The sequence below is a fragment of the Sciurus carolinensis genome, chromosome 8, assembly GCF_902686445.1.
Source record: "Sciurus carolinensis chromosome 8, mSciCar1.2, whole genome shotgun sequence".
NCBI lineage: Eukaryota > Metazoa > Chordata > Mammalia > Rodentia > Sciuridae > Sciurus > Sciurus carolinensis.
This window is the reverse complement of record NC_062220.1, coordinates 47,916,575-47,988,663: the sequence shown is the minus strand read 5'-3', so window position 1 is coordinate 47,988,663 and position 72,089 is coordinate 47,916,575. Positions and strand designations below refer to the sequence as shown.

General features: G+C 34.5%; 1 protein-coding gene across 2 annotated transcripts; it reads left to right on the top strand.

Moving 5' to 3' along the window:
• Window positions 1–24,486: 24,486 nt before the first annotated feature.
• On the top strand, window positions 24,487–64,583 carry Casd1 (CAS1 domain containing 1). Of its 2 annotated transcripts, XM_047562412.1 has the most exons (18): window positions 24,488–25,191; window positions 31,720–31,816; window positions 32,571–32,691; window positions 39,252–39,296; window positions 40,438–40,500; window positions 43,756–43,800; window positions 44,185–44,308; window positions 45,445–45,659; window positions 47,373–47,795; window positions 48,989–49,078; window positions 52,864–52,983; window positions 53,957–54,113; window positions 55,019–55,098; window positions 57,323–57,424; window positions 59,077–59,217; window positions 59,696–59,773; window positions 62,160–62,252; window positions 63,142–64,583. In XM_047562412.1, exons 1-18 carry the CDS (start codon window positions 24,588–24,590, stop codon window positions 63,406–63,408), a joined length of 2,865 nt encoding a protein of 954 aa, XP_047418368.1. In that variant the 5' UTR covers window positions 24,488–24,587; the 3' UTR covers window positions 63,409–64,583. The 2 variants fall into 2 exon arrangements, with proteins under 2 accessions (XP_047418369.1, XP_047418368.1); XM_047562413.1 differs by lacking the exons at window positions 62,160–62,252; window positions 63,142–64,583 and adding an exon at window positions 61,083–62,129 and having other exon boundaries at window positions 24,487–25,191.
• Window positions 64,584–72,089: the final 7,506 nt, after the last annotated feature.

Genomic DNA, 72,089 nt, shown 5'->3' with positions numbered 1-72,089 from the left:
ACCATGCTGGCAGTGATGGAAATAGCAGGGGGTGAGAAATTGGTGGAGGAGGCGAGCAGGATGGAAAATAACAAGTGAAAAGTAACAGAGTCCCAAGTGGATCGCCTTTTCTCGTTCCCATGTGTTCATTTTCTCCCCTGGGAGAATGGGGTAGCAAGTTGTCTGGGCTTGACTAGAAGTCACATTGCATCAAGTCTCTTAGACCTCCTCTTGAGGAATTACATAAAAGTCACATTAGAATGCTGGTTATTGATTTAGAACATTTCTCACCTCTGATTCACTCAATGTATTAAATACAACTTGAAAAGCTTTACCAGAATTTTCTGTATCTCAAAATCAACTACAAACGTATAATGGCTTCTTTCGAGGTCTCTGTAGTAACTGCAGCAAATCATTACCTCTTCTTGATCAACATTTTCCAAATTAGTTTCCTTTGTAAGTATATAGTAATCACATTCTGTCCAAATACCTTCTGTTTAGGTGATTGACTTTGTAGTAGAATGGGCATTACAGTTAAAAATGTTTTTTAATTAGATATTTTCACTGTCACTCAAAGAAAAAAGGTATTCATCGTTTCCCTTGCCATCCATCCCAGATATAGTCAAATCTAGGCTATGTCTAGAAGGTTGAAAATCATTTTAATTATATGTCTATATTTCTATTGGAAAACAATCTAACTTATTTTTATACTCTTGTTTTCCTGTTCTCATTTCATGCCCTGGGCCCCCAGGTAATCACAGCTTTGGCTTTTACATTTGAAAAACAAGTTGTGTGAGATTAGATTTGATCCTCCTCAGTGAAAATGTGAGTTCACTGTAATATTATATGTATGGTATCCAGAGCAAAGAAGTCTCAGAATCAAAGGGTGTAAGAAGTGACTTAATTCTAAAACAGTGGAAAAGCTAAGTTAAACTGTATCCATCTGAAAAACAAATGAGAATATAACAACAATAAGTGAGCTATCTCCATATCCCAGCCTTGTATACCATCAAGAAGTATTTAATTTTTTTTAATGAGGTAGCTTAAGATCAAATGGATAAAAGTAGAAAAGGACAAAACTACGCAGATGAAACTTTCAAATAACTCAGTAGCCCCTATTATCTCTCTCCCCAAGGGCAGAAGGGCCATTACTGCCGCTGTGGGAGAGTGAAATATTCTCCTCCTTGCAGAATTGAACCAATCTCCCTCTCGTATGGGTGATCACAGCAAGGGTAAGTACACTAAGTGAATCAGGGAAAGAGATTGCCTGAAGGGATGTCTGCAGACAAGGCGGGAAAGAGCTCTTTTCTGGATTTTACCAGGGCAATCACATTAAGGTAAGAGAAACTTTCAATCAACTGGGAAGAATAGGTTATTATACCAGAAGTCATCTTTTTCACCTGGTTACAATTAAACATAGCAAGTTAAGAAGGAGGAAACTAGCACTGGAACAACACAATGGGTGAGACACCAAGGTAACAGTTTGTATGATCTCATTTGATGTTATCATAAATTCTGTGACTTGGTCACATTCTTCTCTCATAACGATGAGACTAAAGCACAGAAGCCTCCATGAGGCAATTATGGGGATAGCTTGTCCACCCTCACTCTACTGTAAGTTGTAAGATGGGATTCAAACACCCGCTCTGTGACTTGGAAGTATGTGCTCCTCCCACTACATATGGGAAACCACTGGTTCCTTCTTGCCTCTCTTCAAAACAACACCCATTTCTATTCTGTAAAAATAAAAATAAATAAAAGGAAAAACACCCATCACCCATGCTCTTTTCCCTTATCTAATTCATGCATTTTCCAAATAGAACATTTCTGCTTCCCCTCCAACAGAGGCTCCTCTTCAATCAACTGTTTCCTTGAACATCTTTAGGTAATGCCACCAGCAAGCATACTTTAGACTGGGAATCAGAGGAGTCAGGACAAAAGGACACCTTTTTTTTTTTTTTTTTTTTTTTTTTTTTAACGTGCTTTGTGAAATGGAGGGAACGGAAATTATTTTTCTCTGACAGTTTGGATTTAGGTCTGCTCTAGATCAACCCTCAAAGTGGCACCTGAGTACCCAAGCGTCAATCATGGCCAAAAATGCCTAGACTCTTAAGAGGATGCTGCTCCATAAGGGTCTAGGGATTCATCTTGGGATGGAGAATGTGGAAATGGATAATGAGCTATCCTCAAGTTCTTTCCTCTATTTTCTGCATTGGTCTTTGCCACATACTAGTCTTTACTGAATGTGTAAAGGAAAATTAAAATTAGTATGCCATAAGATATTTAAAACTGCCTATTTAATACAACTTCATCAACAGTTTAGAGATCAACAAGACATAAGTCACAGCAAAGTTTAATTTCATCTCCATAGTAGTTCTACCATAGTTTGCACAATTTGAAATTCCTCTTTTGCTGCTACTAAGGCATGCAGAGGTCTGGAATCCAAGGAGAATTACATGGTGTGGATATTTCATTTGACTCAAAAGAGGCATGATAAAATCATCTTACCATCTAATAATCCCTCAGGACCAGACTCTGTTAAGACCTTCATGTGTGATGTCTCTCCCAGTAAGCAATTGGACAATCCTTCCCTTTAACAGTAGATAAGAGCCAAATCATTCTTTTGTATATTCAGTATTACTCATCTTTATTAAATTCTCTACCTCCTATGAATACATGGAACTTCCATTGCTGCTCATACACACATTTTAAAAACTGTTCTTATAAGCATAATTTATACTTTATTTTATAAATTATACCTGGCTAGAACAAAAGTTAAAAGTAAAATTCTCCTTTAACCAGTACATGAAGGATTCCAGTTTTCCCCAAGACTGGGATATGACGGAAGATGGACTTTAAATGGTTAAACTGAGCACACAGTGCCTAATAAGAGGTCTAAACACAAGAAGGAAAGCTCTCAGGCTAGTATAATCAACTGTATCTTGAGATGCATTAACAGTTAAAGAATGTTTATTTAACCAATTTCCTTTGTTCTGATTTCATGTTCATTAAGTGAGCTTCGGGTTATAATTTGACATCTTATGTTCAATGACTGACACAGAATAGTCTGGTCATAGACTATGGTTCTGTAGTTAGTGGGGAATTGTATTTTCCATTAAAAATTAATAAATTGGCACTCAATTTTAGACATCAACTTTGAGAACTTTATTTATGTGAATCTGTTACTGAGAAACACATCTATTCTTTTGAGTTGACAAAAACGTCATGGTTTCAAGCCTCGACAAGTTCAGGGCCAGATCATTTGCTGGGATAAATTCACCAAAGCAAAGCTCCCTGGCGGGGCTCTATGAGGTGTCTTGAAAGCCAGCTGCTGGCCTGGCCCTGACAACACACCACTCAGTCAGGGGTCTGTCTTCACATTTCCATTGCTTCTGAGCAACAGTGTTAACCATGGCACCCCGTTAATTGTTGGCATCCTAGTCGGCCTTATGCGCAGGAATTTACCAAACACAGAACATATTCTTCACATTTAATTGGGAGAAAATTGCACTTTTGTGGTTTTCTCAGCCCACCTTATGTCAATTGTCATTTTTAGTAAGAAAAACTAAAGTTGAGAAAGTCAATAACCATCGCCCTCCCTTGATACCAAGCACATCAAGTTAATATGCAAAAGATAACAATTTTTAAAAATATTCCAGTCTTATAGGCTTTTTGCAATTCACTGTATGCTGAATTTTGCCAGTTTTGATAAGAAAATACAAGATTTTTTTTTCCCTGGGAAACTTTTCTCTGTCTTGAATGTCTGAAAACAGGTAGATTTACAAATTCATCAGCAAGCCAGGATACTGTAAATATACTTTGTTCATGTTTACTCATGTCACCTGGAGGATTGTTTACTTTTCCTGCTATTTCTGAGGGTAAGTGAGAGCTCTACTTTGCAGGACTATCACAAACAATAATAATGTAATTTCATGACAACCAGAATGAGAGGCACTTCTCGATCAGTTTCCAGATGTATTTTGAATTAAATCAAGAGATATTTATTGACTCCTTAATATGCATTCTCAGGAATCTCCAAGTTTATATTCATGAAAATGTTACATTTGAAGTAGTTTTATGTGTTTGTTTGAAATTGTGACAAAGACAAGTAGGGTCATTTTTTTTTTTTCCTCAAGTTGCTCTCATAAAAAAAGCTAAGGCATGTTTTCCTGTGAAAAATTAAATTTCATCAATGGCCTCAGTTTTAACCATATGATGGGTGAAGGAGGATTAAAATTTAACTCAAACACAACCACAGAAATCTTTTCAGTCCTACTGGTCACAAATAGTCTTTGAAACCAATTAAGCAAGGGATTGCTGTTGCCACACATACCATGCAGTACTGTAAAAAAGAAAGAACGATGCTGCGATTGCTAGAAACTACCAGCAATATCCTGCATAAGCCACCCTATTCAAATCCATCAATAAAATCCTAGTGAAAGAAGAAGAAAAAAAGTTTCATAAATAAGGGATAGCCTTAACAAAAGTGAACTATTTCTTACATCTTATATTAGCTCCTCTTAAGATGTATTGCTCTGCTTACTGTTTCTGTAATGTTAGGGATACTGTATCTTCTGAATGGGTGGGAAGGCTGAGGAGCCACAAATTCTTCAGTATCCTGGGAACGTGCCTGTTCATTTTCAGAATGACTTTGGAGGAAAAACACGAGAGTGATCTGTGATGAGAAGAAAAATTTTGTTAGGTTTAGTGAATAGACTGTGCCAAGAGTTAATGTCCTCTTTCACATGACTGACCATAAAGCCCTTCGGAGAACTAAAAATGCAAAGTGCCTGATTTGGAACAATATTGTAAGTCCCATGGATTGAATTTAGATGGTTTAGATATAGGTTCTTAGGTTTGGATGTTTCTTTCTTTGGTGTAGCATTTTTAATCTCCTTTCATTGGCCTCATTCCAATTTCTACTTACCCTGCCTCTTTCATAAAAATCTCTCCATTATTCCAAAGTGAACTTTCTTCTCTAGTCCCCATGACTTAATATGTACTTCTTAATCATTCTCTGACTCCCTTTTCAGGAATAATTTCCCCTGTTTGTAAATAATCCCGGTGGAAGAATAATTGGAGGTGTCCGTCTTGCCAGATTCCTATCTGTAAGCATAGTGAAAGGGTGGGCAGGTGATCTAACCTCAGCCCATGTATGCTCCTGTTCCACACAGGAAATCTGAGCAAGCAAGGCAAGAGTAAAATGAATGATTGACATACAGAGCACTGTCCACATAGCACAAAGTCCTGACAAGATTATTCCAGTCATGCTTGTCTGTGTTCCTGCTTCTCTTCTCTTCACAGTTCCCTGGAATATTCCCCAGCCCCAAGCCTGCTCCCTCATCTGGCCTTCAAATGATTTTGAGAGCACCTGACACTTTTCAAAACAACCTCCATTTTTGCTTAATTATTATTGGGCTTCTGTTGCTTGCAACTAATATTTCTTACTAATACGTCAAATATGGCAGCCATTGCTCATATATTTTCCCTAATTTTTACATTTAAATGTTGTCCCAACAACAAGATTTTAAATTATCTAATTAATATTTAATAAATACTGAAAATCTCAGTATACTAGAAAGCACAAATCAAAGGGAAATCTCAAATAAGTTACAAATGAAGAAGTGGATGCTGAAGCTAGTAATTTGCTATAGGCCACATAACAGTGGAATCAGGATTAGAACAAGGATTACCTGTTCTGCTGCTTATTACTTTCTACCAGAACAAGTTTTCTTCTTGTTCATTAAGTGATTAAAAACAAAACAAAACATTAAGACTAAACTATGAATCATATTCTCAGATAATATTCAAAAAGAATATAATATGCATTCAAACAAGGAGCCCTAAGAGCAGTTACAGAGCACTCTAGCAAAACAATGGAATTGCATCCGTCATTTTAGGATGTCATCCCGTGGAGCTAATGGAACACAGGAAATAATTCCCAAGAATGTGCCAAAGAAAGTAATTTCCCATAAGAACCTAAGGAAATATACTGCTATAATGATGACTGCAATAACTGATATACTATTCATAAGCCTTCATTTATCATGAGCTTTATAGAGTTATTTCCATACTGAACAGAGAATTTTTTCTCAGTTTCTTCCATGAGACAGCTGCAATACCTAATGTTCCAGGATTAACTAAAAGGTATCATGTTGGATACAGAGTGACTATTTGCATAAGTGTAGCAGGTAGAAGTTTAAGGATTGTGCTGAGAGGTCTGTAATTCATATTAGAGGAGAATCCAAGAACATTGCTACAAAAGAGCTAAGCACACGTCTCTTGCAGTCTGCGCATTCTTTAAAGTGGTTATAGAACTGTCCCCTAATGAGGCGCGATGCAGATGGCAGAGATTTCCATCTTTGGAGTTTAAAGTTAAGTCTAAGGAGGAAAGGTTTCCTGTCCAGGATTTTAAGTCATAAGTATCAAAGAGCAGAACTTTTAGCTGTCATGTTTTCATTCTTTTCCATATACTAACCAATTAGTACCTTACTCTTGGCATGAGGAAGATGAACTATTTATAGCAACACTTGGGCATATTATTTCACTCTATGAACAAACTGATATTTTGTTCAGACCCTAGATGTCAATTGTAACTACTTAAGTATGTGCACACCCTTGATGGACAAGCTCTTGGGTTCAAAGAGCTGCCTGAGAGGAAAATTAGAATAATATAAATGAATTTTCCATAACTATTTAGGTACAGTAATACCAAAGAAATCACAAGGAAACAAATGTGAGATGTCTCAGTAGTTTCTTTCCTCAGATCAGAATTATTTAGAAGTATATGATACATGTAATTCATTAAATAAAATTAGGTTAATAAATCCAGAGCCTTTAGGTTAATAAGGTTAATACTTATTAGGTTAATAAGTCCACCCACACAGGGCCTCCTTCTCAGTGTTACCCTTGAGGCATTTTATGCTTTTGCCCCATTTTCAACTCTTGCCACTCTTGGAAGGAGTGACTCTTTCTCATGATGCTTTGGGTATGAGAAGTCTCCCAAAATTCCTATGTTAAGGCAGAAATGTTCAGAGGTGAAATAATTAGATTATGAGAGCTATAACCTAATCAGTGGATTCATCCATTTGGTGGATTAATAATTTAAAAGGATCACTGTACTGGGTGGTAAATGTAGGCAAGAGGGGCATGATTGGAGGAGGCATATCCTTTGGGATTATATCTTGTCCCGTGGCTCCTCCTCTCTCTCTCTCTCTCTCTCTCTCTCTCTCTCTCTCTCTCTCTCTCTCTCTCTCTCTCTCTCTCTTTCTGCTCCCCAGCTACCATGAGGTGAGCAGCTTTTCTCTGCCATGTCCTTCCGCCATGATGTTCTGCCTCACTCGGGTCCAGAGCAATGGAGTCAGTTTCATGGACTGAGACTGCTGAAACTGTGAGCCAAAATAAACACCTCTCCCTCTAAGTTGCTGGGTACTTTGGTCAGGGTGATGAAAAACTGACTAACCTATCATGGAAGCTCTCAACCCAAAGAGGCACTCCCAGACCACCACAACTGAATTAGCCTTCTACCCACTTCCAACTTCATAGTCACATTCTACTCATTACCTGCTTCACAGCCTTTACACTAAGCATAGCCCACTTATTTTCAATAAGTTTATTTATGGCTAGATCTCAATGGAGAAACAAACATGAAACAGTTTTACACTTTTCCAAACACTGCCTTCAGTCTTGCACTGTGCACTTTGGTTTTCCTGCCTCTTACCAATCTCTCAGGCAGCTCTCAAAGCTGTTGGGTGACTTTCAGTTATTAAAAATGCAGTCTAGTTCATTTTTAAACCTCAGTCTCATTCTCTTTCTCAGGATGATTTTTCTTCATATCCTGCTTCACAGTTCTTCCCCATTCCTTTCAAGTAAAACATCTGGAAAAAAGAAGCATAAAAAAAGTCCAGATCTTATAAAACTGGCTGCCTGTCAGTGGTTCTCTTTTGGTCCCTGGGTAAAACCAGCCAAGCTCTGATGCTCCCTGCAGTAAACTTCTAACTGCTGGTTCTTCAGAGAACCCTGAAGGATCTTGGACACAGACTGACTGCTCTGGTTTGCCTCTTCTAACCCACCAGCAGTGGTTGGAAGCTCTCCACGAAGTTCTTACTCACTAAGTAAGTGAGCCAAGAGGTCAGTCAAGTTCATCTACAATTTATAGAGTCCATTTGAACTGGGAAAGCCTCACATCCTTGCCATGCAAAAGTATAAGTACAGGCCACTGTCTCTCTCTACTCCACCATTTGTTTCAAATTTTTTTTTCCATTTGTTGTTGTGGCATTGAGGCAGATCCACAAGTACCTGCATAAGCAAATAACCCAGGAGAAAACAAGCAGCAGTCTCGCATTTGTTGCACAAACCCCCAATCTATGGGTGGCTCTCTTGAACTCCCTTATTTGGTTTTGGGGGTTAAAAAAATGCTCACTTGACTTTTATGAGCTATCTCCCCAACTCCATCAAGTAGAGGAAAGGCAAATGTGAACTACTCTCACTTCAGATGGGTTCTCTTTCTTTCTCCCCATCCTTTCTCTAGAACTCTCTAAGAAAGAATGATTGCAGTCAAAGAAAGGGGAGCTGACCTGAAATTGTAGAAAACCAGCAAAGTAATCATAAGCCCTGAGGGAATGTCTATTCTCAGTTCAATGAGCTTAAGGAAGTTTGTAGACTGAGGATTCCATTGCTACTCAGTGCCCAAAAGAAGAAAAGGGGCAGTCTTCCAGGACTGCAGTAATGATCAGCTTGACACTTTTGTAACACACTAGTGACCAAACTGGAATTAGAGTCAGATTTGTTGTTGCTCCTTTCTTTCCTTCTTTTCTCTTTGCTTCAACTGTCTTCAGTTCTTTTTTTATACCTGCCCCTCCTCCTATTCCTTCTCCTTCTCATCCTCCTCCTTCTCTCCTCCTGCTTTCTTTCTGAATCATTCTTCTCTTTTCCTCCCTTCCTCCCTTTTGTCTTCCTTCCTTCTTAAACTGGAACAAAAAATGTAGTACCTCATATCCCTATACAAACAGAGGAGATTATATTAATTTAAGATGAAATGTTGAAAAATGAGAACACCAAATTGACTAGAGTGATCTTCAATATAAAACATAACTTCAAATGACCTTAAGCTAAGGAAACAGTAATTTCACTATAAAGGAAGACTCTGATGTTGTTTATATCTTTAATATGAAAGGAATCTCTGGTCACATAATTATCTTTTCAGCCAAACTTTCAGAGAAAGGGTAATTTTCCCACAATTCCTCCTCTCATCTTTCTTTTTAACTCAGAATATTTACCTATCAATTTTACAACAAGGAAGGAAGGCACTGAGAAATGTCTCCTTTGGTTCACTTTAGGACTTTCCTAAACTTCCTTCTAAATATCTCCTCTGGGTTCATAAATGATTTCTGACTAAGTACATCAAAAGGAGGTCTACTCTCAGCCAGTTCTGAAGGAGAAAGTCAAGGAGCAGCTAGGAAGAGCAGGCACACTATTTTCACTGAGATTCCATTATTAACGGAAGGGGCTGTAAGAGTGTGGGGCTTATAATAATGCAGTGGATGGCAACCTCCACCCAAGAGGCTCCATTTCAATGTCACAGAATTTGAGTTTCCAAAATGATCCCTTCTTTAAATTTCTTCCCTTTTTGCATTATTGACCCCAAACACAGTGTAAGTCATTTATCCTAGCACACATGAATAATCCATTAAACACTGGCAACAGACACACTTGTAATGGGTGATCTTTAAATCCTGTTTCCCACTCACTACAATCAAAAAACTACCAATATCTGTGGTTTCTTCCCTAAAGTAGTCCCCAAATCTGTCCCACTACTTTCCCATCATCAGACAATCCAGCCCACTATAGGGAAAGAATGGCACTTTAGTGTAAAGAAATATGTTTTATTTTTACCCCTTCAGGAACCTAATTCTTGGCCGTCATTGCCCTTGAGCTATTTTACAACTCTGTAAGATATAAATAATAACAATGCTCATCGTCTACCAATGAGTTAATTCTATCTGATGGAGAGCCAATTAAATTTCTTCCCAGTTTTACTTTTATTTGCACATTATTTAAATATTCCTGATTTGTAATTTTTTAAAAAGTTCTCCCTTGAGCTTACACATTCCACCCATTTCCTCTAAAGTTAAATAATATCCTTAATATATGTATATTTTTATATTAATACGAAAATTGTGATTTTACCTTTTTGGGGGGTGGGATGGTGTTGGAAACCAGTCCTTGCCCATGCTTAGCATGTGCTTTACCACTGAGTTATACTCCCAGCCATGACTTTACCTGAATTCTATTTTAACATATTCAACAGTGACATACTGTCATTTCTTAACATTCAAGGTCATCAGTGATGTGGCCCCTTTGGCCATACTACTCCCCATGTAAACTTTAATACTAAAACTGCCTAAATTATGGTTCTGAACAGACCTCGAGAGTTTTGTTTCTTATTTCTTGCTCTTGGCCAAGAATATTCAAATGTTTATGTCTTCTCTAACCCCACAGCTGGATGGAGGGACAAGTGGGTACATCAGAACACTGGAATAGTCTTGATTTCATAGTACAGAAAGCATCTCACTGTGTGTCTAAGTCTGATGGTACAAAGCCATATTTCCAAATACTGCTGTTTCATTTGGAAATCTGGTTTTGTGATATAATCATCTGGTGATGTCCCTCAATTGGATATAATGGGGATTAGTTTCTATTGGATGAGAAATAGTGAAAAAACTGGTTTATTAGCCTTTTTTCATTTGTCTGTCTTTTTGACAATATGTGAACACAACTGTCATGAAAACACTTTACCTTCCCTGAAAGTAAAAACATTGCTTTGAGATCTGCCCTAGTGATGTTTTAGGGTACCATGTTTGCTGCTACATGGGGTTGTAGGACAAAAACTGAAAGTTGTCAGTGTCTTTAATTGTGAAAAACCTTTACCTCTCTTTGTACGAGTTTGACATTTTAACACCTCTGGAGTATATAAATAAATTATAAAGACTCTCACATCTAAAGTACTGCCATCTAATTGGTGCATAGAGAAAAAGAAGTATTTGTATAAGTAGTACTCACAAATTTTCCAGGAAAAAAAGAAAATTGAACATCTAACACTAGGCTTCAAAATTCTTATGGAAACCTTAAGGTTAGAGCAAGTTTGGATGAAAATACAAATTCACATCATGTAGGTGACTTTTTAACAGATTAGGCTTGTTTGACAACTTTTGGGTGAAAACAATTATGAGACTCTCCCAGGTTTATCAGTGTGGTTGAACTGGTTTCCCATTGCCATGGAATATTACTGCAAACTTCTCAGCTTAATACAGCTAATATTTATTAACTCACAGTTTCTGTTTAATTAATCAAAGTTAAGTTTATTAGGTATACTATAGTTAAAAGACCAGCACCTTGAGAGTTCCTCATACTGCCTCAAAATGGGAGAGTCAGAGGAGAATGTTTACAAGGTTTATAGATCTGGGCTTATGTGGTTGAGGCAGGTTTGTAAAACAGGAAACTTCGCAGAGGGACAGTGCATGATGACATGATAGTTGAGGATCAGGAGATACAAGGCTGTTCAGTTTTTCATTGTTGTGTTTGGTTTTGGTTCTGTTTTTTGGTACCAGGTATTGAACCCAGGGGCACTTGAGCACTGAACCACATCCCCAGCCTTTTTAATATTTTATTTTGAGACAGGGTCTCACTGAGTTGCTCAGGGCCTTGAATTTGCCATCTTTTTGCCTCAGCCTCCTGAACTGCATGTGCCATTGCGTCTGGCAAAGAAAGCCAGCTTTTTCACATGAATCTTGATAGGCAATTTTTGTTTAAATAAGCTAATTATTTGTCTAGGTGAGCAATCAGTTATCTACATAGGAGACCTGTTTGACCAGATGAACAAGCTATATCAATAAATTGCTTTTGGGGAATGTCCTAAAGTAAACTGTGAAGTTACTTATTGGTTTAGAGCTTTCGATTCCTGCACAAGACTTTTTTTTTTTTTCTCCTTCTTTCAGAAGTTTATTTTTTTTTTCCCACAAAGCACAGACTGTTCCATAATCACTTACCCTGACAGCACTCAGCTAACTCTATATTGTGTAGTTTTGACTTCTACATTAGAATCTCGTGCCAGTAAATATCCAGATTACATTACCCCACTTCTCTTTGGCATGAACAGGAAAACAACTATTTTTCCTGAGAAGACTTCATCTTTTTGAAGAATATTTTGCCATACTTTACAAATTTCCAAAGTTTTTGGTCCTCATATAATTGACATCTAAAATGAAACTCAAGGACTGATGTGGGGAGCCATCCATGTTTAGCAGATTCAGGTTTGGCTGAGCCATGGGATACAGAGTTCTGACTCCCAGGAACTGGCACTCCTGAGAGACTCTTTCAGACCACCAGGGAGTAGATGGCCCTGTACAAAGTGGCTCACTCCTGAGGATATGCTAATTCTCTAAGCAAATGGCTTCCCTAACTCCACCCATCCTGTTCCTCACAGAAGAAGCACCTCACAGTTTGGGCCCCTTTACCTATGCGACTATAAATAAAGGGAAGGTGGGCTTCTCCATCTCTTTGGAGGCCAGATCTGTTATGGCCCGATCCACCACACTCTCTTCCATTTGAAAAGAGTATTGTCTCTTGTGTTTATTGATTAGATAAGTTTATTAGTAATTAATTGATCACCAGCACTGTTGGCCTCTGACAGAAACTCTTGCCCTCAACCATGAGGGATGTGAAAACCCCCCACAGACTGAAACTAATTCTTCTTGAAGTCAACTGATCCCAAAGAGGCTTTGAACAAGACTTTCTTACAAAAAATAGTTAAGTTAAATCTTTCTCCACAAAGAAAGAAAAATAATATCGGGGACCTCAGTTCTCAGTACCAACCATTAAACTGTGCAAATAAAGTGGTCTAAATTCTTAAATTGTTGTACTTATACCAATAATAGAAAAAGTTGTAGTTTGTAAACTTAACCAAGATCCTTATCTCTGAAAAATTGAACTATTTATTGTTTGGGTTTTTTTTTTTTTTAGGAGAAAAGGCACACAAATTTATTAATGTATAAAAGGGGAAAATCACAGTATGGGGGAAATTACAGGAATGTGATTATTCATCTGCTTAACATTACTCAGAAAACTTTATAATTTTTTTCTATAGGAGAGGGGTAAGATAGGGAATTTTGAAAACATGGAAATAATTATTATGGGAGTTAATGGTCCCAGAAACAGTTTCTTTTACATTTGAATGAGCCTCCTACTATTCTTAAGTTATTTAATGGATAACCCTGAACACCTTGATAGTTTTTAAGCATAGTAGAATACTGAAATTTGGTCCCCCAGTTTTCAATATGTGTACTTTGTATCTTACAGTGAATATATCCGTTGGTAAGTTAATGAGTATGCTTACTTTGCTAATTTAAAAAGTTTAAAAGATGGATGTGTGTGTGACTCTAAGGGATTATGAATACAGTCGTGACTTTTGCTAATTTTTTAAACTGTATGATAGGTGCTTCTTATACTCCCAGTTTTCCCTTTGAAATAAAATTTAGCTAATTTGGCTGAAAGTTAAAACTCATATAAAAAAATTAAAGGCTACAGTAAAGCAATAGTTACTGAAAAGTATGACTATGAATACAAGATCATGAAAAGTATTTTTGTTTTTAAGGAAAGGAGAATACTTTTATCTTCCAGTATAAGGTCTGGTCTTCTAGAATTCAAGAAAAGATCATGCAAGACAAATTTAGAAAGTCATAGATATACAGAAAAAAAAATTATTTGCCTCAACTACAGATAAAGAGTTTTAAAAGAACGCAATGTATTCAAATTTTGACAAAGTGCACTCCATTTTGATGGGTTTGTTTATAAAATAATTTTTAAAAAGAGCTCATGAATTCTCTTCTGCTATTACAATAATGTAAAGCTAGAATTCGGTTTTCTATTTATTAAGATAACAGCTAATCAACATAAGCTAACTATTTGGTCTTCTTTACCAAAGGATATGTGTTAGCCAGCTTTGCCTTGCTGTTACCTGACAAGAACAACTTAGAGAAGTAAAGATTTATGTTGGCTCATGGTTTCTGAAGTCTCAATTCATGGTTGACCAAGTCCATTGCTCTGGGCCTGAGGTGAGTCAGAACATTGTGGTGGAAGAGCATGGTGGAAGAAAGTTGCTCAGCCTGTGGCAACTGGGAAGCAAAGAAACAGAAAGAGACAGGAGGGGACAGAAATAGTCCTGCCACCACATACCTACTTACCTCCCACTAGTCCATTCAAATTAAAAATCTATCAAATGGATCCATCCAGTGATGAGGTTATAATCCTCATGATGACATTATATACTTTATGATAAAAAGCCCCACACTGGAAACTTGTCACACTGGGGATCATGATTTCAACATATGAGCTTTCTGGGGTGGGGGGTGGTATTCCAGATCCAAACCAGAATGAGGTAGTAAAAGGTTTCTCTTTCACATTTTATGTGATCTGTCTACATGACAGAAATTCCATATCCCAGCAAAATAGTTTTCAGTGTTTTATACTGACTTTGTCAAGTCTCTGATTATCAAGCAACAAAAAAGTTTCTCAAGTATGAAAGAGCTTCTTTCTTTTGTGTCACATTCTTGTTATTTAAAATATTGTCTTGTCACTTTGATTAATATGTACCAAATTTAGTTTCTCAGGCACACTAGATCCTATCTTAACAGATCAGATATACTCTTTTCATTTCACTTTCCCACCATCATATCCCAGATTCAGAGAAATAAAATTTTCAGGATTTTCTTTACACATAAAACTATCCTTAAAATTTCCCAGAAATTCCCCATAAAGTCATAAAAGTTTGTTTTGTCTTATGATAGAAGTTATGCCCCAAATAATTACTGTTCTTAACATTTTTAAAAAATGAATTTAACATACTGTATAAATTGATCAAGAGAATGGCCAAATTAAAGGGTAAATTTTATAGATAAAATACTCTTCATCTGTTTGTTTCTGAAGTGCTACCCATTACCCCCAGGAAGACACTGATCAAGTTCCTATTTAAAAACTACCTATTGCACCTCAATAGAGAATTTCCCTGTCTTCTATCTAATATTGTTGCATACCCACCATAATCATTAGTCTCACTGAGAAAATTTCTATTACCTTCTGGTGCTTGTTTAAGAGATCCTGGGTTAAGATTTTTGTCTTTAAAAAGAGACAATCTCAAAATTTCAAAGAAAGGACTGCATTTGATACATTTAATTATTTAAATTTCAATGAATAGGTTCATAACAGTTTTGCAACATGAAAACATTGCTAGTACTGTTGTCAGATGTATAGGAGAACTAGTGGGGAGTTCCAGGACTCCTATTAGAACAAGTGCAGATGACTTCACAGAAGCAGCCCAATGACTCAAGACACAGCAGAGTAAGAAGTAAGTACTCTTAAATGAATTGATGAGCAACATTGGATATAGTTATAATGTTGGTATTCATTTGATAATTGTTTATTTTCTGATGTGTGAAGAAAATTCTTTCTTTCACTGGGGGGTCTCACAGATGGACACTCTACCTCTAACCACTAAACTATATCCCTGGCCTTTGTGTTTGTTTGTTTGTTTTTTCCCCTTAGATTGGGTCTCACTAGGTTGCCAGTCTGGCCTCAAACTTGTGATTCTCCTGCCTCAGCCTCCAGAGTACCTGGAATTATAGGCATGCACCACCTGACCCAGACATTTCTCTCTCTAGCCTTTAATACCAAATGAAACATTTTAAAATTGCTTCAAGCTTTCAATACCCCCATTAGAATTTAGAACGAAATATCTTTCCTGTGTCTTCACAACTTTCAATGAAATAAAGTTACTTACATAGGGTCAAAAAGAAGCTGTCTTCCTTCTCACCAGGTATCAAATTCTTCTTTGAAGAATTATATAATGAATCCCAATGAAGAACTTTACCATCTTCAATTTTGACAGTCACACAAGGTCATACCTAGAGTCACACTTGAGAATAAATGACCTTTCAACAGATTTGGAAAGACCATCATTATAGGTGTTACCAATGTCACCCAAGAAAACAGACCTGTTTTATTATTAAAACTTCACAGGTGATAAGTGACATCACTTGCTGGCCAACCAGGAATCTCCATGCATTTGGAGATGTCAAGTAGAAAGGAATTTGCCAGAATCTCTAAGTAATGACAGTAAGATCTTGCAAGATGAATTTTATTGGCCTTTGTTTCCTAGTCTTGGATGAAGGAAAAATAATAGAAACATTTAAATTATCAAATCCAATATTCCTTAATGAAATTACTCTGAAGAATTCAATTGTTCAGCCTCTGTAGTTGATCAATACTGAATGCTGAAGGAAACACATATTAATTAATGCCTCTTGCTAAACTATGTAAACAATCAGACCAAAACGTAATGAAACTAGTGTGTGTTTGTGTGTGTGTGTGTGTGTGTGTGTGCACGCACTCGTGCGCCTGCATGTGCGTGTATGAGAAAGAGAAACAGAAAGCGATATCAAGAATAATCTCCAAAGGTTTTTATAAAAACAAGTGACTGTTAAGCAAAAGCATTTAAAACTTAGAAATAAGGTGAAAAGGTGGATTGTCAAAAGATGGGTTCTTTAATGCCATACCTGTTTTTTGTTTTGTTTTGTTTTGTTTTTACAGTTTCAACGAAAGTTTATTTAATTATGTAATGGAATGCATCTGCACTTGGCTATTTTCTGTCAATTAAACATTCAGTATCTAAAACATATGTGTTTACTTGTAGATATAGACTGGTGGAGGGCAGATTTAAGAGCAAGTGCTCATGAACTCATGAGCAACAATGGAGTTTGAAGAAGGAAAGAGTTTTTTATTGAGATCATCTAAATGTCAAGAACTATACATTACTCATTTAGTCATAAAAACAACCTTGAGTGATAGATGTTATTATCTTCATTTTACAAGTAAGAAAGTTGAAGTTCAACAGGTAAAATGATGTGCCACATTATTTAGCTGGTAAATGGTAGAGCCAGGTGTCAAATCCCAAATGTTCTTTCAAAACCTACGCTCTTTTTACTACATTATTCTACCCCCGTAGTAAAAACTTTTCTCTAACGACCACAAAGTTATACCTGCCACTCCTGCAAACTGAAAATGATATCTAAATGTCACAAAGGAATTTGCTAGTTAGAAAGGCAGAATTTCGTGATGAGAAATCTAAGTATATGTTCTGTGTGCATAGAGTAAAAAGATCTATGAGTCATCTCTTGCAACCCACTAAGTGTTTAGTTGAAGATTGTTCTTTATCATCTAGCTGGATGGCAATTAGAAGTGTGTGAGACAAAGTATCCCTTAGGAAAAAGTGGCTAAAGAATAAATCATTTAAAGTGCTTTACAGACGCTACCTAATACATTTTCACACATCCCTGTGAGCTACACAGCCTTACACAAAAAGCAATCCTAATTTGTTTACAGACATTCAAAGGTGATGTACTGTAAAGTGGAGGCCAAGATGAAGCTAACAGTATTAGACTTACCTGGGGCCTGGAGCACTTTTGGCTATTTCGGCTGTGACATCTCTAAGTTAATTAACCTCCACTGTTTTCCTTAATCTGTTTAATGAAAATGTCAGAACCATTTGGGCCAGAGACTGTGAGACCAGGCAGGTCATTTAGAATTTTCTTTTCCCTTTCAAATTGCCCCACTCTGATCTGATCAATGGTTAACATCCTTCACCTTAGAAACAATGGGAGATATTCATATTCACCTTCCCTAAGGGAAAGGTGGCTTTTAAAAAGCAATGAACTGTGAATTTCCAGCTAATCTAAACCAACTGTTCCACAGGAAGGAGAATTTGTCTTAGCCTTTGAGGAAGACTCCAGGCAAAGTAATTACCACACTACCATTCCTTTCTCCCCAGTTTTTTAGAACTCATTGATGGAAAATGTGAATTGCACCTGAAAAAAGCGTGCAAGCTGGGAATGGAGATGTACCTTTTGAATTTCTGTCCTTCAGGGAAAGGTCTTAAAGATGCTAGGGGAAGTCAGAGTTTCAGACATGAGCATTTAATATATATTGTATTTGTGTGTGTGTGTTTTAACCTCTAAGGATACTTTAATGTAGATAAGAATAAAATGAAGAAATATTGTGATAACCTCTCCTAAACTTGTTCCTACTCCCTTCTTTCCTATGTCAGGAAGTGTGCACTTGTATGTATCAGTTTCTCAATCCAGAAATAGAACTCACCCTTGATTCTCCTCCCCCTTATCCCCTGCCCCACATGCAATTCATTAGTAAATAAATTTTACTTCTAAAATTTGTTTCTAATCTGTCTACTTTTTTCTCATTTCCTCTGCTTGCTTCCATCTTTGCCCAAGTCATCACAACAAACTGAGGCTAGGAGTTCTCTCAAAAGTACTGGTAGCAGAAAGAAACAAGAGAAAAGAGGCTTAAAAAGGGGTAGAGATGGGACAGAATACACTTAGAAGAGAATTTAGGTAGAAAGGACCAGAAATTCTCAAGCACTTGCAATCTAAAGACATAGGCTGTGAATACTGGGTGAATTCAGGGTGTTCTTTATATGGAAAAATTTTGTTACACAATGGAGAAGTTTTCATTTATACAACTTCAAAATAATCATTGAGATTTTTTATCTTTTTTTTTTTAAGGTAAAAATGTCCAAATTAAAAAAAAAAGTAATACTAAAACCAGAAAATAATTTTAAAAATTCTTTAGGATTTCTGATGTTTATTCTTTTGTATTGGTTTTTATATAGTTGAATAAAACCAAATTGTATATTTGGTTTTTGTTCTGTTTGGGGCACACTCAATTTTGATCTAAAGACTGATCAATGTTCAAGTTCATTTTAATAAAAATAAGCCTTCTTCAATTTTCTAGAGGAAGTTGTTCTCTCATTTAGACAAGCAAAAATTCAGTTTTGAAAATACTTTTCTACCATAATCCTAACAATTCTAAGATGAAAGGTATCTGTTTTCTAGTGTTGTTCATAAAATGACCTTTTCTCTAAAATTAAGAATTATTTACTAAATTCAAGGCCTATCCATGTATTATTAAAAGACAATATTTAAAAGAAGATGTACAATCATGACATAATTTTCACACAGATATAAAATTAATATGTGTCAAAAAGTTTATGAAAACTTTTCTGAATCCATTAATTCATAAGGGAACTTATAAGTTGTTATAACTAGTTCAAAGGAAAATTTCAAACACCACATGTATGAGTCTGCAGAAATTGTAAAACAAACTTGCTTAACAGACATAAAATTTTAAATCTGTTCAATATCCATAGGGCAATAATCAGCTGAATTCCAAGTGAGATAACTTTGTATTTCTATGGACAAGAATCACTTGCATTATTGTAAGTTTGGGATAACTTAACAAAAATGTTAAATAATTCAAAGGCAATGAAAGGTACAGAGATACCACACAATCTGATAATCTGGACAAGGCCCACTTTTCCATTGAAGACAACCATAATATTCCCACCCATTTCTAAGTCTTTCACAGGTATTCTCTCCAAATAGTACAAAAGGACTAAATCCCAGTAACCCAATACATAAAATCTGGAGAGAAGGGAATGAGGAAGAGGACATAACTGAAGAGATTATATAATCTATTTTTAATAGATCTATTTTGAATGTCTCCCAAAAGACAGATCTGATAACTTCCCAATACATATAATACACACAGGTGAGGAAGCTCTCTCTTCTGACTGGATAGGGGCCTATGCTGAATGTGTTCTTAAGCACAGGAAGGAAAAAGTGCCATGAGAAATCAGAAGAGGAAACCATTTATACCCCCATAAGGAGCTATAGACACAAATTAATGAAAGAGGCAAACTAGCAAATCTTTAAAAGAAAGATTTTAAATAAGTAGAATGAATAGAATATGAGATGTGGGGAAAGTATTGTAAGCTAAGGGAGTAGTGAGAGAAAAGCCACAGATATGTAATCTTCCTGGTTTGTCGTTTCTCATAATTGGATAAAATGAGAGCTAAGAGGAAAAAGGGAGATTTAGGTCATATAACTGACAATCTTAAATATACAGAGAAGTTGAAAATTCATTTTTGTTCCAGTAGACAACCACCACAATTTTTAAGCAGGCAAGTGACAAGATCAAATATGTCTTAGACAAATAATTCTAACGGCAATTGGAAAAAAAGAGATTGAAAAGTGAGAAATTAGAAACAAGGAGGGCAAAGAAGCCTGTTGCCTTGGTCAGATTGAAGCCTAAACCAGAGTATTCTAGGCAGAAAGAGTGAGTTTGGGGGAAGGTAGAGTGAAGAGGACTTGGTGATTAAGAGATTCCAGGGTTTTCCAGTGATACACTCAAATCAGTTAAAAATTTGAGCATGTACCCCTCCAATTTATGCATATTTATTTATAAATTGTGGACTGATATACTGATGACTAATTTGATGCATATAGTTTGAAATAATCACATATGTGCTCATTTTTTTTGCTCTCAAAGAGTAGATATTTAATTTCTTTATGTTTTAGATGCTTAATTGCTAAAAATATTGTTAATTTTGATGCTGTCATATCAGTAGTAATTTTCATCTCAAAGCCCTGTGTACTTACAGTGTGGTTCATCCTTAACCATGAGTGCATGTAAATTATTTCAAATAATTTTGACAATTTTTTTCTAATGTCTTATAGATTTAAGTGGTCATCATATATGTCATATGTATCATAAATACACATAGAGACACAAACATTTTTTAACCCTGTAATATAACTGATAAAGAGCTACTATTCATAGAAGATTCCATTCTCTATTTTCTTATCTGCTAGTATTTGTATGATTAGCATCATCTACACTACAGTTCCCTAAGAAGGATTTTTAAAGTTACTTTCCATCTTATGAGTTTAAGCAGTAGTAGATAATATAATCTGTTAATCCATTTGAAAAGCTTACAGGCCCAATTTGCCGATAGTAAACAAATAAGTGTACTATTGTCAAGCTCCTCACAAATACAAATTCCCTCTCTCCCCTAAGGATTTCTCTGTGAACTTGACATGACTCTACATATAGATGAAGTCAGGGTACCAAAGGCAAGTCCTTATGTGAATTACCAACAAGGGGGCTGGAGATGTAGCTCAATTGGTAGAGTGCTTGCTTCACATGCACAAGGCCCTGGGTTCAATCTCTAGCACCACAAAAAAGAAAAAAGTACTAGTGGAGGCATATTTTAATTAGCAACTAACTATTTAGAATTCTTTATACTTTGACTATCCAATTTCTTTTATGGTGAACATCCTTCCTCTGAGAACCTATACTTCAGACAAAGCAGAGGAAGAAGATGAGTCAAAGATGAGCAGGAATGACTTGAAGGATAGTGGTTCTGATGAACTAAACAGTAAACCTGACAGGATGGATTTGGAAGGAAAATAAAACTTGTTTCCGATACATCGAATCTGAGGTGCCAAGAGGTAGTCAAGGATGCTATACCTGAGGTATGTGGAAAAAGCCTGGAGTACAGGAGAGAAGTCTAGGCTACATGCCTGAATCAGGTGTGATATGTGCTATGGGAAGCTAACTTGTAATTTAGGTTCCATAACAAGAGGAACAAGCAAACAAGTAAAACCTGAAAAGTGCTTTAATACCAGGGGTTTGAAAAAGCAAGAGGAATCTTCTTGGAGATATATAGGAAGGGTAAGAGGAGAGTCAGAGGGGTGCAGGATCATGAGAATGGAAAGAGAAGAGTTTAAGAAAGCAAATATTTTAACAATGTCAAGAAAGATAAAGACATTGGATTTGGTAATTTAGGATGTGGCTGACATTTTCATATGTTTAAAGCAGCAATAAACAGACAAAAGATGGGGGCAGTGACCGCACTAGAAGTTCCTTCTAGAAGTTTGATGTTAAGGGAGATAAGAGATTGTGCAATAGAGTAAGGAAAGTGATTTAAAGTAGGAAGAATTTTGTAAACAGTGAAAAGGGATAAACTAGAGGTAAAAATAAGGAAGGAAAACATGAGGTCAGGTTCTCAAATGAGATTCAAAAAATCATGGGCAGAGATGAAAGTGACACTGTGGGGAAAGGTGAAGAGACTTTTCATCGAGTCAGAAGGAAGGGATAAAATATGGTAGCTTGTTTTAAAGTAATACACAGTTGAAAGAGTTCCTATCTCATGACTCTCCTCTCCTAAGCACCCCTACCCCACCCCAAACTCTTGTTTTCTTTTAGATTATTAAGAGGTGAAGTAACCTGCTAAGCAGCAGTGAACATTCTGGATAGCTTAGGCTTAGGCAAATAAGTATGGAGCCACTAAGTAGTTTTCAGCAGGAAACGACATATCAGATTTGAGTTTAAGAAAGTTCCCTCTTACCAGAGGGAGAGCAGAATGAGAGCAGCATTGAATTTTTGAGCCAGACATGAGGAAGATGAGTTAAACAAATGCAGATAAGAAAGTATACCTTAACCAAGGCAACAGTAAGGAGATAGAGAGGAAGCAGTGCATTTTAGAGTTACTTACAGGAGAGCAAGGATGGTGCAAACACTTTCTGGGACAATTTGGTTGATGGTGAAAAGGTGAGGCATATGGGTTTAAAGTAGATGAAAGAAGAAGGACTATGATGAGTTTGCATTGGAAATGATAAACATTGAATTCCTGAGGGATAGAGAGATTCAGTAGACAGATAGTTCTACAATCTGGAGATAAATAAAGATGGACTGAAAAACTGAATGTGTGTGCATGATTCTATGGGCATGATGGGGACACAAAATGATGGATAAGAAATTCCAGGATTGCTTAAGAACAGCCAGATATGGGCTAACAGACCACTGGTTAATACCATTATTTAAAGGACCAACCAAGAAAGGGTCTAGAGAGGAAGATGAATAACTTGATGGATGAATACCAAGTAAAGTAGAATGGTCAGCAAAGTCAGGAAGATAAGGAATAGAAGTGTCCTTTACATTTAACAGAGGTCTTTTCACACAATCTTGGTGAAGAAAAGTGAAGTATGCTGAGGATAGAATGGAAATTGATTAAGTGAAAGCTCCAAGTCAACACTTCTCTTTCAAGTTGATTGTCAGAGGAGAAAAGAGATGGAGAGGTAAACAGGAACATAGAACCCATGGATGTTTTTCACTAAAAAAAGAAACTTACCAGTGGAAGGCAAATAGCCAGGAGAGAGGGAGCATTTAGAGGGCACACCTAGAGGGTGATTTACATGAGGACAACTGATGGAGGCACCAACATCCCCAGGAAAGGAGGGCCAGAGGAAGAAATTGAGAGCAGAGGTAGAGGGATTAGCTTTAAACTAGAGGAAACGGAATAAAAGAGGTTCACAAGCTATTTACAATATTTCAGAAAGCCTTCTGGAAATCGCAATTAAATAAAATGTCAAGTTTCTTTACTTTTGGCAGGCATTAAATCAACCCTGTGGGCTAACACTGGTTATTGAAGTCTGATCAGAAATTCTAATTTGCTGTTGATGACATCATAGAAATGCCTAGGATGTGATTGGCAGACCATATATTGTTAGCAGAGTTATTTATCTGATTTTTACAATATCTGATTTAATTCTGCCAGCATGTGATCAACCTCAGATCAGAAGAATGACAGCCAAAATTAAGCGACCATTTTCAGGGAACAGTGCCTAAGTGTTTGTACACTTATTTAACTTTATTTCTTATTAGCATTACATCCATGACAGTGATGTATGTGATTTCATTTAAGTGACAAAATCTTTCAAGATATGAGGCCCATGTCTGAAAATATAATAAGACTCCTTGGATGAAGAGAATGGGAATGACTAGACAAGATCTCTACAGTTCCTTCATATCTTACATTCTATAATTTTGCAAGGGTCCTATAAGAATAAGTTCAGGAATGGCTAAATGGGAAAGTTGTAAAGAAAGCTCGACAGACAACACCTCCAACTAACCAATGACTCATTCCAAGCAAGGCAAGAACCACGGCAATGTAAATAATCATTCCTATCTGAAAGGCATCACAAAAAATACCAAATATATAAATACACACACACAGACACACTTGTTTGGGACAACAAATTATTTACAAAGGACATGGAGTGATCCTTTATTATTAATAAGTGATCCTTTATTATTATTAAAGTTGGCCTGCTCAACCCAACTTTTAGAGTAGGGATGATTGTCATACGCATACTTTGTTTTTCCTTTTCATATCCTAGTCAACCATTGTGTAAATACAAGTGAGAATCCAACTCTTTTCTCACTGACACGTTAGGCTCATTCTGTACCTTCCACTATGTACTTTGGTGCAGTCGATGTATGTCTACTGGAACTGGGCAATCAGGACATTGAAAGAAAAAAAAAAGTTTCAAGAGAAACGGATCAAGACACTATTAAGACCGGTCTTACTCCGTGGGTTGGGTGCTAGGACTACCAGCAACCCCAACACCTGGCCAGCACCTGGGAGCAGCCAGACTGGCCAGACAGGTCGGGGAAAGCCTCACACTAAGCCCCCACGACACTGGGCGGGTTCAGGTAGTAGAAAGTTCAGAAAAGGGTGTGATAGGGAAAGAAGGAGTGGGGCGATGTGTACTTTTCTCCCGGAACTATAGCTGTATTGCCCCAACCTGGGCTCAGGTAGCGGCCATCAACCAGGAGACTGCCCAGGGGCTCGCATCCGGGCCATGCTGGAACCCCTGGTCCCCTCGCCCAGCAGCCCCATGTCTCTGCAGCCGCCGCCGCCCGCCGCCGCCCGTGACCCGGTGACCCCAGAAGGCCGGATGGGGCCAATGACCCCAGAGCACCGGGCATCCGGACCCCCCTCGCAGGCGCAGCCGCTATTAAGGCAGGAGGCTAAAGAGGAGGAGGAGGAAGGGGAGGAGACAGGCGTCCAGGGCGCCTGGGGAACCGGCACGGCGGAGCAGCGGCGGCGGGGCTGGGGGGAGGCCGCCGAGGCGGCCGCGGCCGAGGAGGGGCAGGCGGAGGCCGAGGGCGCCGCGGCCGCGGGGTCAGGCTCCCAGGCAGGAGGCGCAGGTGGCGGCCGCGGGGGCTGGCGGCGGCTCCTTGCCTGGCTGCGGCGGCGGCAGCCCCAGTGCTGCCCCTGTGCGGCGCCCCTTCCCCGCTCCGCCGCGCACGGTTGTCATGGAGGAACCAAGATGGCGGCTCTGGCCTACAACCTGGGCAAGCGGGAGATCAACCACTACTTCAGCGTGAGGAGCGCCAAGGTGCTGGCGCTGGTGGCCGTGCTGCTGCTCGCGGCATGCCACCTCGCCTCCCGCCGCTACCGAGGTGAGCGGGCCCTCCCCCTGCCCGGCCGGCGGGGGGAGGCGGCGACGCGGCTACGGAGGCCGCCCCCTCGCCCAACACACGCCCACGCTCACGCGGCCTCCCGCCGGCCCGGCCCGCGGGGGAGGCGGTGCCCCCACGTGCCCCAGGTGTCCCCAGCGGCGGGCCAGCGCCCCAGGACGACTGCGCGGGCCCGGGTGTCGGCCGCCAGGCCGAGGGCTCCTGGCTCTGGGCCCCCAACTGCCCGCGCAGGGGTCAGGGACTCAAGCCCCCACCGGCCCGAGCGGCCGCAGGGGTCCTGCTCTGGCGCAAGCTGGTTTTGGGGATGGTGCCAGACCAGGTCGCGTGCAGGAGGTCGGACACGAGGCCCGGGGACTGCCCTGGCTAGCGAAGGCCGAGGCCGCCCTGCAAGGGCACCTCTTCTAGAAGCCGGGTCGCAGATCTGCGCCTTAGGAGTCGGACGCTTTGACCTTTGTTTAATCCGGCTTCTGCCCAGTAACAGCCAGGCCCAACTGTTGGACAGCGGCAAGGGCTGCCCCATTTTCCTTTGCCAAAAGGGCCACCCCTGCCTAAACATGCCTGTGCCCAAATGGAGGAGGTGCCACCTAGTCTTTGTGAGTCACACACGTTTAAAGGGTTTGAGTTGCAGATTTTTGTGGGACAAAGTTTTGAAAAGAAGTTATGAGTTGACGGTAGTAGAGGTGGGCAGTGAAAGCAGAGTTGTGAGCAGTTTGAAAGCTGGTTTTCCATATGAGTTTTGAAATTGGTGTAAAGGCAGAAAGGAAATATGACCTTATTTCAGAATGAATTATCTTTCAGTAATCAAGGATATTTACTTGTCCTTGCTGATTGATTTTTTTCTTCCTCTGTAAAAATGCCACTAGGAGAGAGGCTGACAGGTGGAGGAAAATTAATAGTGATAGGATCTTTTATTTTTGGCTCCTAGTACTATCAAAGCCATTATCTGGACAGTTCTTGGTGACTGAGATTAATTAGTCAGGATCTAATGTGTAATGGACAGGTGCACATTATCGCTGTGCCCATTTAACTTCACACCTACTTTGGCAAAATATCCAGTAAATAGGGTCCTAGAATCTGAGATGTCATCTGATCCCAAGAGATCTTTCAGCACCTAGGGCATTTTGATCAATTTTTCTGCTTTTGTTGTTTCCTCCAACTCTTGAATATTAGGAATTTTATACTTTAGTATCATATGGATAGATACCTTATAATATAAATATACTAAGTTAAGTTAAAAAAAAAAGATGGATTCTTTCTATCCTTTTGACCTCTTTCCTCCACCTCCCTACAGATTCACTGCCATATGACCTGGCAGGCCATGGTGATAGAAACCCAACACTTTCATAGGCAAATATAGCTGGCAGTGTTAATCACTGATTTGTGACAATTTGGGGAGAATATTTATATTATCTACTATTAATCATCTTATACTAGTTTGGTATGAGATGGCAGTAATCTAACTTAATTTTGTTTATGTGATGTTAGAGATAGATACTATAACTGTAATGCTCTTTTGTCCTAAAGGTAAACATCTAATCCTCCCTTTTTGACTCTGCTTTTTATCTTTTTGATAAGCTTGAAATACTGATTTTTATATTTAGATCATGGATCTCATCAAGATCTGTCATCAGCAGGGAGAATAGAATGTCAGATGGGACCTTATGAGTCAGTGTAGCAATCTGGGGTTGTTTGTAAAGCCTCCTCCAGAAACCAGTCATCAGTTTCCGTAGGTACTTGAGCGCCTTGAGTGTGAAGCAGTACACCTGGTGTGTGTACTTGCCCAGACTGAATGTCAAGAAACTTGAGCCAGAGAGTGTTTGGGAAAAATAAACATCTTACCAGGAACATTTTAGCCATCCTCATGCTTTGGCAGTGTCAAACTTTGTCAGTTACAATGCCCTTTGCCCAAAGATAAACATATGCTTAAATCACACCGTAAATCTTTAAAATAAAAAGGGCCTTATATATGAGATGAAAGGGATGGGGTGAAGCTATGTGTTGGGAGCTTGTGTTAGAAGCTGTGTGTCAGGTAGGAGTGTGCTCTGACAAGGTGGAGTGAGTAGAGTTTGAATACACATTTTATATTTCTTGTTTTACAAGCTAAAGAAAGTAAGAGCTACACTACAGAAAATAAAACTTGGCAAAACACTATATACTAACATTGAACACTTATTAAATGCCAGGCTCTGTTTACTAAAGTTTTACATGTTTTAACTGATTTTGTCTGTACAACCAACAAAATTCTGTGAGTAGATACAGTTACCATATTTCATCCCCTTTCCTTTAAAATCTCTTTAACCAGGATGAGTCTTTAAAACTTTGCATGTCAAATACTAATTTGTAACATTTTTTTCTATGACAAAATAGTGACATCACTTATAATCTTATAATCAGTGGTCTTAGACTCAGTGAATTCAGTAGTATTTAAACATTTTAAAGATGAGACTGGAGACTGAATAAATTGCCTACGGATACACAACTAGTCAGTGACTGAGTTAGGATTTAGGGTCCTGTTAGTCTGCCTTTAGCCATTATCTTATTTATAGTGTGCCTTTTTCAGAGCTTCTTAGACATGGGGACATGTGGAAGATGAAGTGAGAAGGCATCTTCTAGGAGGCATGGGGTAAATAATTTGAAATACTAATTCAGTGTTATAATAAAAAACCCAAAAGTTTCCCTATTCTTTTTTCAGCCAAGAAGTAATTTTCTAAAAGTTTTATGTGTGAAACTTCAAAATATGACCCAGGACTACTTTTGCTACAGGTGTTTTTCCCTTATTCTTCCTAAACTTCAAGCTCACAGTCTGAGCATGTTTTTCCCTTCTAAACTTCTCACAGACAAGTGATTTTTTTCTGCTTGCAGTGCCCCCTCTTCCCCTCAAAGAAAGTATAGGTTTTTCCTTGAAGGGCTGGTTAAAGTGTCACCACCACAGAAGTAGGGATTAGAAATTCAGTTCTGCCACAACACCTTGCACCTATTTATCAGGTTGTATTGTAATAATTGGTATCTGTCTCTTCCACGCAAACTGTGAGCTTCCAAGGGTATCTTCATCTTTAAATCATCTGAGCCTAACACACAGTAGGAACTCCATAAATAATTATTGAATAAATAATTTTCAAAGTCTTTATTTCCTTCCATTTTCTTCTTGCATTGGTTTGTTTGTAGCATTTATTGAATTTTGTGTTCTAATCTCAATTTTAGAAAGTAGAGCATTTTTCATTATTAATAATACTTCCATATATAATATTGGAATATTTTTTAAATTACCCTTAACTATATTTTTATCAATTGTATTCAATCTCTTACATTCCTGAATCACAAAGTGTCTATTAATAGTGTGATTACAGATTAAAAACATGATTTCTGTGACAAGAGGCCAGTATCTGTGACCTTAAGGATAATTCCAATCTGGATAAATTTTAATTTCCTAAATTGATGAAGTTAACTTACTTCAAATGTCTTAATTTTGTTGAAATTGAATTTCATTCTGTCACTAAGCATATTAAATGCCAATGTTAAGTATTATTGAATGTTTTAGAGAAAAGGAAGTTGAAGCTTTAGGAATTAAAAGCAAGAAAGCAACTCTATGTCTTTCAGCCTTATTTCTTTGACTGCTAGAAAGATACTAATCTATATGACATTACTTGTAATGAATCACTCCAAGCATTTTGAAAGAAAGTTAAATGTTTTTCAACACAGAATAAAATATAACTTGCTGAATTTTAGGCAAACAAGATATTTTACAGACCATATTATAAATTTTATGACCTGGAATTGTCCTGATTGGTAATAGGAAACACAGCTTTAGTAAGATAAATTCAGTCTAAAGGCATTGAATCCAGAGGTAGTCTTTTCAAAGAAAATGTAAATTGTGAATCATTTAGGAACTTGGATGTGTTCTTTAGTTGTTACATTTGGTTTTCAGTTTGTTTGTTTTTTGTTATTGTTTGCTTGCTTGTTTAGTTTGTTTGCTCCTAAGTATCTATTACAGAAAAATCATCCATGAAAATCTGAAGTTATAAATTGACAAACTAGAATGCTTATACTTAAGAATAAAGAGGAAGATATCCACTCACCTTAGTATTGGAAATAACTGTCCCTTTAGTTCCTTTTTTTTTATTGTGTTTCTGGCTTGATTTATCTGAGCACTTGGCAACTTTCATTTCATGATAGGTGTATTAGAGGAACTATCAGAATTATACTAGACAATTGAAAACAAAGACTGGGGTTTTTGTTTTGCTTTCAGTAAATTTGAAAAGGATAATATGTGCCAGCAGATATTTACATATACGTGTACAATAAAATGTGGATACATTATTATGGCATCTAGATTTATATTTAGTGATTTAATCTAAAAAATATTTCCTTCCTAATCAAAAAGAATTTTAGAGTAAAGAATTTTATGGGGTTTTCTGTATCAGGTTTCTTTTTAATTAGATTACAATAGTACTTATTACTAGTATTATTTTTATTTTGTTGACAAATGTAAAAAAAAACCTTTACACTGTCTAGTAACCAGTTCTTTTACTTTTCTAACAATTCTTTATATTAGATTATCTTTGTTGAAGTAATTGGTGTCGTCTCTGTCTTCTGATAGATTCTATTAATTTCAGATGAAAGGCTTGAAAAAATCCTTAGCATTATGATATATATTAAGAACAATGATCCTTAACTAGCATTTACTAATAAATTAAGATTTTCTTCCCTTGAAGGATCAGTGATCTCTGAAACATCAGTGTCTAGTGCCTTCTGGTTAGTGACATCTTAAAATCTGTTTTGGTACAGAATTTTTCTAATATGGATTCCTCAGATTAGAGTTGTTCTCTGCTAGCTGAACTCTTGAGAAACCAGTAGTACTGATAAAGAACTTTGCATTTTAAACACATTTTCTTGTGGTTATTTTAAGATGTTGGGATAGCACTTCCATCTCCACAGAATCATATTGGTAACGAATGAATGCATAACAGCATAATCCCCGACACTTAGCATTGATCAATGAGTGTTTCTATATAGGCTTTTATTAAGAAACAAAAATCAAATAACAGAGAGCAAGAGAAAAGAGAAAGAAAAGGAAGAAAAACGCCATGAATTATTGCCTAGTTTTTGCAACTCATACTTGTTTTAAAAATAGATGTGCTATTAACTTGGTTTAATAAATGTGTCAAAAGAGGTAGAAAAGTTATAATTTTTTAATTATCCTGATTTTAAACATTTACTAGATTTTAAATAGACTTCTACTATATGGCCATTATAAAAGAATGATGCAGTAGTGCTGTTCTTAGGAAAATAACTTAATTGTGTGTTCCTACAGTCCTTTTCTTTACTCATTCCTAGTTATTTATTTAGCTTAATTTTGTTTTTTTAGAACTACAATTAGTTTTTAATAATTGGAAAGAATTAAGAACTTCATTTAGAGACATCTTATTAAAAATCTTTGAAATATCAGACTACATATATAACTACAAAACTTAATCATTGACTACCCCCTTTCTTTATACAGTTTTCCACCAACAACACAATACAATATTCACTCTTCCTTCCTGTTGTATTTGGAATTTAGGACACTGAAGCAACAACACCTTCAGTATTTTTGCATACCTGTCTTAGATTTGTATTACCTTTTCTTTGTACTTTGGCCAAATAAATGAATAACAAGATTGAGAAAAGAGATGTGTTGTTCTGCTTTAAATATCTTTGAGTCTCCCCTGTCTCCTTCCTGAATGGGTCAATACCATTTTATTCTGTAGTGTTTCTTTTATCAGACTCCTTAGCCTGACCCAAAGTAATTATAAAACAAATTTAGCTTGCTTTTGACTGTTAATAAGGAATTATCTCAGAGATTAAATTAAATATACATTTAACTATGACCTCACAGTTAATCTAATCATCTCATTTTTCCTTTATCCATTTGACATATCTGAGCTTAGTGCCTCCATATCCATTTTTCACGTCTTTGGTCATGTGGATTTGACTAAGGTATGGTAAAACCACTGAAGGATGTAGAATGACTTTATCCCAGTTCGTAGAGGGCAGAGGGGTTTTCTAGCTATGGACTCTTTCTGTTTAAAACCAGGTTTCCAGATATGCTCATGCACATTATGCATTATCATAGCTTAATAGGAAGTCATTTATGAGGTCTTCTCTTTTGTCCCTTAAACTTTTCTCTCTGAAGTAGGAGGGATAAACAGTATATGGCTAGTTTGAGGCTGGAATGATGTTCCTAGAAAGAAAACTTGAAGTTCAAGCCCCTACCAGATCAGTGATCACAGCATTTAGGAGTTAGGAGTCTCTTACAGGGTAAAGTGTAAACCAAAGTGACTCTTATCCTTTTGAATATTAATGTATTAATATTTGTCATGCTTTTCATGAATGGTTTATATGCACCTGGAAAATATAGATAAGCATAGAAAACTGTGTACTATCTGATCTCAAGGAACCTAAATGGTATCAAGAAAACCCAAATATAAAAAATTAGCTAATGTTTGTAACACTTGTATTTTACTGTTATAGGCAATGATTCATGTGAATACCTTCTCTCAAGTGGCAGATTTCTTGGAGAAAAAGTTTGGCAACCTCACAGTTGTATGATGCATAAATATAAAATCAGGTAAGATTTTATTTTGTTGGTTTTCTTTCTTTATCATGAGTCTTTGTGTGTGTGTGTGTGTGTATGTGTGTGTGTGTGTGTCTGTGTCTGTCATTGGGCCCTGATTGAACTCAAGGCCCCATGTATGCTAGGCAAGCATTTTACCACTGATCTGTATCCTCAGCCCTTTTCTTATTTTTTTTGAGATTGGGTTTCACCAAATTGCCCAGGCTGGGTAATCCTCCTGTCTCAGTCTCTATAGTGGCTGCAATTACAGACCTACATCACTGCTTCCTTGCATAGGTCCTAATATCTATTGGAGGGATGGTGGTTAAGTATAGAGTACCATTTTTTCTTCTCTGTATGGGGTAGAGACTTCCTGATTGAGGGTAAAATTTCATTCCAGATAAAGGTTTTGTCCTAAAGCTTTTGTGAAAGGGTTTTAGCCAAGCTGCTTTACTCATGTAAAAGTTGACCAAGTCTGAGTCTTAATGCTTGAGCAAAGGACCATTGCTGCTCTTCACTTTGGATATCTACCTTATGGAGTTATTCTGAAATAATGAATATAAGACACTTAATATAGCTAGAGTACTTCTTAAATACTTAATGAATTAGTTCATAGTAAGTACATGGATTGGTAAGTTAAACCTGGCCACATACTTCTAAAGCACATGACTGAATGTATAACAGTCCTGTTCAGCTTTTGTCATAAACCATGTGATTCGAAATGCCAATATTTTGATACATATTTTAATTAATTTTTTTTTTATTTCAGTGAAGCAAAGAATTGCCTTGTAGATAAACATATTGCATTTATTGGAGATTCCAGAATTCGTCAATTGTTTTATTCTTTTGTAAAAATAATTAACCCTCAGTTCAAAGAAGAAGGAAATAAGGTAAAAGTTTTTATTCCCTTCTCACAGGTATCATTTTAGACGTTAACTAATTGAATAATTATAGAATAAATGTGGGTTTGCATATTAACATTAAAAACTCAATGTTTTACTTTTATTTGGGGAAAATTGAGGGAAAAAGAGGGATGATTTGCTGTAAATGAGGAATATAAGGAAAATAAGTAGAGCCTAAGGTATTGGCCAGCTTTTTATTACTTTAAACCTTTAGTTTTCAGGACTAACAAATCCTTACCATGGAAAAATTTCTAAAAATTCCTTAGAAGAGAAAGAAAATATCCCTTGTCTTCCTGTTAATATCTCACCATATTTCTTTTCAGTCTCTCTGTTTTAGTATATTTGTAGGCTTTTAGCATGCGCAGTTTTATGTATTGCTTTCCCCCCCACTGCTTATCATAATACTGTATTATTATATAATCAACTTAAGTATCTTCTTAATGGCCACATATTATTGAGAGGATATAATGTGATTTTATATCATCTTCTTTTTTTTTTTTTAGTTTTCTGTTTTTTTTAATTGAAAATGACATGTCTACCTCTTTGAAAATTTTGCCTTCTAAAATTTCCTTAGAATAGAATTTCTACAGTGCAAAATATTGTATTAAAGAATATAAATTCAAATATTATTAATTGTATTGCTAAATTGCTTCACTTTGTCGTCTAATTAGCATCATATGTTGGCACACAGTTTTCTGCAACCTTTGAGACAGTGGGTGATCATGCTACCAATTAAACAACAGTGTGATAAATTTCTGCTATTTTGATGGAAAATTTCTTGTTTTAAAAATATATTTTAGCAGGGGATGTAGCTCAGTGGTGAAGCACTTACCTAGCCTATGTAAGGACCTAGGTTTATTCTCCAATCTTAGCAAAATAAGAATAAAAATATATCTTTCTTTGAAAACTAACAAGGATTAATATCTTTCCACATTTGATTAGTTAGTTAGTTTTTGGTTTACTTATCATATTCTCCTTTTTATACACTTTTAAGTGATCCATCTTCTTGTCTCTGGCTTTAAAAATAGCATAATATTAGACGTGGGGAATGGCAAGGGGCAAAAAGTGGAATACAAGAAAATTCATAATTGTAAGAGTAATAGTTCATGAATTGATGATGAAAATCTGCCTCTACATCAACTTGCCCTGTGGTGAGGAGCTGAAAAATTAAGGGCTCCAAAGCAAATAACTATACCATAATGATGATGAAAGTGGGTCCTGAGTCCTTAGGAACTTATTTCTTATAAGAATAATGGGAAACAATAAACTTTTTGTTTTTGTTATCTACAAATGTATCTTTTATTATTATTTATACACAGAAAAATATACAGAAGAGTTAGAGCAATTTAAGGACATGGGAATTATCACAATTTAAAGTAAAAACTGCTGTAAACTTTTAGAAAGTAAATTTCTGATTTCATAGTCTTTAATAAATCTGGGCTTAGAATCATGTGACTTTTCAAAAATTAGAGTAATGCATTAGACAATAGTTGATAGCTATAAAGCTATCTAGCTTCTGGCCAAAGTAGATACAGTATGGTACATTGTTTTGGACTCCTAATAATAACACTTAGGTTTCCAGTTTTTATTTTCTAGAGATGCCCCATTATCCCAAAGTTAACAAAAAAAGATACATTTTGATCTGTATGCTTTTAAAAAAGAAATGAGTAAAGACAGTGTGTCTCAGTCTTAAAGGGACAGTTATGAAAATATTTCATTCAAACTGCTAATAGAGCATTTGCCAAATTATAGGTTACATATTCTCTTGTCTCTGCATACCTCAAGGGTAGAAATTTTCTATCATCATAATTGGTTTTTGTTTATTTTTGTTTTTTTGTTTTAAATTTGTTTCTTGTTCCCTAGCATAGTATGGTGTATTGTAAAAGTGCATTAATTTTTTCTTTTTTAAGCCTGAGGATGGGTATGTTTTAGTGGAATAGAAGTATTACAGATAATTTACTTTAATTTGGTTTCTTTTTGGTTTCTTTTTGTATTGAGGTAAAATTTTTTTTAAAAAGACTTGATAGCAATGTTTTTCAAATTATGTTTTCCTTAAGACTAGATCTGTGAGAAATCCTGATCAAACAAATTTGGGCAGAGCTGGATCTCATATCTCTATCTTAGATGGTTTAATTTAGGTTAGGATATTAAAAACCTGAGAAGTCTTGCAGTAAAGAAACCCCTTTTTATGTTGCTTCCAGCCATAGCACAACCTAGATACTCTGGGGGCCACTTCTATTTCAACCCAACTAGATCCTAAATTAAAAAATATATATATTATAGATGTATTTCTAGACTTTGAGAAAATGGGAAATACTCTTCAAAAAGAAGCAAAGTATGAGGCAAAACCAGAGATGAGCAATGATGGTAGGCAAGTAGTAGAGGATCGAGTAGCCCTGAAGGTAGGTGCCAATAGCTATAATTCCCCTTATGTAGAACACTAAACTTTGAACCAGCATATTTCTCAGTAGTGATATCGGAAGCTAGAGGTCAGTAGAATAATATCTTTGAACTTCAGAGAGAAAATATGTTATTTAGTTTTCTGTCACATAAGTTTGAAGACTGCAGTCCATGATGGATTGGTCCCATTTGCTTTGGGCTTGTGGTGAGACAGCACATCATGGTGGAAGTGTATGGTGGAACAAAACTGCTTACCTTATGACCAGGAAGTGGAAGAATAGAGTCCTATGATCCCTTTTAAGGGCATGCCCTCAGAGACTTAAAAGACCTCGCACTAGGCCTCAACTCTTAAAGTTTCCAGCACTTCCCAATAATGCCAAACCAGGGGCCTCACCTTCAATGCATGGGCCTTCAGAAGTCATTTTAGATCCAAGCTATAGCATTAAGTTTCAACTTAGAATTGTATACCTAGGATAAAAATTTCTTTATTGTTCTTGAAATATAGGGCATTTTCCGATATCTGAAAACTATGAGGATTTACTACCAGATTTATACTAAAAGGAGTTTCTGAAGGACAAACTTACATAAATATAAAAAAAAAAATCAATGATTGTAGAAAATAGTGAACACTATACGTCTAAACCTATCTGTATAAAATAATATTGTATTTTGCACTTAGTAAAAAGGTAACTAAAGAACTATCCAATTAAGTGCTCTAATGTATTCTATACTAATATATTATCTTTCTTTAAAACTTAAGGTAAAGATATGCAGCAAAACTTCAAGGGTAAAGACTAGAATAATAGAATGAGGATGTAAATTCCAAACCAGAAGAAGAAACAAAACAAAACAAAAATTAATCTAGTGTCAAACATGTATTTATACATGCATGCAGACACATGTATACCCATGTAAAACATGGGTAGATATAAAAACACATTTATATGTATATATAAAAAGCTATTTTTTAATATATGTATATGAACAAACTGTGTGTAGGGGAATAGAAATCAAAAAGTAAGATGGTAAGTAGAATCAAAATAAATGCAAGGAGTTGGGCATGGTGGCACACGCCTATAATCCCAGTGACTCAGGAGGCTGAGGCAGGAGAATCACAAATTCAAAGCCAGCATCACCAACAGCAAGGCGCTAAGCAACTCAGTGAGACCCTGTCTCTAAATAATATGCAAAATAGGACTGGAGATGTGGCTCAATAGTTAAGTGTCCCTGGGTTCAGTCCCCAGTTCCAAAAATTAATAATAATTCAAGGAGCTAAACTTTTGAGCTAAACACATCTCAGTTTGCTTTTGAAAAAAAATTTAAAAACTTTCTGCTGCTTAAAAACATACTTCAAAGGACATAGAAAGATTTTAATTAAAAAATGAATAAAGATTCACCAACTGCTAAAGAAAGATAAACCATATCAATACAAGACAAAATGGACTTTATGGCAAAAACATTATCAGGGATACAGAAAGTTTGTAATGACTGGGAAGACAAATCATTAAGATTTTAAACTTGTAAACATCTAATAAATCAGCCTTAAAATTAAGAGAAACATTTAGTAGACTATTAACATGTTTGATTTTACAAGTTTATGGCTTAATAACTCGTAGAATATACTCTAAGATCAAAGTATATTTTTTCAAAGCACACAAGAAACACTTTGACCACATATAATACCATTAAGCATGTTTCAATAGTACCAGAAAATTGGTATTATTCTTTCTTTCTTATGTAATTTATTTTATATTCACACTTAATCTGATAAAAATTCTGTAAGCCTACAGTAAATGTTTTTAACGTGAAATGTTGAACATGTTTCCATTAACATCAGGAAAAAGACAATGATGTTCATTATTTCTGCTTCTATTCAATATTGTATTAGAAGATCTAACTGAAGAAAGATAAATATGTAAGCATTATAAAGAATAAAATCCAAGAGTCCATATGAAACACTTATCTACATAGAAAAATTCAAAGAATATATGGAAAATTTACTAGAAGTAATGAAGATTTTAAGGTAGCTTATTATAAGATAAACGTACAAACATTAGCTGTAATGCTTCAATAAAGCTGTTGAAAATTAGTTGCACGGGCCGGATGTGTAGTTCAGTGGTGGAACATTTGCCTAGCATGCACAGGGCCCTGGGTTCAATCCCTAGTACCAATAAATAAAGTCAATAGAAAAATTAATCACGTATTTATATGCCAACAATGTGGAGTTATGATGTCTACAATATATTTTCATATAGTTCAGGAAAAGAGAATAACTGTGTGTATATAGAGAGAAATGAAACTAGCATAAGAAATGTTAACCATTGGCCAAGGGTTTTAGGTGTTCATTATTTTGCTGTAACTTTAAAATTTTTCAAAATTAAAAGTTGGAAAGGCAACAGCACTAAACAATGTATTGTTTAGGGATGCATATATAATGATAAAAGCAATATAACAAGCAAAGTATAACACAGAATTCAAGATAGTGGAGTGTTTTTGACAAAGCCTGGAATTAAAATAGGGAGAGGACTACACAAGCAAGTTGGTGTGTTAGTAATGCCCTGTTTTATGTCATGGATTCATGAGTGTTTGCTTTTTACTTTACTTTATGACTTTCATGTGTGTGATTTTTTAAAAAAATATCTTAGATGTAATGTTAAAATAATAAAGGAAAGGAAGAAAGAGATTGAGTTGAATTAATCAAGCTACGCAAAAGGAGGAAAATTGACACACTTCTCTGAAGGGAAGTTTTTTTAAAAGATAGTGAATGGGATAGTGGATTGGAACAAAGAGTGTGATATAGTTTGGGTCAGATATCTCATATTTATTTTGTCAAGAAATATTTAACCTTTCATTAACTTAATGGTTCCAAGATTTCTTTGGGGAAATGAAACTGTAGAAGAATCAAAAAGAATCTTAAAAGTCAGTTGATAAAAACAAACTTTATTTTACAAAGAAAATAAATATAACTATTATTTGTCTGATTAAATTAATAAAAATATTTCAACCTTGGTTTTAGAAACAGAATTTGCTTCTTATTGGCCACCCTACTCTCACCCCACCCCAGAATTTTTAACTCTGGTAGGATTTCCATTCTTTTGTGTGGAATGCCTGGTTACAAGAAGTTGCAGTCTACAAATTTTAATTTTTTTCTACCAGTGAATATTTTTCAAAGTAAAACCTACTATAACCTAGAGTCATGTACATCCATTCTTGTTCAGTGAGGGCCCATACTGACATGCCAGTGAGAATGGGCTGAATTGTTGCTTCAGCCACAGACCACTCTGCAATCTGAACAAAATGCAAGGTACTTCCTCACCTAGTGCTGCATGTTCTCCATGGGTTGGCAAGAGGCTTTGTTCTACAGAGTCATTCAGGGATTTCTGAATTTTTACCAACTAGTACACTCTGGAGCATTCAGCCTCCTCAGTTCTGAAGTCAAGAGAGCTAGTTCCAGAGTACACTAGAAGATGATAAGAATTCCAGTGGCAGGAATCCCTGAATGACTTGTGTAGTGCAAAGCCTCTTGCCAGCCCAGGCAGTATACATAGAACTAAATAAGGAATTACCTTCTGTTTTGGGAAATTCAGCCTGGAAATGACCCACATCAGAATCTGGTCATATTTCATTAGTCAGAACTAGTCATGGCCTTGCCTAACTGGCAGGATCTCAGGCATTGTAGGAAAGCAGTCTGTCTCTGCTACAGATATTAATACTAGGACTCAATAGGAATCATGACAGGTTTGGCAGAAAGATAATTTATATAGGTATGTTCATGTAGCTACTTGTTTTTAGCTCAAGTTTTATCTTTTATCTACATCTTAGATGTTGAATGTTACACATAAACAACTGGTTTCATTTTTTTGTTTTGTTTTTTGGGGTTTTATTTGTTTGTTTGTTTGGTGCTGGGGATTGAACCTAGGGCCTTGCACATGGTAAACATGTGCTACACCACTGATCTGTGCCTCCGCCCCCTGCTATTTTGGTATGCTATGTAAATTGTTTCTTTTTTTTTTATGTCCTTTCAAGTTGAATATATAGATAAATGAGAATTGGTATATAAAAATAAATCAACAAAAGCAGCTAAAGGGAGATTATTTACACAAGTTTAACCTATACAAAAAATTTCTCTGTTTCTCCTTTTTAAATAGCATGAAAACATTCCTTTTGAAGACAAGATTGCTTCAGTTAAAGTGGTAAGTTCATGTACTAGTAAGCTAAGTATGTAATGTGGAAGCCATATTCATTGATCAGTTTGTTTATAGATCAACTAGTGCTTTGTACATGCTAAATAGATCTCAATGTATTCTTGAGAATTGATACAGTAATTGGAATAAATGTTCATGTAAGTTGTTTCATGTAATAAACATTTACTGTTTATTAAATTTTTATCCAGAAGAAAATAATCTTATATGGTAATTTGAAAACAATCTTATATGGTAATTTGTATACAGGATCGATGTCGAGAAAAGAGTATATGTAAATGTCCTTTACCTGTGGAGCTTGTAGGTCATTATAGTTTCCTACATGCAAATACAGGTGGGATAAGCATAGCAGAAAAGAAAAAGTAGAGAAGTAGGAATGTATAGAGCAAAGAATAGAAAGCAGTTTTCCTCCTTGAAGAAGTGATGTTTTAACAAGGCCTAGAGGATAAGTAGGATTGGTCAAACTTTGTAGAAGAGTCCACAAACATTAAAAATATTACATGCAGAAGTAGCAGTATGTGGAAAACTCTAGAGACAAAGGAGCACGTGGAGGGAGCACTCAAGGAGCTGAAAGAGAACCGAAAGGGTACTGAGAGAGTGTGTTAGTCAGCTTATGGCAATATGACATAATAACTGGGAAAAGAAATGACAATAAAGGAAAGATTTATTTTGGTGTAGGTTCCAGAGATTTCAATCCATTGTTAGCTAAAGACCAAGCCTTTATTTAGTACCTGGCCAGGAGGGGACATTTTATATCCAAACTGTAACAGCAAGGAAAAGGAAGCAGGAGAGAAGTTAAAAGGGACAGTTGGAGGCTACATTCTCTACCTTCTTAGCAATTTTAAAGATTTTTGGATTTTACCAGAGCAATTGAAAATCCCTGAATATTTAAGCAGGAATGTGGCAAGATCAGATTTAAATTTCTTCAAAATTTCTCTGGTGTAAGACTAGAGAGGAGAAGAGGGCAAAAGTGCATATGAGGAGATGTTACTTGAGACTCTTGCTAAATTGAGGTAGATTAAGATGTTTTATTTTTAAGCATTCTTTAAGAGAATGTTGTCAGTGTTTCTTTTGAATGGTGGAATTAATAGTATTTTTTACTTTTTCTTTACTTCTAATATTTTTCTTTTAGGATTTTCTGTGGCATCCAGAAGTTAATGGTTCCATGAAACAGTGTATCAAAGTGTGGACTGAGGTCTGTATTTGCAAATATAGGCTTTTTTATGAGCAACCAAATTTCAAAAACCCATGAGCAACCATTGTTTTTCTTCCCTTTACTCACCTGTCCCACTCTTCTGTACTTTTCCCACCTTCTTGAGAGCTACTAAGCTGTGCCAGACTGATGCTGACACTTCACTGAGAACAGCAAGTGTAGCTCCTGTATCTTTGCCCTGTTATCACCATTCCAACCTGCCAGTGATGCTTATACCAGATTTTCCAGATGGAAATTTTTCTGTTACTGAGATAGCTCAGCTAATTCAAACCGGAGTCATCTTTTCTGCACAATACATGTTTTCTTGAGCATTTTTCCACACTGTCCTTCAAACTCACATCCAGGTATTTGAGAAAACTTTTTTAGTTGTGTAGACTTTCTTCCCTTTTAAAGGGAAGACCCAGCAGATAGGACTAGTATATTTTAGCTCATAATTTTTGAAGATAAATTGGACATCAGGGCAAGTGTGCTTAACACCTCAAAAAAATCTCTTAAGTTCTCATAAATTCACTTTACAATCTATGGTAGTCTCCATAAAGCTCCTGTTTAGTCTTTTAACTAAACCTGTATTTTTTTCTAGAGATATATTTGCTTTTCATATGGATAAAACAATATTCAGTTTTGTTGACCGTATTTTGCTTACTTGTTTGCAACAGTTTTTTCTTTTGGTTTGGCTTTGGGTTTTTAGTTTGATTTTTTTGTTTTTTTTGTTTGTGTTTCCCTTTTCCCAGTAAATATTTAGCACTGAACCACATCATATAATAATAGGCTTTGTAGGATCATGTGGGAACCTAACCACCATATATAATTTTATTTCTTTGAAAAAATCTATTCAGGTTTCCAAAATACAAAGACAGAAAACAGGTAAGATAGGATGTACCCTATTCAAGGAATCATTGGCAATTTTAGTGTGGCTAGAACTAACATACAGAGTATTTATTTATGTTTGGTTTTGGTGTTCTTTTTATGTACTTCATTTTGGGGAGAATTGATAAGCAATGAAGTAGGCAGATACTAGATTATTATTTATTCTAAATTCTTCAAGTTATTAAAATAAGGACATTGGGACAAATCTTTTTTGAAAGTAGTAGAGAACCATTGAAAGTTTTAAACAGAAGAATGGTGAGATATAATAGAGAAGTGGGAGAAACTTAGGCTAAATTGTGAAGAAAATGGCAATCTAGATTTAATACTTTAAGTGAATGAAAGTCATTAATAAATCAGAGCTATTAAGATGGACTTAGGAAGTCTTGGTTCAGACTAAGGTGATGCTTGAAGTTGTTTGGAATAAATTATATAAGTAGAGGATTTAGAAATTGAAGAGAAGAATTTGTGGGGAATGGAATTATCAAAAAGCTTCTGAGAAGGGGTAGAAAGAAAAGCAAAAGAGAAATGACTGTGATATCACATACAGGGAGGAGGGAATAGAAGGTAGATAGTCTGTAGTGTCACTTTCGAAACTAGATAAGATAGAGTGAAGCTCCAGGATTTGCCAATACTAGAGTTTGTTCATAGGCTGTGATGACAGTTTAAATGGATGGTGAAGTACAACTCAAAACATGATAAATTGAGGCATAATTGGTAAACTGAGGTGATGACTGAGAGAAAGAAATTGGCATGCTAAGGACAGACTACTCTTTCAGGTAATTTGTGGGTGAGGCATGTGATGCAGAAGACTGAGAATAGACAGCATTAAAGGAAACATTTTGAGGATAAATGATTGAACATTTTTAGGTTGAGGGAAAGAAGAAGAGTGGAAGAAAAAGACAAAACTCATATTTTGAAAGTTAGAGGAGATAATCCATGGATCATAGCTCTAGAAATGAAAAGGGAGGGATCTAGACACAGTAAGGAATGAGCTGTTGGGAATGGGATGCATTTCCTTACTCTGTTGTCAGTAGTTGAAGTTGTAAGAGTAGAGTCAAGAAGGCAAGAGCTCATGTATTGGATGAATTCTATTTCTTCATGAAGTTTGAGAATTAGACTTTATGCTGAGGAGTAGGACAGATAAAACCTATCTGAGAAATTTAAGATTTGGGATTACTTCCTAAAGAATGAGAAAGGAAACTAACCAGGGATGAGGATAAAGTTTTTTTTTTTTCTTCATTAGCAAAAATTAATGAATCTCATCAATGAGAAAAATTTTTCATTGAATTCTGTAATGGTGTAAAATGAAGCAAGCTAGACTGGAAATGGGCCTATCTCTAAAGAAAAATGGTTCATTTTGTTATATTTTTCTCTGTTTTCTTAGGATAATATACTGAGCATTTATTATCTTGATAATGGGAAGGTAACAGCTATCATTTTATTTTTTTATATGGGTCAGATAAAAATCTTACTAAATTTCTTGCTTATTTAAATTGTTTCTTGTGTACATTATTGTAATATTGGGTTGTTCATGTGGTGGAAAGTGCATAAATTCAAAAGAGTTGGAAAAGTGAAGTTCTGACTGTTCTAGCAGGTACTAGCAATAACTCTAGTAATTATTCTGAGTCTGTATCCTTGTTTCATAAGTATGTTTTATATCTTTGTGCCTACTTCACAGGGTAGTAAGAACCTACATTAAAATGAGATAATTTAAGGGAAAATAGTAAACTACTAAGTACTATATAATTGCTATATATAGTGCTATATATAGTAATATAAGTGCCATATATATTACTATATATTTTATAGCATAACTGCATATTATAAATAATATAATTTACAGTTGTTAAGCATTTCTAGAGATATCACCTTTATTTCTGCACATAACCTTTAATAATGATCAGTTTATTTTGCTAAATACATTTTAGATTCGGCTTTCCCAAAAGATTATGTTTCCCTAGGTCACTGATCTTGTATTTTATTTAACACTTTTACTGTGTACCCTGTAGGCTTCCATGAATACCTTTTAATTGACTGACATAATACCCTAGAGCTTTACTCTAAGCAATTTATTCAGAGTTCAGAATAATAGGTCATATTAGATTTCAGTAGTTTTTTTGTTTTTTCTAAGGACACCAAAGAATTAACTGTACAAGTGGCATGCCGTTCTATATACCCATACAGCCATGTAAGATTTTTGGCATCCCGTATATATCTTGTTATAACAAGAATTCAGAAAGGAATTCTAGAAACTTAAAATGCATTTAGGAGGAAGAAGAACTTAAATTTTAAGGAAAAAGGTAAATGATGTTACTTATATTCAGTCTCTGTACTGGATGTAGCATAATTATAATGATTTTCTTCCTTTAGGATTCTGTTGCAAAACCCCATGTGATTGTAGCAGGAGCTGCCACAGTAAGTACTTGTCTGTATTCTACATAATGATTTTTGTTTCAGACTTAAGGTCATGCTAAGAAAAAGTTAATTCTTGATTGTATTTATTTTTAATTTCTTATTTGTATTATAATAAATCAGATTAATTTTAATAGAAAAATCTGAGCAAACAGTAAGCTTGGTGTTAAATCTCAGTATTTTATATCTATAATTTCATTCCTCTTAAATGTTATACATTGAAAGTTAATTTTATAATGGCTTTTTGAACTGTTTTCATATATTTCTTGAAATAATTTGACCAAATTTTATTCTAATATTAAATAAAATGGGGACTTACAATAAGTAAATTATGTATTTTAATTTTTCTGTGATAAATACTAAAAAATGCTAATTTTTACTTCTTAGTGGTCCATCAAGATTCACAATGGTAGCAATGAAGCACTATCTCAATATAAAATGAACATTACCTCCATAGCACCGCTTTTAGAAAAATTGGCAAAGACTAGTGATGTTTATTGGGTCTTACAAGGTAAGGAATGAGTAATGAAAAACTGTCATTTTGTATATATTTTAAGGCATGAGTTTTATTATGTCCTGTTTCAAGAAACAAAATTACTGCTTTATGAGAATAAACTTTGAAATAAGGTTTGCAAGATTAGAATAAACTTGAGTTATTTGCTTGCTTTCTTTAAGGAACAGATTAATAAATATAATAAATAAATTAAAAATATTCTACAAAGAACCTCAATAGGCAGAATGGCTATAGAATGTAACAGAGGTAAATCCAAAAGAAATAAGTTGTTTGCCTCTGGTTCTTCTTTACAAAATATACTTACTATGATTGTAAAATTCAGAGAAAACTATTAATAAGTCTGTTTTATAACATTACAATCATTGGAATAAATGCTTTCAAACTGACAGAATATTTGAATTCACACACCTACTTTATACATGGCAATAAAATTCTTAAAGAGAAAGTAGATATTAGGTCAACTCATTTCAGGAATTTATTGAATGTCTATTACTTAATGCCTAACACAATATGAGATGCTTTGGATATTTTAACCACTCATCTTGTTTGTCAGAAACTCCTATGATTATTTCCTAGTTGAATGTCAAGGTGAAAAGAATAAGAAAGGGTGATGATAATCTGTTCCATAGTTCCTATTTACTCATAGACTCATAGCTTTTCTCTTACTAAAATGAGAAGAAATTAATTTATTTATAATAAGTGACAAGAAAATAGACCTCAGTCCTCAATTATTACTTTTGAATTGTGTGAATAAAGTTTAGGTGACAAGAGAAAAATAATTAACTGCTATTCTTTATTATGCAATCTTCCATAATCCAGTTTTAACTTCTTATTACCAATATCAAAAAAATTTAAACTCTCAAGACATACTTTTTCCTCAAAGCTGTGTACATGGAAAGGAATAAATGTCTTTTTCAATTTGCGGGAGCTGTTGACTGACTCAAAATTTAAATGTAAGATAGGGAATTTATTGCAAACCTTGGTCAACTTATGTAATAATAATTATTTGGTGCCTCTTATCAACTAGACATTAAGAACAAAAAATGGTGTATGGATCTACTAACTTGCATGATCACAATTTCTACCAGTAGGGATTTTTAAAATTTGTTTTAAAAAATGTGTTTCATGTACAGATCCAGTTTACGAAGATCTATTAAGTGAAAATAGGAAAATGATCACTAATGAGAAGATAGATGCCTACAATGAAGCTGCAGTCAGTATTTTGAATAGTAGCACCAGAAATTCTAAGTCAAACGTTAAGATGTTCAGTGTTTCCAAATTAATTGCTCAAGAAACCATCATGGAATCTTTGGATGGCTTACATCTTCCTGAATCAAGCAGAGAAACTGTAAGAATTCCTACATTTTTCAGTAGTGGAGATGATAATATCAGTTGGTTATAGCCGTAAATCTCACAACATGATTATAAATATTTTATTACAATCTTAATCACTCATAGTTTTTCTAGTTAAAGATACATCTGGAAATAATCGTGCATTGATTCATCTCACTGAACATATAAGTGAGAATTTTAGTATACTCTAAGAGAAAAAGAAGTTATGGAAGGAAGGAAATGAAACTGAGGCTGAGACAGAAAGATTGACAGTTCAAAGCCAACCTCAGCAAAAGTGAGGCACTAAGCAACTTAGTGAGACCCTGTTTCTAAATGAAATACAAAATAGAACTGGGAATGTGGCTCGGTGGTCTTGTGCTCCTGAGTTCAATCTCCGGTACCCTCCGACAAAAAATATATAAATCTAAGAAGGATATAAGTTCTCAGCCCACTCATGTTTGAAAACCACTGCTCTATTTTCTCACTGTAACTCTTAAGCTTCAGTGAAGAGCACAGTTTTTGATATATAAAATAATCTTTATTTCCCTATAACTCTTATACTTTAAGCATTATTCAACATACAGAGTAGACAATAACAAATTCAGGTTGACTGATGGAAAGGGATTTACATTAAATGTGAAAGAGAACTGCATAATTATAAATTTTCACACATAGTAGTAACAAATTATTTACAGTCATGTTTTTGTGTTTTTTTTGTTTTTTTTTTTTTTTAAATAAAGCAATGGTGTTTAACCTTTTTGAAGGTCATATAAGCCCTTTGGGTATCTAGCAAAAAACAGTGGTTCTGTTTCTCTCCTATAGAGAGCAAACATACATAATTCTCCATACTTTAAAGGACATTGTGGACTCTTCAAAGATAATTTAAGAAATTTGTTATGGAATTTGTAGGCTAGGATCTACAAAAATACCAGGCATAGAACTTCCTGAAGTCTCAGGGCTAAAAGGATGACATTTTTCTAAACACTTGATTGAGTATTTGAATGGCTAAGCTTAAATAATTGATCTCATAGAGTTTCACAGATGTCTAAACTAAAGTTTTCATAGAACTGGAGTTTGAATCTTCAAATAGAATCTTGATAGCTTACCTAGAATAATTTTTATTCTAATCAAACCATGTTGAAGATTCCACATTTTATTTAACATTAGAACTCTTAAAACTACAAAGTCCTATATTGTCTATAAGCTATGAACTAAAAGGTTAAGAGTTAATAATTAGCTAAGAATTAATTTTGTGACATCAGTTATTTTACTTTTTTTTTTTTTAACCTTGAAAGATTGGAATGCTGAAGTATTCTGGTATCTTCTGTTTTGAAAGTCTGCCAATTAAAATTCTTTGGTCCTTGACATTGTCAGTATTTTTTTAACCAAAGGTTTTGATCCATTGGCAGCCATGAAATCCATATTTTTTTCTTGAAGGATAGTACCATATCAGAGTGTATTCCAAGTAATAAATATAGGTTTTATTTCCTGGGTCACATTATAGAGTGAATTTCTTCTCATGGGTCACAGCCTCAGAAGTTTGAAGCACCCTGAGCTACTCATTGCAGATTGATGGAATACCGTTATTTGCATGAGTGGGAAATGGTTACAAAACATACAGTCCATTTTGGTTTCAGTGTTGAAAACTCAGCAATATTCACAGGAGGAAAATCAAATGTGAAATATATCACTGACAAGATAATAACCAAATAACTTGATTTGTTCACAGAGTGCAATGATTCTTATGAACGTGTACTGCAATAAGATTTTGAAGCCTGTAGATGGGTCCTGTTGTCAACCTCAGCCTCCTCTTACTCTCATACAGAAACTAGCTGCTTGTTTTTTCACCTTATCTATTATTGGATATTTAATATTTTATATAATTCATCGTCATGCTCATCGGAAGAATAAGCCATGTACCGATTTGGAAAGTGGAGAGGAAAAGAAAAATATTATCAATAACTCTGCATCTCCATTAGAAATACTTTTGCAGTCTTTCTGCAAACTTGGTCTGATTATGGCTTATTTCTACATGTGCGACCGTGCAAATCTGTTTATGAAGGAAAACAAGTTTTACACACATTCATCTTTCTTTATTCCAATTATCTACATCTTGGTTTTGGGAGTATTTTACAATGAAAATACTAAAGAGGTAAGAATCATTTTTAAGTTTATGTTGTCCTACTTATCTCATTGCAAAATTTAGATTAAGAAATAATATCATTTATTGTGCCAAAATATACAAACATGTATACAGATGAGGATAAAGGAATTTTGTGCTTCTACTTAGTGGATTCTTTTTTTAAATTAATTTCTTTTATTGCTACATTATAATTATACATAATAGTGGAACGCTTTATGACATTTATACATGCACATGACATAATTTGACCACTTTCATTCTTCAGTACCTCTCCTTCCCTCTCTTCCTTCCTTTCCCTAATTAGTGAATTCTTAACTTGATTTTTTGAAATCGTTTGGAGGAAGTTCAAAGGGTTGAGTGAAGATTGTTGAAAAGTTGGAAAAGTATGACCTGTGAAAAAGAAGTCATGGGCTTAGTGTTATTTTGCCTGCTTGGGGATGGAGAAAGTAGAAGCACTCCTGATTTTATAATGACCTTTAAGCCCCATCTAGGGCTTACATAGGATCTACTGTTTATTTTCTTTTATTTAAAAAATTGTATTAACAAATGCCTATATGCACATATATACTATACGTGTGTGTGTACACATATATATATATATATATATATACACACAAATTAAAACTTACATAATGATGTGGCCACTATTCCCAATATGCTGAATTTCCTAATTTAGAATTGCTGTCATTCCTCAGAATATTTGTGTAATTTCTTTTCAAGGCATGAGTTACTTAAATTAATTCTATTATTAAAAAAAAAAAGCTCAAATGAGGATGATTAATAGACTTCATCTCCAATGAGAGTATACGGAAAATAATTTATAATAATAGAACTTTTCCTGTCAGTAAAATGTAAGAGAACTGTAAGATCTTTTTTTAACTCTGAAATTCTAAAATTTTGATAAAATTGTTGAATGCCATTTTTAGATTTGTAAATATATCTGTCATCTAATATAAGATCACAAGAACCAGCTTAAATAATCAAAACCTTTTTAGTTTATAGTTTTTTTCAATTTCAAAATAGTTTATTAGATCTTTTAAAATGATAATTTGTAACTGTCTCCCCCACTCACATAATCAAGATTCTTTTAACAAAAGTATTAGCTTATATACTGTAAGAAAAATTTTAGCATACTTGATATATACTGTTCAAATAATTACTTCCTGATAGATTTTAAAACAGATTATGATTCCTTTTTGTAGACTAAAGTATTAAATAGAGAACAAACAGATGAATGGAAGGGCTGGATGCAACTTGTGATTTTGATTTATCATATCTCTGGAGCAAGTACTGTGAGTATTTTAAATTTAAGTTCAGAAAATACAGGAAATAATGTCACTTTAACATTTTTGCAGGGACACTGGGATTTTTGTTTGTTTTGTCTTGTTTTGTTAATTTTCTCTATACGTTAGAGACCTTTCTTATTTCTCAATCTTTCTGTCTTCTTATTCTTCTGACTCTGAGAATCCATTAGTTTAAAAGCAAAATGAATTTAAAAAGAAAAGCAATATTTCATTTGTATTAACTTGACCTTAATGTAATAGAAGCAGCTGATATCTCAGGGTATTATTTGATATCATCTTGTTGAATAGCCAATGCAAAATTTTCAAGAAACACAATTTATAGAATAGGCAGGTTACTATCAAAGTAAATCAAATTAGGTTATTATATTTATATTTTACCCTTCACTATATTTTATGAAGTTTACCAATTATTTTTACATTTTTAAAGTTTAAAAAGCTTAGAACCCTCTTGCCTCAGAGTTTAGAGCATCCAGATACAGATGGACTGCCATTGTAGACCATGTAGGGTGTACCATACTTTCTAAGCATTTCTTCCTTGGAGCTGTGGAGGATCCTTCTGTACCTAGGCAAAATCCTTTTGCTGTTCTTAGATGTCTTAAAAGACTTAGTATTTTAATGATCTGTGGCTACCTTGGATATGGTAGGGTTAGATAAAGATGATCATTCTGGGTTGTAACATTCCAGCTAAATTACAGTTAAAACACTTTTGCAGGTGAGTCTAACAACCTCTTTTCACACTGCTAATAGACGTCTAAAAAGAATATTTTAAAAATTTAAGAATCTCAATTTGGGAACAACTAAACTGTTTTATTGCTTTATTTGTTTATATAAAGCACATGTCTGTACACATTATTTGAATCAATAATAAATTGAGATAAGAGGGGAGTGCCCAGAACATTCTAAAAATTCAATAGCAGCAATTAAGAAGGTAACTAATATTTGTAGTGGGGTATTTTCAGATGACTTTAAAATTTTGAAAACAATATTATACTTCATTTTCTCTATTCCAAAAACTGTTGATGATTTTATGGATGTTTTGTTTGAAGGGTAGAAGGCAAAGGAATGAAATATAATTTTAACTAAAATCTTATGGCTATGATATGTATATTTGTGGCAGCAGTGAAAATTCTGTGATTACTCCAGCTGAAAGGGGGATAGTAGACTTAAGTAACTGTGGTTGAGCCAGGAAAGTAAAAGATCCAAGACCAAGAAAGATGGAGATGGTAAGACTTAGTTTGTAAACCCAGCTCAGAATTAATAAGATAAATCCAAAGGTTCTAAGAATGAAGTAGTGATGAATATGGAATCCTAGAAATACCTGGCGTAGGAATAAAGACTGAATTAATTTGGGGGGGAAAAAAAGTGTTTTGTTTGAAAATGCCATTTAGAGACATAATTAATTGCTGACATATTAAAGGGTGATACTACTATAAAAAAATTAGGTGGAAAAAATTAATGGCAGATTAAGTGCTTCAATTCAGTGATTCCAGAAAGGATTTAAGTCATAAAAGAATGAAGGCAATTTGGATTCTCTTTTAATCATTTTGATTCTCTTTTAATCTTTCTAATATATCTTCTTAGGCTACATCCTAATACATTCTAATATACAACTAAAAAAAACAAAACAAGATCAGAAGGACATACTTTTCTTTAACAGATCATTTATAATGATTAATTAATATATCCATATTGTGTTAGATAAGATTTTGTGGTTAAAAATTACTTATCTGTACATTAGCAAAACCTTATTAATATAGATATTTTTGGGACCTGATTCTTGGATAGTTGAGACAGTAACCTCACTAAACTGTTTAACTGCCATCATTATTTCATTACCTAATCTTAATATTTTGAGTAAAATATGTCAAACTTCTAATTGTACTGTTTTTATGCTAAAAGAGAAACTCAAAAATTTGAGAGAATTATTAAATTAACCAGATGGTCTGGCACATTATAATTGTTAGTATAAACATGCTTTAAAAATGTAATGTGTATCAGGGCATAGTGGCACATGCCTTCCCAGTGACTCAGGAAGCTGAGGCAGGAGGATCGAAAGTTCAAGACAAGCCTCAGCAACTTAGTGAAACCCTGTCTTAAAATGAAGAAAAAAGGGTTTGGGGTATAGGTCAGGGGTAGACAGCCCTCCTGGGTTCAATCCCTAGAACCCCCCCCCAACACACAAACAAATATATTTGTGTATAAATATTTATGTATGTATGTGTATACAGTAGATGATTTTGTGTTCCATTATGCCTTGTCTTTTGTGTGTGTGTGTGTGTGTGTGTGTGTGTGTGTGTGTGGTGATGCTTGTTTTTCCCTTGAGAGTTGCATGAGGAGACCTGAATGAAAGTTTGTGTGGGGATATTGGCGGTACTAGTAAAAGAATAGAACCAGATATCACCCTAACTATTAAATCTAATGAATTTAGAATTCCATATATAATATATTTTTTAATACTAAAATTTTGTTAGAAGTAACACTGGACTCATGAAAGACAAAAAGAAAAATAGTTTGGATTAAAAGATACTGAAGAGGTATGACAACTAAATGCAAATGATCCTTGATTTGAGGGTCCTATATTACAAAACATTTTATTAACCATAAAGAATATTACTACAATAATCAGAAATTAAGTATAGATTGTATAGTAGATAAAATTATATTTATATAAATTTCTTGGATGTGATCACAATAATGTAGTCATGTGAGAAGCTATCTTTTCTTCTTAGGAGATAACATGGTGAAATAATTAGGAGTGTGCCACATGTTCTATAACATAATTTTAACTTTATCATCATACCATATAGATGTTCATTATACTTAGATATTTTCTGTTGGCATAAGTATCTTAAAAAGTTGGGAAAAATACTACATGAAATTCATAATAGGCCAGCATTGGTAGGAATCTAGAAAATTGTTGTGATAATATTTAATTCAGTTTAAGTTAGTTGTATATACTGCCCAATTTTGCAGTTCCAGCCCCAATCTTTTTTTGTTTAAGCAGTAGCCCACCCCATCACTCCTTTTTTTTTTTTTTTAATTTTTTTGATTGTAGGTAGACACAATACCTTTATTTTATTTTAATGTGGTGCTGAGGATCAAACCACCAGGACCTCATACATGCTAGGTGAGCACGCTACCACTGAGCCACAATCCCAGCCCAGCCTCAGTCTTGAAGGGGTTTTAAAACTTGTTTTAGGGAGAGTGGTCGAAGTCACTGGAATTGGTTAACATAGGTTTGACATTTGTTTTCAAGTACTCATAGAGCCATCAGATGTAAGTGATTTAACCCAGGCATATGGCTCTAGAGCTTGATTCTCCATTGTGGTAGCTCTACCATATTGAGTGCTTGAAGTGCAGCTAGTCAAAATTGAGATGTGCTATACATGTGAAATACGTCCCAGATTCAGTATGATTAATTATAACAAATACATGCTAAGGTCAAAAGCTTCATATGAAAAAACAATGTAAAGTATCTTCTTACATGTTAAAATGATAATATTTTGAATATTTTGAGCTATTCTGCAGATTAGAAAATTCATAGTCATACAGCTAAAAAGTGACAGAACTAGGCTTTGGACCTACATCTGTCTGATTCCAAAATCTACATTGTTGTAATTCTCCCTATAATCCCTAACTTTTGAGAATAAACTTTTCATTGACCTAATACCATATGAAAATGACATTTTATTATCTTTATTAAATGTACTTATTATGACAATTCAAGGTATAGTTTTTATTCCATCTCATATTTTATCTATTTTTGTCAACAGTTTTTGCCTGTGTACATGCATATTCGAGTTCTGGTTGCTGCATATCTGTTTCAGACAGGGTATGGGCATTTCTCATACTTCTGGATCAAAGGAGACTTTGGAATCCATAGAGTATGTCAGGTAGGAATGCATTCTTTTTTTTTTTCCCCCTTAATTCAACATGCTTTTGTGCCTAACTGTTGGGGAAATAAAAATATGTCATTTTAAGAACATGATTAATTAGGTTTATGAAATAGCACTTCAAAGTTGTATTTCTGTATTCTAGATTTAGTAATTTAAGGTAAATAATTTATTATGGATAGAAGGAAAATGTAATTTAGAGAATATTTATGAATATATAATAAAACCATTGATACACCAGGGAAAACATTATTGATTTACTTTAGTTTTATAGAGATATACAGAGTTACCTGGAATTACTATTATATTCTTTTTTGTTCCTCTCTGAGGATTTCTGTTTTCTGCCTCATGCTAAGTAGTTTCTAGCCATTATTTTATTTATCCTCTCTTGCAACCCTGAGTTATCTTCATGTTTATAAATGAGGAAACTGAGGCTCAGAAAGATTAAATAATTACCCAAAATCACATAATAAGTGGGATAGCACTAATTTAAATCTGCTCAAATTTTGTTCTTTGAGTAATTTCAAACAGGTATCTGAAATGACTATCACAAAAGCCCCAAGGACATTTTTTCATTTGAGTAATATTTCTTTATACTTAAAACAAAACTCAATTTTAATCCTAAATGGGACAAATTAACATCAAATGAGAGGTGAAATGGGCATCCTTTTCTTGAGGTCATCTTAATCTCTGCTTATAACCTGTAACCCAAGGAAGGAGGGTTACAGTTTTTTTTCCCCTACGTTTAACGAAGTGGCACTTGTAGCTAGACAGCATAGGCTAGGACTTTGCTGGGATGTAGTAAATATAATGATGTATCAGCTCTTTACAATGATTGTAGGAAAAAAAAAAGTAACTTTAGGAATTAGTAAAATGTACTGTCATTTGACCCTTTATACTCTGTCAGAGAAAATCTGTCTGTGCTTTTCACGTATACCTGGAATAAAAACCATTTTCTTCTCCTTTTTAATAGGTCTTATTTCGTCTCAATTTCCTAGTAGTGGTGTTATGTATAGTAATGGATCGACCTTATCAATTCTATTACTTTGTTCCCTTGGTCACTGTATGGTTCATGGTCATATATGTTACTTTAGCACTGTGGCCACAAATAATCCAAAAGAGAGCAAACGGTAAATATCCTTTCTTATTAATGTTAATTTCTTTCAATGTATTAAATTTCTCTGTAGTCACTAAAGGCTATTATTTTTATTAAGAGAACTGTAGATAGTTTATGTGTAGTTTTGATATTTTGAAATTTAAAAAATTGTTTCTAAAATATGTAGAAACGTAGGATATAATTTCTGCAGAATATAATATAATGTACTGTAATACTCCAGAATACTAATTTACATTTGTTATGTTTGTTCCCTTTTTAAATGTAAATTTTTTAAAACAATTTCACATGTTAACTAAAATAACAGTTTTCATACTGCCTTGTATAGAACCAGAGTAGAACCAGCTGGAACAGAAAAGGGAAAGCTAAACCATTTGCACAGTTATTATCAATCTATTTTACATATAAGTAGCCCGAGTACTCAAAGGGTTGCCATTTTCAGATTTTCCATACCCCTTTATTGATTGTGTTAAAGGAAGGCCATCGTCATTTATCTTAGTGTTTTTTTTCTTTCAAGATTATATCTTTAAAATGAAATCTTCCTCTTTTTGGAAAAATAAAGAATTTTTTATTTTTACAAATATATCTAACTTTCAACCAAATGTTGTATATCAAAAATATTTTTCCATTGGCTTCCATTATAATAACGAAGAACTTTTCAGGAAAGAGGTACATGAACAGCAAGTACACAGGGTATCAGTTATATGCTGTAGCCTTATTCATCACAAGAATCCTCCACCTTTTTTTCCTTTTACTCTACCTCTCATTTATACTATCTAGATATATTTTGCATATCCCTGTGAGCAACCTTAAATAATTTTAAGAACTATTCAGGGCATAAAAATGTTAAATTAAGAATATTTAATATGCTTTCTAATATAAATTTCTATTTTTTAGTAAATTAAATATTTTCTCTCTTAGGAAATTGTTTCTGGCATTTTGGCTTGCTGTTGAAACTAGCCTTTTTACTGTTATGCATATGTTTTTTGGCATATTCTCAGGTTTGTACAGTCTTTTCAGTTTATATTTTGTAATTTATTTTAAAGTTCAAGTCTATTAAAGTATGTGAGAAGAGTCAGAGCTTTTTTTTAGCTTCATTTTTTAATGACTGTAATAAAAGTGTCACTCTGTAGTTGACTACTCAGTATAGTTCTTTTGAGACCTATCTACTTTTGTTACCACTGTTTTTGTTGTAAGAGCAATTTAAAGCTCTTCCTCTGGCAATTGTTCAAGATCCATTTTACTTGACTTTGATCAATCAAACGTTTATTGAATGCCTCTTATAAGACACTACTCTAAGTGGAAATCAAAATTCTCTTGACACAATTTGTAACTTAGTTTGTGCATTATTCATTGCATCAAACTGTTACTTGATTTTTCTGTAACTGCATAAAGTAAAATTTGGGCAGTTAGTAAAACCAACTTAGGTGCAGAGGAGTTTATATATGTCACATGTTTAATTTACTAAAATTTTTGGTCATCTTCCTAGCTCTGACCTTATATCCTCCTATTCTGATGGTTGAGATTTTCTGTTATTTCGTCAGGGTGACAGTCTGCTAACTGCTGGTTAAATCTATCAGACAGGCATGCTATTTGGGCAGCATGATATTTATAACAAAATATTTTAATTTGAATGTTTAATGTCTATAGTTTTGACATATTCTACAGTTTACTCACACCTCCAACACTATTTATGTCAGATATAAATGCACTATAGACATATTGTATATATGTGTAATTCTGCAAATATTTTGGGAGGGTGGAAGGAGAGGATTTTGTACTTATTTTGTTGCTTGAAACTACTTAAAACATTCCTATTCTGTGTGACACCCAGGATTTTTTATAGGAGATAAAATAATAAGGAAACAACAGGCAATTATATAAAAAAAAAATAGGTAATAGGAACAACTACTTGATATTTATTCACTAAAATTCCCAACACTCTGTGAGCACTTCTAAGGGAAATAAAAGAAAGCTGACCAGAGATTCAGTAGAGGCTATAAAAAGGTTTCCCCAGCTTTAGGTCAGTGTTGACCATTGGGCAACAAAAAAAGGTACATAGTCTACTGTAGCCCACTGTCTTTTTAAAAAAAATGAATGCTCAATAAATACTTTATTGATCACATAAGAAGTAAATTTTTAATTAGAAATAAAAGTTTAGATTATAAATGCATCATATATTGTCATAGATATACTGCACATATATGATATATAAAATACATATATCTATTTAATATAGATCTATATAACATATCTATATTTCAGTATACTTCAGGTTGCAACTCTGTAAAAATCATCCTTAATTTTCTGAGCTGTAGATTTTAATACAACCTATTTTTAATATGCTATGTGCGTATCTTAATTCTATGCTTAAGTGGAGATTATTGCATTTTCTTAAAAGTAATAAAGTTCTTAGGACCTAAGGATCCAGCATTATCTAAAATATATTATTATTTTCATGTATTTCCTTGATTTTTAATAACTTTTTTGAAACCATTTGCTGTGGCATTAGGAATAAAAGTGGAGCTTTCCTTAATAGAGTTTGTCGTCATTCCTTAGCCTGGAAATTGAGGTTTTTGTTCTCTTTTTTGAAAGACTTCATTAATGTGCAGGAATGTACCCAAGACTTCTGCCCCTTCATTCCCAGATTTTCCAGGCTGTCAGATTACTAAGAGGGTACTATTCACTAACTTGACTAAAGTAAAAGTATAAACTGTTTCAAAGACTAGTAATGGCATTTTGGGTAAGGTGACTAATTCAGAGCACTCTTTTAACTCCAGTAGTTAAACTATAGATCTCTAAGGACATTTAGAGGAAGGAAAACTATATTTTAACCTTAAAAATCATTCTTTGGAACAGTGATAACATATTAGCTGAATTTTTTTTGTATTTTTCTGTTAGATTAGTAAATATTAGTTGTTTTGTATGCTAGATTGAAAAATTTGAATACAATAATTTTCCAATTACTAGGGTTTTAAATTTGCAGTGTCAATAGCTTTTATGTGAAATGAAAATCAGTTGAAAAGTTTTAAGTCATTTTTATTAGCCATGGGTAAATTTATTTTAAAATGAATTTCAAATGAAGTTATATTTGCACATGAATAGAATTTAAAAATTGTGAATGAACCCTTTTGATCCTAACTTCAGAAACTAAATTTTACAATAGACTTACAAAGCAAGTATTGACATATATCATTTTAGCTTAATTTTTTTTCCCCCCCTCAGGGTGCATTTGAGAAGATCTTTTCTCTTTGGCCATTGTCCAAGTGTTTTGAACTGAAAGGGAATGTATATGAATGGTGGTTCAGATGGCAGTTAGACCGTTATGTATGTATTTACTTTGTGATATTTCACCTTTTTAAATTATACTGTTAGAAAATGATTTGGAGATTTTCTATCTAGTTTTGATTAATTTTAGATTAAAGAAACATACTGATTTGGTAAGTCAAAACAGTTTACCCCCACCCATGCATGGGTGTATTTATCAGCAGGAAAATGTAAAACTGTTGTCTATAAAGTGACCTTTCTCTGGTTATAATTTTAACTTATAGGTGATTCATACACACACACATCTACTAAGCTTCAGTACACATCCTAGGTGTTAGTGTCATGATGTCATGATGTATATATTAGAGAAAGATGTACCACTGGTCTAAGTCTTAATAATGTAGTTTAAAACCACTATTAGTATTTATAGTTGGGTACTAAACTATGCAATATGGGTTTTGTGGTAGAAGTATGCAAAGAAAAAAACAATGAGTTGGATTATTCCATGAATTTAATCTTGAGAGATGGTTAAGATTCAGTGGGCTGAGAAAATGAAGAAAATCTAGTACAGCATTGAAAAATAATAGACACTAAATAAATATTTCACTCCTCTTTCACATTTTTGACTCATCACTTTTCTTTTAACAAATGTTTTCTTAGTGTGTATTCTGTGACATTCCTGGTTTCCAATACCTATGCACTTTCCATTTTACTTCACTGCATTTCTAAACTGCATATAGATAAAAAAAATCTGTGCTAAAGTCTCATTAGAGTACTTCATGATATGCCTATCTTAAGTCTATTTGGGTTACCTTCACCTACTATAGACTGGGTGGCTCATAAACAACAAAAATATTTATTTCTCTTGGGAAGTTCAAGATAAGGTGCTGGCAGATTTGGTGTCTGGTGAGGGCCTACTTTCTGGTCCATAGACTGCTCTCTTCTTGCTATGTCTTCACGTGGTGGAAAGGGCAAAAGGACCCTATAGAATCTCTTTTATAAGGGCATTAATCTCATCCATAAAGGCTCCATTCTCATGACCTTATCACTTCCCTAGGGTTCCTCCTCCAAAGCAGTGACATTGTGGATTGTGTTTCAACATTTGAATTTGGTGGGGTGGAGGGGGGAGGGTACACAAATATTTGGTCCACAGGAATAATAATTCACCTTAAGTCTTTGTGTATGTATGTATGTCTTTAAGACAGGCATACACAAAAAAAGTTCATGTGCTTTCTGCTCCAGCAATTTTTTTTTTCATTCTTATGTGCATATATTGCTTTTTAAAAGTATGATTTCATGGTATTGTTCTTTGTTTTATTTGACTAAAAGGATCAATAAAAAATGTTTTATCATTGTTGGGTATATTTAAATTTTATTATGTCTTTAGGAGAGTTTCTGATTACTTCTAAATTTTCAGGGCTATAGGTATAGATCAGTAGAAGAGCACGCACATAGCATGCTGGGACTGCTAAAAACAAACCAGCTTATGTCATAGTTTTGCTAGACATGTTTGCTTGTGTGTTGCTCTGGTTTCTTAACTATCATTGACTTTATTTCATTGTTTGAAGTTTTACTTTTGAAGTTTAGCTTCTTGATAGGAATTCCAAATTTTTAAGCTTTTAACCTACTTACTGTTATTAATATAGTCCTTGTTAACCAAATATATTTACTAGTTTTTGAAAAGTATCTATTAAAAACATTTTCTTTTTCAGGTAGTCTTCCATGGAATGCTATTTGCTTTCATTTATTTGGCTTTACAGAAGCGTCAAGTACTTTCTGAAGGAAAGGGTGAACCTCTTTTTTCAAACAAAATTTCAAACATTCTATTGTTTATTTCAGTAGTTTCTTTCTTGGTAAGTTTTAAGATGTAGTCTTCTCATTTACCAAAATCTTAAGTAGTATAGAAAATTAACTTTAAGATATAGGAACATAATCAGTTATTTTTAATAGGTAGATATATAATTTTTAAATTCTTTTTTTAACCTTGTATTTTCCAAGTGTTACATAAATTCTAAAAAGAGAATAATTGAGAGTTCAGTGAAATAGGAGTTTCAAAAGTTACAATCAGTTTGAGAAAAAATATATTGTAAGGTATTTGACGTGAAGAGCCATCACTGCTTTATGATCATTGTTTCCAAAAAAGCATAAGTCCCTTTCCAGTCCCTTTCCCATTTTCTTGTGTGGACCATAAAGTTAGAAAATCAATGAATACACCTACAGATAGTTGGAACTATAATGTTTTCATGAAGAAAACTATTTAAAAATTGTGAGAATTTCCTGTTTTAAGGCTTACCTGTTTTTGTGAACTTATGGGTACATTTTTTGTTGTAGACCTATTCCATCTGGGCTAGCAGTTGTAAAAATAAAGCAGAGTGCAATGAGCTCCACCCATCTGTTTCTGTGGTACAGGTAATTATCTTGATATGGGGAAAATTTTACCTCTTAATTTTTTATAACAACATGGTCTTTAGAGATAGAGATTCCAATTCAAACTCCAGAAAATGTAGGGAAGTAACTTAATCTAGCCCTGCCTTCCTCTGTAATAATAGAGATATTAAAATCTGTTGTTGTATTAAACATTTGAAAATCATCTAACTCATTATTCATCACTTAGAAAATGTTAATTCCCTTCTCATATACAACTTCTGTCCTCAAGAAAATTGCACCCTAGTAGACATGTGGATCAGTTAATATGTAACACTTCTTTAAATTCATTTAACAATTTTTTAATACTATATGTTAGATATTATACCAGGGATGTAGTGGTATCCAAAGCAGGCATGGTTTTTATCCTCATGGTGACTATATTCTTCTCATACAGATAGTTAATCATACAATAACCACCTAAGTATGAGCAGAAGTAGATAATGCTATAAGAGAATATCATAAGGGTATGTGACCTAGTTGGAGTTGAAGGGAAGGTGCACAGGAGCCAAGGATGATTTTTCTGGGAAAATTAAACTAAGAATGGAGGGATGAAGGCACAGTAGGAAGCAGAAACTTGGGCCTGGTAGTGGAAGGGAGCATGGTACATTCAAGGAATTTAAAGAAGAGCAGTGGAGTTGGAACTCAGAGAGCCAAGATCCAGAAAAGTGTGCAATAAGGACTGACAGGTGGGGACAACTAAAAGCAGGTTGACATTTTGCAGAGGTATAGTACCTCTAGTCATAGGTGCATTGTAATTATTATGGGGATGATTAAGTACAGATTACTTTGGAAACATTTAGAAGTTCTTCTTAACTTATCTTGATATCAGAGCAGGGTTCTTAAAGGAAATAGTGTCCAAGTTGAAGTCTGAAAGATGAGTAGCCCAACCTAGAGGAGCAGGGAGAGTTTCTGGAGAATCTTCTGTAGGTCTTTTTTTCCATGCAAAGACTATTTTGTTTCTTTTAAACTTTTGTATACTAAGTGGCACCAAGCAGGTGATAGATTTTTCCAAATTCAATTGATAATGAAATTTTAAACTTCATACTATATTTATATAACATTTTCAGGAGTTCTGTAGACAGTAGTAGTGCTTGCCAGTAATGCTTTGTATATCAGATATCAGCCCTGTGACTCACAGGATGGGAGGGAACATTAGCATTATAGTGCACCCATACGTAAGGAAAGCGAAGGAAGAGGGTGGCAGCACATAGAATGACACTAATGGAAGCACTCCTGAGACTTACCACTTGTCCTCTCAGTCACCATCCTCCACGTATTCCTGTTTTCACAGTTACCATTTTTGTGAGGGCCTTAACTTCTCCATTGCAGAATAAGAGGATGAACTGAAAACATACACTGAAGCAAGGACAAGTTTTATTGACTGCCACTTCTTTTCAAGAAAATGTGTCCCACATTGTAAAAGTCAAGAGCATCCAAGTAGCTTCAAATACTCTTTTCCTAACCATATTTCACTCTTACTTTTAGGTGTGAAGAGATGTATGTATTTGTGTGGGTGTGTATGTGTGTATTTGTAAATCATAGGACATTGTAATTTATGTAAGGATGTATATGTAAGATATATATACCTTTTGGGTACGCCTATCAGTCTGGATAGAAATTTCAGAAACAGCTAACCTGTATAGTAGGTGATTAGACATAAATAATGTATGCAAAATACTTAGCACAGTACCCAGCAAGTGATAAATGCTGTTCAAGTTTTAAACATTATAATTTTGTTTGTGTCAAACTAATAAGAATAATTTCCCAGACCTCACCTTTATTCTCCTTGAGTTTCTTTGAGTTTTTCCCCCAATCACATTCCTAAGAATGTGACAAAATGAAAGACGTGAATGTATGAAAGAAATGAAGTACACCTTGGGAAACAATAGATTACAGACAGAAAGAAAGAGACTTGCTTAGGACTATCTCCACATTTTCTGTCACTCAGGCCAATGATTTATATCTATCTATCTATATATAGGTATATATATAGATATAGATATAGATATCAATCTTTCTAGTATTTTATATAACAACTTATGTAATATTTTTAATTAGAATAGACTATTAAGTAGTTTTATGTTTGAGGATTCTACTTACGTCTCTCATGATTTCTGTTTACCACTTACAAATACCTGTACTATTAATTACCTAATGTTTCTTTAAAGGACTTACAATGTATGCTATAATAAATACCTCATATATATTTTCTCACTAAATGTTTATTTACATCAGCCTTTCAAAGTTATATGTATATGTGTCAAATTTAAGAACATAAAGAACAAAGTTTTTACTTAAAGAAAAGGTTTGTGCAAAATACTTTTCAATAAATATGTTAATGAAATTTACCTTTATGGTTTTCCCTTAGATTTTAGCCTTCATCTTAATAAGGAATATCCCTGGATATGCCCGTTCAGTTTACAGTTCATTTTTTGCTTGGTTTGGAAAAATTTCATTAGAGGTTGGTACATTCATTTTTTGCTTTATCTTTCACAACAAGGTGTTGTGTGTTTGTGTATGTGTATACCTATATATATATGTGGGTGGGTAGACCTTACAGACCTTTTTTTAAACCAAAACTATGTTATTCATAAAATTATGGGAAAACACTCAGAACTTTTAAAAATAGCAAAGTACTTTAGAATGTTTTTAAAGCCTTGTTTTAAAATGACTAGGTGAAGATGACTTTCAAAACGTTCTTTATAATGTCTTAAACTTTTGAGCACAAACAAGATGCTGAGATCAGAAGAGAAAAATACTTGCCCAGATATAAATGAAATCAAGCTGGTAGAATTTTGATTTTATTGTTCATCTCCATAATTAGACATGTTTCTGGAATTCAGATTATTGATGCGTAGCATAATAAAATTCACCTTTTTTATGACTGGAAATTGTGGGAAAATATTTAAATTCGTTACAATTTTTGCAAGATGCACAATATAAAATTACCTATGAAATCAGTTTGATCAGTAGGTCTCGAAGTACACACGGCATAGTCTGAGTTTTATTCTTTGAAACAGAATGTTTTAAAATAGTAGAATTTATATTGTAATGAGATACATTTTTAAAATATAAAGTTTATTAGGTTGTCTTTTAAAGTAGGGAAAACAAATTTTGCTTTCTTGAGTCAGTGTTCATTTTGGTCATCTTCACTTGTGAGAAAGACCACATAGAGGTACAAGTTCTGGAGCGTAAATGGCAGCGGACTTTTCAGGGCCAATATTGAGACAAACTCAAGTGATTTTTTAAAAACCTAATGTTATTGTATTATCAAATATTTAAATTAAGAAAAATTGTGATTTATTCATGGACCTCTGTACATGTCTAACTTTAATTTTTTTTTCTCCTAGCTGTTTATTTGTCAGTATCACATATGGCTGGCAGCTGACACAAGGGGTATTTTGGTACTCATACCCGGAAACCCTATGCTCAACATCATTGTCAGCACTTTCATCTTCGTTTGTGTGGCACATGAAATTTCTCAGATCACTAACGATCTTGCACATATTATTATTCCTAAAGATAACTCATCTCTCTTGAAAAGGTTGGCATGTATAGCTGCATTTTTTTGTGGACTACTCATCTTATCGTCCATTCAAGATAAATCAAGACATTAGGTTCCTAAAATCCCCAAAAACTTAAACTCTTCAGGCTTACTTTGTGTCTGCCTGGAGGAGAAAAGGATCTATCTGGAAATATAAATGTCTCTGTAAATATAAACGTGGCAAAAGGACAGTGTAGTGATGTCTGTTGAACAGTGTGGTTGTATATATTGGCAATGTACATATCTGATGTGAAATACTAAGAAAAAATTGATGAACCAGAATGCGACATAGGATTGCATGTGAAAAGTCTTTTCTACTGGATCTATATTTCCATTTATAAATGATTTTAAGTTAACATATGAAGTCAGGGAAATGATTAGCTTTCCAGTACAAAGTATAGATAATTTAATTAGCCTAGTGACACCACTGTTTTGATATTTACTAAATTTGTGGTAATAAGATTGTCTGTGCCTGTCTTCAGTGTGGAACTTCCTACTTCATTGAAAACTTTTTTACTCCAGAATGACTTGCAGTGTTGTGTTCTTATGTGCAATGACATGGAATGATGAACAGTATGCCTTTAATTTATATGTATTCATGTTCTGGTTGTTCATGTTTGCTGACATGATTTTTGTCCTGACTGTGGTTTTCAGGTATATAAGTCTAAATCTTTGTAGTCTTTGTCTCTCAAAGTTGTTCTAAGGCTCCATGACAGGGTTCTACATTGTTGATGTTGTCATTGCTTCTTTTTATAAAAAGGCCAAATTTTCCTTTCAGTGCAAACATTCACCCATTTTTTTTTCCTTGTTACCCTGTGGATCCATTTAATGTTTTCCCTTCCCTGATTAATTTTTGTATATTATTTCCAATGTTTGGAAAGTTCTTTATAACCATTTTGGTATTTCCTATTATCCCCTCCCATTTAAAAAAATATTTATCAATCTAAACATGTGCAGTGTAGTAAAGATTCAAGTTGTTTTGATTGAGATGTATGACCATAGTAGAATTTTAAGTAAACTGGTGACTTGGGCAATAAATGTTTCTGTTTGTTTGGTTTTTTTTACAAGCTAACTGTTAGAGGTATATGTTTATTTATCTGTTGTACAGATTTGATTATGATTTTTAATGTTTGAAAGATTGCACTTATTTGCTTTTACTATGTGTGAGGTAAAATATATATTTTCTGTTCACGGTATGTAAAAATATGGAGTAATTTAAACAGTAAATAAACATTCTGTGGATGCTTATTTTTGTATTGGCAAAGGATCAATTAAACTACTTATGTTCATTTTTTTAAAAAGGTGGATCCATTAATGATTGGTTCAGGTTTCTAATTCATTTCCTTAATTTCAGTGTGCTTTTTCAAACTCAATGTACAGGGATAGATCACTCAGTTATAGTGAATAAGGAATAATTTAGTTGTTAGTGCTTTTGAGGATAATCTCTCTTCTACCCAGAAAGTTTAAGCATCATGATGTATTTGTAGTTTTACTTGAAGATTTTTAAATTTAATTATTGTTTCTGTAAGCACTGAGTTTATGTACTGCTGATGTGGTTCCCACTAATTGAGGAATATTTCTTGGACAGAAATGTATGTTTTTTCCTTTTTCTCTTCTTCTGCCCTTACTTAATCTTTTGACATTTCCCAGATAGACAATTGTAATGATTCATTGCTCTGCCTCCTAGACTGCAGTCTTATAAGTAGAGAATAGTACAGTTATAAATCAAAACTTCCAAGTACTGTGATCACATTATTCTTGCTCATGTAGCTTGCCAATGAGTAGAGTGCATTTTAATTTAGCTTGTAAGTTTTATCACCTGAAAAAGATTCTTCCTGATGAAACAATTGAAAAAGAAAGATGACCAGTAACTTACATCTTTCAGTAGTAATTGCCAAGTGATTATATAAGCTTTTCTCTCCTATTTAAACTCAGGCCTAAAACTTAACAAGTAAGCCCTATTTCTTCATCACATGTTCTTATTTAATATACAAAATTCATTTTTTAGTTATAACTATATTTAATAATTAAAATATATTTATACTTAAAAGCCATTATTTTTTTTGTGTTTTTATGAGTAAGAGGTTATTGTGGAAGTGGGCACAATGGTAGCATCTGTGTATGGCAAATGTCTTTATTTTTTTCCCTACATTGCTTCATGTACTGACCAGTTTCTTTACTTGGTCATATGATTTTTAGAATAAGATGTTTAACAGAATATTTGGGTATGCTAAAATTGAGATAAAACCACAAAAGTTCTCTAAACTTAGGCCTTCTGTAATAGAAATAATATTCAGAAATCAGCCATCTGGCTCCAGAAGGAACTCGCCTGACTCAGTTCTACCTGGATCTTTCCGTCTTGTGCCATATATTCCCATTTTGTGGAGAGCTAACAGAAGCATTGAAAAGTCAGCCTACACCTAAAGTCATTTATTGTACCTCTGAGTTAGATCACATTATTTGCTTTAGGTGCTGATATTAAAATAATACTGACATCTTACTAGTCTGTTGTAAGATAAAGTAAAATTAAAATTCTTCAAATGGGTGAATTTCTTTCTCCACAAAGTCTATATTATCTCAGGTGTCAGCATAGGAAGCTCTTCAGCATATCTGCAGTTTAAAATTTTTTTTAACCAAATTATAAACCCTAAGGATGGATGGATGGATGGATACCATAGGACAGAGGGCAGGGCCTTCATATCATAGACACTAAATGAAAGTCAGTGTATCTAAGAATGTTTGCAGTTTCTAGGATAATGCCCTTCTTAAATTTGTACTTTTATCCATCTAGCAAATCTTGGAGCAACCAAGTTAAGAATTTTTATATTGAACAATATTAAATTGCTAATATGCTGTCATTTTCTACCTACAAAAATGAGAGTGTTTTAGTCATCTTTTTTGTTGCCATCACCAAAAGACCTGACAGAACAATTTTAGAGGAGGAAAAGTTTATTTTGGGTCTAATGGTTTCAGAGATCTCAATCCACAGATGGTGGACCTCATAGCTCTGGACCCAAGGTAAGGCAGAACATCATGGTGAAAGAGGGTGGCAGAAAAAAGTAACTCAGGACATCACACCAGGAAGCAGAGAAAGAACTCCCCTCACACTGACAGAATATAAATAAAGCCTATGGGCATGCCCCCATTGACCCACCTCCTCCAGCCATACCCTGCCTGCCTGTAGTTACCATCCAGTTGATCCCTTTTGGGATTAATTCACCAATTAAATTAACGTTCTCATAACCCAATCATTTTGCCCCTAAATTTTCATATATTGTTTCACACAGGAGCTTTTGGGGAACACCTAAGATCTAACCCATAATAGAAAGTTTCATATGTTCCAACGTAATATCTTCTCTTTGAAAAAAAAAAATAAAGGAATAAAAGAAATTTGATTCATTATCTGAAGAATTGGTATTAACAATCATCCCAAATATTGTAAATATTAACTGGTTATATTTAGTATAGTTTTGAAGATTGACAAAAACTTACAACATTCATTTTTTTGTAAAACACTTTTAAATATCTGTCTTTTAACAAAATTCCTTCTAGTATCTTATAGGAATAGAAATAGAAAATTTTCTTAAAAGGTACATTAATAAAGTATAAAAGGCTATTTTTTCAAAAGTTGAGAGTATCATAAGCTATAAAACAGCAGATTAGAAATAATTTATTTAAATCCTACTTCTAATATAATTTTAAAATATAATTCTAGAGAATAAAAATGAAATAGAGCAACATTTTAAATGGTATTGGTTACCCAGAAGTTGTTTCTATCTTTTGCAGTGCAAAATCCCCATGCGTAAAGAAAAATAAGATTTTTTAAAATTCAGCTGTTTATATTAGCTTTTATATCACTGGTATCTAGTGGTAACTATTTAGAACACATTTGAAAGAATTTTCTAATAATTAAAATTGCTAAAAAAAAAAGTTCTCACAAAAATACTGTTTTTTTTTTTTTTTTAATTCTAGAGCTATAAGAGGTTGGTAACTATTTTAATCTCCATTGACAAAATAATAAAAACAGTTCTTAGCTAATGGCTAACATTCTCCATATTATCACCTATTCTTCTTAATAAAAATTTCTGCTCACCCTATACCATGCTGCTCTTTCCCCTTCCTTCTTCCCATTCTTTTCATCTGCCTAAATCTAACATTTTTAAATGTTGAATTTAAACTTGGCTTTTTTGCTTTCGTGACTAAAAGATCTGACCAGCACAATTGTAGAGGAGGAAAAGTTTGTTTGAGGCCTCACGATTTCAGAGGTATCAATCCATAGACAGCCAGCTCCATTCCTGGGGACTCCAGGTGAGGCAGAACATCATGAAAGAAGAGTGTGGTAGAGGGAATTGGCTCAGGTGATGATCAGGAAGCAGACAGATCTCCATTTGCCAGATCCAAATATATACCCCAAAGTCACACCCCCCAGCGATTCACCTCTAGCCACACCCCACCTGCCTCCAGTTACCACTTAGGTAATCCCATCAGGTAATTAATTCACCGATTGGGTTAAGGCTGTCGTAACCCAATCATTTCTTCTCTGAACCTTCTTGCATTGTCTCACATGTGAGCTTTTAGGGGCGATCTCACATTTAAACCATAACGAACTTCATCTTCTCTCTGAAACCAAATATTTAATTATCTTCTTTTAAATTATTTTAACATTAATCATCTGGTCCCATTATTTTGTCGTATCTTCCATTACTTAAGTAAGATTGCAACTTCAGGGTAAAGATGGTATCTTACAGGCACACTAAGGTGCTGTGCACAGAGTAGATATAGGAAGCCCTGACAATCAATTAAGAAGTTCCGAACTCATTTCTCCCATCTTAACAAAATTCCTCTTTGCCCCAAAGCAATGCTCTTTTCAAGAACAATGAGAACCTCTGTATTGCTAAATCTAACAACCGTTTCTAGTTGTTGTCCTACTTGACCCATGAGCAGCCTTTAACACATGCTGCCATGCCATCCCCATTTCTGTAAGCTCAGTCCTCAAATTTCTACCTATACCCACTCCTTAAGTGATGCCAACTAATCATGTGACTTTAAATATCATCTCTGTGCTTATGATTACCAAATTTATACAGCCTGAACCTCTTCCCTAAAATTCAGCCTCACATCCACCTGCCTACTTTAACCCATCTGAATATCGACAGGACATCTCATGCAAGAAGTCTAAATCCAAACCCCTAACATTCCGATGACTGGCCACACACAGACAGACAGGTAAAATCTCCCACAATCTTCCCCATCTTAGCAAATAGCAACTACATCGTTTACATAAAAAATCAAAGGGTCACTTTAATGTCTATTTCACACACCCCATGTCATAGTCGGCTCTTCAGTTTCCCCTTCACAGTATATCCATATTCAACTGCTCTTCATCACCTCCCATGTGATTTGTTTTGTTCCAAAACAGCATCAACTGTTGTTTCCTGGATTAATGTCCATAGTCTGACATACCTATCACTTATTAGTTTGATTTTTAATTTTCCATCTCCCTCTAGAATGTATGTTCAGAGGAAAGAATCTTTCTGCTTTATTCTACGGTTGTATCCCTGGCTGCTTTAACAATGCTTCTCTCAGTTATCATTTCCTGAATTAGTGAATTGACAAATGCTGTAAAACTGTACTAACCCCAGTTTTTGAAGCTGCTAGACAGCCCTGCATTTGGTGAGACAGTTGGAAAAATATTTTGGGATGCGGACAAAAGGTTAAAGATATATTCTATTTGGCTGTCATAAAAAATAAACAACCCACTTGTGCAATGAGGTCTGCAACAAGGTGAGGTATTTCTACTCTTTAATGGCAAATACCTGCTGGAGCCAAGCACCAGCCGTACCAGGTAGAGTACAGCTCACCCTCACTATGGTTCCTAACATTTCCTTTTTTATCACTTTACACTGGGGTCAAATGTGAGTTGTTATTTGTTATTGTACTTACAGTATTTTTTTTCTTATAGCAGTGAATTATTTCTTTGCACTCAAGTATCTGTTAATGTAAGAATATGAAAACATAAACCAAGAAAGCCATGTGTTTAAAAAAGAGATGACACTTATGTGTGGGTGTGAAAATAAAAAGTATGCTTCCATGTTCAGTAGAGAAACCATGACTATCAGAAGACCATTATGAAAATACAGTAAAAGCCAAGGCTAGTACATAGAAATGTGTATGTGAATACCAATGTAGGTAAAAACATTAATAAATTGAATAAAAGCCTGAAATGTCTACAGGACTTGATTTCACATGAAAAACTTTAAATGGTAATGTTGCAAAATTTAGATATGTAATAAGTGAAAAAATTATATCAAAACATTTTACACATTGCGAATTTTGACTGGCAGAAATTACATGCCAAAAAGAAATAAACTTTTGAAAATATAAGGCTAACTGGAAAAACTTGTCTCCCTCAGCATATTGAAATGTGCCTGAGACATTACATGTGAAAAACATTGTGAAAAGTATAGTTTGTACCATTTTCTATTGTCATGATGAAAATCCAGATGTTAATACCAGCTGGCTAGTTATATTTGTATTTTCAGTGAGAATTCTAAACTAAGAATTCTAATTAAGTAACTAAAAAAAAAAACAGGTTCATAATAAGGAAGTGGCTCATTAATGGATTGTTTTGATAAAATATTATAATTTTATATAGGCTCATCTTTAAAAAGTTAATTAGTAAGTATAATAACATAAAGTGCTATTGTGATGATCCATGGTCTTAAAAATTGAAATTGAAATTAATAATTTCTGCAATGACATGGAACTTTAATCCACTCATTATTCCATGAGAATGACTTCATAACTTAAACTTTTAAAATAATCATTGATATCACAGAATGAATGTGTTCCATGGCTTGTATTACATACGGTTCAATATTTAGCTTTTTTTTTTTTTTTTTTTTTTTTTTTTTTTTGCGGTGCTGGGGATTGAACCCAGGGCCTTGTGCTTGCAAGGCAAGCACTCTACCAACTGAACTATATCCCCAACCCTATTTAGCTTATTAATTGGATATATCACATAGGAGTCTACTGTGTGATGGGAAGTTAGGTAGCATTTTCCTCAGAAATTTTTGGAACCGTTGAAAGAAATTGAAGACTTCACATCATTCTAGAGAAATAACCCCCATAGCTTAATCACAAATACTGAAATATAGATCTGTTTTATCACTTTGAATATTTCTCTGCAAAAACATGCTGAAGTACCGGGCTTGGTGGTGCACACCTCTAATCCCAGGGGTTTAGGAGGCTGAGGCAGAAGAGTCTCAAGTTCAAAGCCAGCCCCAGCAACATAGCAAGGCCCTAAGCAACTTTAGGGTCCCTGACTCAAAAGTAAAAAAATAAAAATAAAAAGCGATGGGAATTTAGCTCAGTGGTTAGCACCCCTGAGTTCAATCCCAGATACCAAAAAAAAAAAAAAAAAAAAGTAAATAGATTCATGAATTGAGTCACAGGCTATATAGTTGGGTTTCATTCCACTAAATGTAGAATTTTTGTTTATATATTTACTCAATAACTGTCCAGTTATTTCATTCCTAGGAACTATTTGCTTTTTATTACCAGTACCATGCAGTTTTGGTTACCTTAGCTCTGTAGTATGTCTTGAAATCTAGACTAGTCAGCCTCCAATTTAGTTATTTTTGCTCAAGATTATTTGGGCTATTTGGGGTCTTTTGTGCTTTCATATGAATCGGGATTATTTTCTCTACTTCTATGAAGAATATCATTGGTATTTTGATGAGAATTGCATTGAATCTGTAAATCACTTTGAGTTACGTAGACATTTAGTATTCTAAGAAATGAATGTGGCATGTCTTTTCTGTGTGAGTGTGTGTGCCTATGTCCTCTTCAATTTCTTTCATCAGTGTTTTATAAATTTTATTGTAAGGATCATTTCCTTGGGTAAGTTTATTCTGAGGTATTTATTTATTTAATAGCTATTGTGTTTTGTTTGGATTTAATAATTTCACAGTTTATTTATGGTGTATAAAAATGATACTGATTTATAGTTTGATTTAATATCTTAAAAGTTTGCTGAATTTGTTTACCAGTTTTTTTTTGGTTTTTTTTTTTTTTTTGGTGGAGTCCTTAATTTTTCAATTATATAACCATATCATATGCAAACAGTGATAATTTGACTCTCCCCCTTTTCTGTTTGTATGCTTTTCCCTTTCTCTTGCTTAATTATAGCTAATATTTTGAAGTACTTCATATATGTAATTTGTTCAGGGTTTTTTATCATGAAGAGGTGTTGGATTTTATGAAATGCTTTTTCTGCATATATTGAAATATGATTTTTATCCATCATTCTGTTGATATTATCTATTACCTTTACTGATTTGTGTATATTGAAACCATCCTTGCATCCCTTGGATAAATCCCACTTGATCACTGTGAATGATCTTCTTCATATACTGTTGAATTTGATTTGCTAAGTAGTTTGTTGACAATTTTTTGTTTCTGTGTTCATCAGGGATATTGGTCTATAGTTTTCCTTTTTTGTTGTCATCTGGTTTTGGTGTCATGGTAATGCTGGCCTTCTAGAATGAGTATGGTAGTTCCCTACCTTTCAGTTTTTTGGAATTGAGAAGAATCGATATTTTTTTCAACTTTGATAGAATTCAACAGAGAAGCCCTCTAGTCCTGGCCTTTCTTTGTCAGGAGAACTTTTAATTTTGAACCAATTTCATTGCCTATCATTGGTCTGTTAGGTATTTCTTTTTTTTTTTTTTTTTTTTTAATGGTTGTTTTGGT

Bases quoted from the DNA above. Each gene is read 5' to 3' on its own strand.
- Casd1 (XM_047562412.1), top strand. From the start codon at position 24,588: ATGCTGGAACCCCTGGTCCCCTCGCCCAGCAGCCCCATGTCTCTGCAG. The intron at 25,192-31,719 runs GTGAGCGGGCCC...TTACTGTTATAG, and splicing joins CGCCTCCCGCCGCTACCGAG to GCAATGATTCATGTGAATAC. The intron at 54,114-55,018 runs GTAAATATCCTT...TTTCTCTCTTAG, and splicing joins AATCCAAAAGAGAGCAAACG to GAAATTGTTTCTGGCATTTT.